Source organism: Salvelinus namaycush, chromosome 23, assembly GCF_016432855.1.
Source record: "Salvelinus namaycush isolate Seneca chromosome 23, SaNama_1.0, whole genome shotgun sequence".
Classification (NCBI taxonomy): domain Eukaryota; kingdom Metazoa; phylum Chordata; class Actinopteri; order Salmoniformes; family Salmonidae; genus Salvelinus; species Salvelinus namaycush.
In genome coordinates, this window is record NC_052329.1 from 35912529 (window position 1) to 35984617 (window position 72089).

Consider the following 72089-nt stretch of genomic DNA (forward strand, 5'->3'; position numbering starts at 1 on the left):
ACGTTACAGCCTTATTCTAAAATGTATTTTAAAAAACAATTTCCCTCATCAATCTATACACAATACCCCATAATGACAAAGTGCAAACAGGTTTTTAGAAGTTTTTGCAAATGTTTTAAACCTAAAAAACAGAAATACCTTATGTACATATGTATTCAGACCCTTTACTATGAAACTCAAAATTGAGCTCAGGTGCAACCTGTTTCCATTGATCATCCTTGAGATGTTTCTACAACTTGATTGGAGTCCACCTGTGGTATATTCAATTGTTTTGACATGATTTGGAAAGGCGCACACCTGTCTGTATAAGGTCCCGCAGTTGACAATGCATGTCAGAGCAAAAACCAAGCCATGAGGTCGAAGGAATTGTCCGTAGAGCTCCGGACAGGATTATGTCGAGGAACATTTGCATAAAATTCAAAAAAACTGTTTTTGCTTTTTAATTATGCTATATTGTGTGTAGATTGACGAGAAATTATTATTTTTAAAATCGATTTTAGAATAAGGCTTTAACGTAACAACGTGGAAAAAGTCAAGGGATCTGAATACTTTCTGAATGCACTGTATGTGAGCTTATTACAGTATTGACACTATGTCCTGGGATTTCCAATGATCTTCGATGAAGCGGAACCCCTTACCTTCTAACGACTTTTGTGTAGCTGGTGAGCGTCATAGAGCAAAACATGTTACATGTCCTTCTTCGTGAGAGTCTCAGCTTTTCATAGATATATTTTCATAGATAGCTCAAACTATTCGAACTCTACAGACTTTTTTGTTTGTTTAAAGGACCGCTTTAGCTCAGCCCATATTAATCACACAGACCTTTTTTAAACACGTTTTTAAAAAGGGTTAGAAGTCCAAAATGTGCCGGCGATACAGGGGGACTCATTGGGTTAAAATACATGTCTTTACTATAGGTCATATTAAGCCCATAAAATAGGAAGTCCTGTGGAAAAAAATAGAGACCCCCCCAAATGTTACGGTATAAGTCACACTCTGCCCTGATCCCAAGCCTTACAGTTTCAGAAACACAGACCCCTCCCAGCTTCATATTGAATGATAATCATATTTCCGTAATCCTCAGAAAATGTGATTTACATAAGTCTAGAATATTTAAACCTTTTTAATTTGTGAGAGTACTGATCATGTATTTAGTGTTTACTCCCGCTTTTCACATCTTGAGTGCTTTCTCAGAGCAGGGGGCAACTGAGCAGGAAATACATATTTATTTTGTATTTTATTTTGTGTTGTCTTATCTGCCAAGATGTCAAAGTGTAATATTTTTTTCTATTTTGGTCCATTTAGTCTTTCACTGATGTGTTGTGTTTTGTTCTCACTATGTGTTGTGTTTTGTTTTGTATTGTATGATCTATCTAGCCCATACAGGTAGGGTTTGTTTTATCTGGGGACCCATCATTAAACTGTATGGTTTTGGTGTTGAATGCTGAAAGGGAAATGTGGGGGATGGGAGGAGAACAGAGGAGGGGATTCAGGGGTTGAGGATTGGGGGAGGGGGATTTTTAAAAATATTTGTGCTTTGTGAGTTGTCTCAAGGACATTAGCTGGTATTGTAACAGAAAAGAGTTCAACCACAATCAGTCTCCCACTGCACACTTACGCTTGAACATATTCATACTGACATGAGTGTAACAGGACAAAGAGCCAGAGGGATGGGGGATAAGGGCAGTAGCTCTCTGGTTAATATATTCTACTGTTAACTGACGGCACTGCTCTCATCCCACTTGATGTGAAAGAGACGCAATATGAACCGGTTGTTTCGATAAAGTCATTTTTTACAAGACGTGATCGGCGAAGAAGAGTGTGCCAAACTCCCTCTGTTATGTATTTTATGCAAATGAATGAGTTGCGAATGAGAAATGATCATTAACATTAGCAAATGGGTTTGATTCAAAGCGTAAGTGATCACTTATGCCTCTGTTTTCAGAAGTCGTAGATAACTATGGCTGTTCATAGCCCTCCCTGGATTACTAACTATCTGGTGTGGACTGGAGCTCTATCAAAACACGCATGCACTTTGCCCTTAAAGACAAATTGTTGTGATTCAGATTTTCTGCATGGTGTTTGAGATGATGTATTTACCTTCGTACAGTATCATTTCTTTCTATGGGGGTGATAAAGGGTGTATGAAGTGTGATCCGCATCCTAAATGTACTCTACCTAACTCTCCTACTGTGTGTCTGTAGAGTTGTTCAGGGAAATAGGCGCGATGGCCAATGCCTCCACAGACCTGGACAACGCGGAGGCCCAGCGCCAGCTCAACAACAACAATACCCGTCTGGCCAGCAGCTCGGGACACTGGGAAACCGAGGTCACCAGCTCCAAACTGTTTGAGTGTTCCCGCATCAAGGCCTTGGCAGGTGGGTGGATAGAGAGACTATACTGGACTAGAGGAACAAGAGCACCTTCACCTGCCTCAGTCACAGCTCCATCACTTACAAAACACACAAGCTTCGTAGACCTTCCAGTATACCTGATGGATGTTTAAAGTTGTGGAAGGACTTGATTGATGATCTATCATACAGGGGGCTACTGACAAGGAGGTATGGTTTATATATCAGAGCCAGTGTTGTAGTTCTTGAGTCCAGGACTCGGACTTGGACTCGGACTGGACCAGTAGTGACTGGGGACACGACTCAGATGAGAGATTTAGTAACTACATCACTGATCAGAGCTCTATCCTGATGAACTACAGATGTAGGATCTTAATTTGATTACTCTTTTGTTGCAGAGAATTCAAGTTTTGTTGCAGTGTGTTCAAGGTTTAAAAACTATTCTAAAGTTAGGAATATCCATTTCCACTAAAATGACAGACTTGATTTGCCCTAACATAAAATGGATCAACCCCTACAAAAATGTCCATTCAATTCCACATAATAATTCACATTTCCTGTTGCTGCAGGTTTATTTTCTTGCTGTAGCAAACTGGTTTTTATTAATATCCTACATCTGTAAGCCTTGTGTTTATTTCATTTCTCCTGCAGAAGAGAGAGATGCTGTCCAGAAGAAGACCTTCACTAAGTGGGTGAACTCCCACCTGGCCAGAGTGTCCTGTCGGATTGCTGACCTCTACAACGACCTCCGGGACGGCTACATGCTCACAAGGCTGCTAGAGGTCCTGTCTGGGGAGATGCTGGTTGGTCAACCCATTCTCTGGTTCACAACCTCGGTCTACCTTTAAGTCAGTAGATGCTAGGAGAACAAGCACAAACTATTCAACAAAGAGCTCTGCATTGTAGTTATTTTTGTTACAAATATTATTCAGTCATGTCTAAATGTTTCATGAATGTTGTCAGCACTGCAGCTATATGTCATGTGTGATTGTATGAGAATAGTAGTCAGCATAATGTGGTTTGACAATTGGATGGGAACAGCATTTGCACGCTTTCTTTGCCATTGCGTTTTTTAATGAGAAAAATATTGTCTTACTGTAAAGGCATTGAGATCAAAGCAGTATTTCCCCTGTAATTCCCCTGCAGATTGCTTTGACCATTCAAGCATTACTCCTCTCACCATTCCACTCTTATGCTTTCTCTCATTCCCTCTACCTCCTTACCTCGCTGTTCTCTCTCCCTCCTTCCCTCCCTCCCCTAGCCGAGGCCCACGCGGGGTCGCATGCGGATCCACTGCCTGGAGAACGTGGACAAGGCCCTGCAGTTCCTCAAGGAGCAGAGGGTCCACCTGGAGAACGTCGGCTCTCACGACATCGTCGACGGCAACCACCGCCTCACCCTTGGCCTCATCTGGACCATCATCCTTCGCTTCCAGGTAGTGACCTTGCCCACCCGGCCTGGTGCCTGGTGTTGTCTGTCTCTGTCGTTTCTGTTGTGGTTGTATTTACATTTCCTTTATTTTGTCATGCAGCCAACTCCTGTGAGGCCGTACCTGTCCCCTGTTGGGATTGTCCTTAAGACCTGCTGCTAGCTTAACCTCTGCTGAGGTATTTTGGGCATCCAGTTCCTGCAGGCCTGTGTGTGTCTCATGTTGGGGACGGTATGTTCTAGTGCTGTGTAGCTCTATTCCGTCTTTGTCCCTGTGGGGTACTTTTGAACTCAGTCAGCATGTGGATGATGACCCTCATGTGGGTGTGCACCGTTGTTTCTACAAACTCCTGTTTCTGACTGGTACATGTTCTACGGTGTGACGTCATAGACAATCTGCCCCAAGAGTCAGGAATAGTCTGATGAACCAGCGCTTCAAACTTGGACTTCTTTAGCCAATACAAAATGACCGGCGCATAGGCATTTAGCTTAATCTCTCACAAAGTACTTTACTCAGTAGGTCACTCCCATTGAATTCTATGGGCACTCCCACTAAGGCAGTGGTCCCCAAACTTTATTTGTCCCGTGACCCCATTTTGATATTTCCAAAAATGTGCGACCCCACCATGTAAAAAAAAAGGGATGTGATCAATTGCCAATGTGTCCTTTTTTAACTGGGGCTATGACAGTCTATTACAAATTAGTCTGACAATAAAGTACAGTTTGAAGTGACTGAAAACCATCAGAAAGGTATTGGGATGTTAATTTTGTATGATCTTACGTGTAGAAAAGAACATCATCACTGATTTAGTGCCTGGTCTTGTCCACTCTGTTCTAAAGAGTCCTGCCCGGCTTGTGGGCTTAAACGGTTCAGAAGATAGAGCCACATTTGTACGAAGAAAACAGGAACCGCTATGTTTATCACAACTGCATCTACCAGCTACCAGAGGTTACTGACGTAACCCCGGTTCTAGGAGCATTTAAAAACAAACGATTTCAGAGTTGCTCTCGCAACCCCTAGTTTGAGAAACGCTGCACTAATGCCAACTTTGAATCGTTGATATCCCAGGCTGTGTGCAATAGCCTGGGGGGGACGTTATAATACACCTCATTCAAACACAAGAACAAAGTCTTATCGTACATTTTGTCACTCTTTTTCACCAGTCTTTGAGCTAAGGTGAACCCATCGAAGAAAGAGACAGATTTAGCACTGTTGGATAAAGGTATCCACCTCTGGTGTCCCAGCGGTAAACAGAAGTAGGCCATAATTCTGTGTATATTATTGTCACGATTTTGCCACAACAGGCATGCTGGGTTCAGCACTGTCTTCATCTAGGAGAGAAAGGGCAGAAATCAGAGGGATTTGTAGACTGGCCAAAAGACTGTATGGAGAAGCCCTGAAACATGCCGCATCGTCACTGTGTGACGTTACGAGCAAAGCTTGAATGTCACTCTTGCCCTGATCGTAGTTGGATCTCAAACAGGGATATACTGTCTGACATCCGCCTCAGAGACATACTGTACACATACAATGGGCACAAGGCCTTACAGGACGCGATACCACAGACAAGTGACAGGCATGTACTGTAAGTAGCGCAAAATCATTTGGCTTTTGTTGTCGCCTCAGGACGGACAGTGGTGGTCTCAGCATAAACGCATGTCTTGCATTATTCAAATCAGCGTTACTCTGTACGTATGATTCAGGGACGTAGGCTAGTGGTGCCTACGGCGTCATGAGGAGAGGCTAGCATGGCATAGCTTATCGCTCTGCCTTCTAACAGTGATTATGGGTTGGCTGGGGCACTTTTGGCCGGCATCCCATTCTACTGCACTGACTGTGGAGCCAGCGAGTCGATGGCCTCTTCAATTTTGCTAGCAGTGAAAGAGGAGAAGCGCGTTATTGGAAACGGATTTGTGCTGTAGGGAGCAAGGGGTGGGGCTCCGGGCAGGGCAAGATGCAGTCAGGGCCTATCCTCCTCCCCACCCTTCCCTCCTTCTCTCTCTGCCACTCCTACTTCCTTCTCGGTCACCGATTCTGCAACCGTTTGGGGTTGTCTTGTCACTCTCCCCTCACGCTCCTCGTTTAGTTTACTACGTCTCTCCTCCCTTTCTGTCTCCCTCTCTCTTTCTTTCTCCCTCTCTTCCACCCCTCCCCTACCCTTGGACTGTTTCAGTTTACTTTGCCCAGTCAGCATGTAAGACCTAGCCACTGCAGCAGGCAGCAGACACAGCGAGAGAAAGGGGGGAAAAGAGGACTCCAGGAGGTAAATGATCTCCAGGAGGTAAATGATCTCCAGGAGGTAAATGATCTCCAGGAGGTAAATAATCTCCAGGAGGTAAATGATCTCCAGGAGCCGATTTCAAGAATCTAACAAACACTTGACACCTCCATTATATTTAGGAACTTAACGATTCCTTTCTAGTTGCTTCGCTCAGTGTCGTTGTGTTTGTGCTACTTAATTGTGACCTGCGTGGTGTATGCCTCTCTGTCACTGCCAGGCGGTTTGTTTTTCTCAGGAATCTTGTTTATTGTTGGATGATATGCACTGCGATCAAGGGTATTTCAAATCTGCCTGATCTGAAATATGAGCAGGACATTTTAGAGATGGAATGTCCTCATTGGCTCTTGTAAAAAGTCAGTTTGGTTCTGGGCAGCAGTTTATTTGAACAATAGTTGTCCTTCTCTGTCCTTCTCTTTATACATACCGGTAGTGTTATTCTATCATAATTTAATCACAAATAACCGTTCCCTGTAGGTGGAGACTAAACTGTGCATGCAATATAGTCCTATAAACCTCCAGTTGCTTTCCAGTGTGAGTGAGCATGTACAGTATGGGAGCGGATGAAGTGTGATTGGTTGATATGGGTGGTCCAGCAGATTCTAGGGTGTCAACTCTCCCATTAACATGTATCATGTCAGGGTGACATGATTGGGCCAATGGCTGTCATAGATGATGAGGGCGCACAGTGATGTTGTCATGATTCTGTGGCCTTCCTCCCAACATGACAGGCACATGTCTGTGTGCGAGTTAGTGATGAGACATGCAATGCAGTTGTGTGACTATTGGGGTGTATTCATTACGTCTTGCAATGGAAACCGTCTACCATTTAAGAAGCAAACGGAAGCAAACAGAGTAAATGGAACGAAATGGGGAGGGAGGGACCTACCTGAATTTGTCCAATCGAAACGAACTCTTGTTTTCATTGCAAAATGTTTTGTGTTTAGAGTAAAACAATTTTTTTGCAAAACATTTTGAAACAGACAAGTGTTTGCAACGGAATCGGTATAATGAATACACTCCTGGTGTGGCTGTTGAAAGGCACTGGGGTTTGGGTTCAGTGTGTTTGAAACTTACCAGCAACATGGATGTGTTTCCTAACTGTTTTCTTCTCAACCTCGTAGTAATCTGGTGATTTTACTGAACTGAGGACAGTTTTGAGGCTGATTTCCTTGACCGTGGTTGTTTGTCTTCTGCTCTCCTTCCCTGTGTATACAGATCCAGGGGATTAAGATCGAGTGTGACGACAACAGGGAGACGCGGTCGGCAAAGGATGCCCTACTACTCTGGTGCCAGATGAAAACCGCTGGGTGAGTGTCTTAATTGAACCAAAAGCCAAAATTGAACGTCAACCTTTGTTGACAGGGTGTTGACAGTTGTTTTACTGCTATTGTTACATGCAATGTCTTTAGTTAGATAGGATATATGCATTGGACCAATGGTTGTGAGTGTGTTCTGTGTCAACTGTCCCACAGGTACTCTGAGGTCAACATCCAGAACTTCACCACATGCTGGAGAGATGGTCTCGCCTTCAACGCTCTCATTCACCGACACAGGTCAGCATTGGCTAAACAAGCAAGTCTTGCTTTAAAATATGTATTTATGTGACCATGTAGAAAGTGAACTAAGTGACCTACTTTACTACAGGCCTGATTTGATTGAGTTCCATAAGCTGATCCGGTCCAATGCCACACACAACCTCCAGCAAGCCTTCAACATTGCTGAGCAGAACCTGGGGCTCACCAAACTCCTGGACCCTGAAGGTAAGACTGCACGGAGAATTGAAATAGCAGCTCGACAACCTCCTCAGCAATTCATGGACATTTGGTGACACATATCTCAAACGTGCAAACCTTCGCAGACTTTCAGCTACAGCGACCATAGTTTCTGTTTTACACGACCTGAAATGATTTCATGTGAAGGCGTGATTGTGTTATATATTGTATGTGTGTGCTGTAAGTGTTTGTGTATTGTTGTCCTTCCTGTGTGACTCTGCAGACGTGAATACGGAGAACCCAGACGAGAAGTCGATAATAACCTATGTTGTGTCCTACTACCATTACTTCTCCAAGATGAAAGCCCTTCGAGTAGAGGGCAAGAGAGTGGGAAAGGTAGGAGAATGCCGACACACTATTTAACCCTGGATCCTGCTGTACGTGGCAGAACAATTGTCATTGGAACCTGTGTAAATATCTCCTACAGTATACAGTGATATACAGTGATATGTACTGTATGTTTTGAACCCATGAGTAATGTGATCAATATGTACAGTGCCTTCGGGAAAGTATTCAGACCCCTTGACTTTTCCCACATTTTGTTACTGTCACGCCCTGACCTTAGTTATCTTTGTTTTCTTTATTATTTTGGTTAGGTCAGGGTGTGACGAGGGTGGTATGTGTGTTTTTGTCTGGTCTAGGGTTTTTGTATGTCTAGGTTGTGTGTGTAGTCTAGGCATACGTAGGTCTATGGTGGCCTGGATTGGTTCCCAATCAGAGGCAGCTGTTTATCGTTGTCTCTGATTGGGGGATCCTATTTAGGTTGCCATTTTCCAGTTTGGTTTGTGGGTGATTGTCTATGTTGATGTTGCATGTATGCACTCGTTATCCTTAGCGTCACGGTCGTTTGTTATTTTGTATAGTTTGTAATAGTTTGTTTCGATATTCTTTCGTTGTCATTAAATAAGATATATTCACATCACGCTGCGCTTTGGTCTCCTCACTACGACGATCGTGACAGTTACGTTACAGCCTTATTCTAAAATGGATTAAATAAAACACATTCCTCAGCAAACTACACACAATATCCCACAATGACAAAGCGAAAACAGAAATACCTTATTTACATAAGTATTCAGACCCTTTGCTATGAGACTTGAAATTGAGCTCAGGTGCATCTTGTTTCAATTGATCATCCTTGAGATGTTTCTACAACTTTATTGGAGTACACCTGTGGTAAATTCAATTGATTGGACATGATTTGGAAAAGCGCACACCTGTCTATATAAGGTCCCACAGTTGACAATGCATGTCAGAGCAAAAACCAATCCACGAGGACGAAATATTTGTCCGTAGAGCTCCGAGACAGGATGGTGTCGAGGCACAGATCTGGGGAAGGGTACCAAAATATGTCTGCAGCATTGAAAGACCCCAAAAACACGGCCTCCATCATTCTTAAATGGAAGAAATTTGGAAACTTCCTAAAGCTGGCCGCCCGGCCAAACTGAGCAATCAGGGGAGAAGGGCCTTGGTCAGGGAAGTGACCAAAAACCCGATAGTCACTCTGGCAGTGCTCTAGGGTTCTTCTGTGGAGATGGGAGAAACTTCCAGAAGGACAACCATCTCTGCAGCACTCCACCAATCAGGCCTTTATGGTAGAGTGGCCAGACGGAAGCCACTCCTCAGTAAAAGGCACATGAAATCCCACTTGGGGTTTGCCAAAAGGCACATAAAGACTCTCAGACCATAAGATTGTCTGGTCTAATGAAACCAAGATTGAACTCTTTGGCCTGAATGCCAAGCGTCATATCTGGAGGAAACCTGGCACCATCCCTATGGTGAAACATGGTGGTGGCAACATCATGCTGTGGGATGTTTTTCAGCAGCAAGGACTGGGAGACTAGTCAGGATCGAGGCAAAGATGAATGGAGCAAAGTACAGAGAGATCCTTGATGAAAACCTGCTCCAGAGCGCTCAGGACATCAGACTGGGGTGAAGATTCACCTTCCAACAGGACAATAACCCTAAGCACACAGCCAAGACAACGCAGGAGTAGCTTCCGGACAAGTCTCGGAATGTCCTTGAGTGGTCCAGCCACAAACTGGACTTGAAACCGATCGAACATCTCTGGAGAGACTTGAAAATAGCTGTGCAGTGACGCTCCCCATCCAACCTGACAGCACTTGAGAGGATCTGCAGAGAAGAATGGGAGAAACTCCCCAATTACAGGTGTGCCAATCTTGTAGCATCATACCCAAGAAGTCTCGAGGCTGTAATCGCTGCCAAAGGTGCTTTAACAAAGTACTGAGTAAAGGGTCTGAATACTTATGTAAATGAAATATTTCCGTTTTTTATTTTTAATAAATTAGCAAACATCCTATTTTTGCTTTGACATTATGGGATATTGTGTGTAGATTGATGAGGGGGGAAAAAACGATTTAATCAATTTTAGAATAAGGCTGTAACCTAACAAAATGTGGGAGAAGTCAAGGGGTCTGAATACTTTCCGAAGGCACTGTAGATCATACTGTATGTTTTGCTCACATCAGTGTAGTTGTGTAGGTCAAAACAAACTGATAACGATTCAATCTATTATCAATCCATTATCCACTATCAAAAGTTATGAATTAAATCACTCCTACGTAAAATCCATCCATGTTAAATGTTTATGTGTTATACAGGTCTTGGACAATGCCATTGACGGTCAGAAGATGATCGATCGATATGAGGCTCTGGCCTCGGAGCTCCTGGAGTGGATCGAGAAGACCATAGGCATCATCAGCAACCAGAAGTTTGCCAACTCCTTAACGGGTGTCCAGCAACAGCTTCAAGCCTTCACCACCTACTGCACCATCGAGAAGCCCATCAAGTAAGTCAACACTGTGCAAATGACACATAATAGCACCAATTACGTTTTATATCTACTGTATAGTGGTCCCGTTCATACAACAGAAGGTTTCAAAATTAAAACTTTTGTTTTATACAAATATCACTAAACAATTTTTGGATGCTTTAGTTTTAGGACAGAATTTAGGTTGAGTCAATAGTTTCACCCTTTTATAGTTTTAAAGTTCTTATCGGTTGATGTTATTTTCTCAGTGAATGCCCCCAGACAAATGCTTTTGATTCATCTGATTCTCATTTGATGTGTGCTATATGACATAACTGTTGCGGTATTCAACAAAAAAACCTACACATTGATGGGTGTGGGCACAGTAGTATCAGCATGAGGCCCAGCATGAGGCCCTAAGCTGGCATGTCTGGCATAATTAAGCACCCAGTTAGCCGTGCCATGTGACTCATGCCCTATTTGACCAAAAGGGACTGGATCTAAGTGATGTGACACCCAAATGTGTCTCCAGACCCTTTCTCTCTGTGGCTAGAGGATAGACATCTCCTCTTGTGACTAGTATCTCTGAGGCCTTACCCGGCTTCTCACCCAGTCTAGTTGCCCTGGCAGCCCTCGATGGCCAGAGGTGGTCACCTATCATATAACTCTGGAATCTGCTCAGTGATGACTCAGTGATGACCACTTATTATTTTTGAATTAGGTTACAACTAGACAGTGTGTGGAGCTAGGTCACATGTAGTAATGAAGGCCTTTGCTGTGAAGGTCAAGCCTGCAGGAAATGTCACGGATAATCTATTGATGAGTTGCGTAATTCATAGGACTGGCACAATGATTGTGTAAGCGACGTCTATGGATGAAGACCATCATGAAAACCGTCATAAGCGTTTATTTTTTGTGTGGAACAAACAGCTGACTTAAGACAGGGCGGCCGGGCATTCGTGCAGTATTCAAACGATTATAACGGTGATCGTGGTCATTTGGCTGACCAATAATCGTCATCCAAAATTCCATGACCGTCACTACCCTAGTAACTTAGTAATAGGAGAAAATACAGGTCTGTCATCACTTCTGAGCAGATGGTTATTTGAAGTTACAGGATCTAGGATATGACACCTGTGATTTTAGGTTTCAAACGGAGCCCACCTTGTGCAAAGTACTGTGTCTCAGGATGTTTGTGAAACACACTTTGTCTTGTGCTAGGTTCCAGGAGAAGGGGAACCTGGAGGTGCTCCTCTTTACTATCCAAAGCAAGCTCAGAGCTAACAACCAGAAACCATACGTGCCTCATGAAGGGAAACTCATCTCTGATATCAATAAGGTAATGAATACTGGTATAAGTGGGAATAAGGAGTGTCTCAAATGCCTGAGCAGATAATACAACAACTGGACAGGTCTTGGCAAATATAATATCCTTCTTTATCAATATCAGGTTCTTTAAAATGTAGCAAATCCGTGCAAATTACTCCTCTTTATGTTTGTTACCATGCTGCATTATGGGTACATTTTCCTCTGTTTTTGGCTAGGCGTGGGAGAGGCTGGAGAAGGCGGAGCACGAGAGAGGCGTGGCACTACGGCAGGAGCTGATTCGCCAGGAGAAGCTGGAGTTGCTGGCCCAGCGGTTTGACCACAAGACCACCATGAGACAAGCGTGGCTCAACGAGAACCAGCGCCTCGTGTCTCAGGTAGGGACCACAGGGCCGAAGTGACTAATGTCTCTAACATATCATACAGGGGCCATATCATCACAGTTATATAGCAATAGTCTTATAGCTGTGGATTGAGAATTAAATGTCTTTAGAATGTCTTTTTTAGAACCAATGGCAAAGTATTGTATAACATGAGTTACTTTTAAATATACATTGGTATATTTAGATGTATTTTCCTATGACTGCATTGCTCTGACTGGGTAAACCCTTACACTATCACCTGCCTGTAGTTAAGTGATCCTCTGCCTGACTGAATGTCCCGTCCCACCAGGATAACTTTGGCTACGACCTGCCAGCGGTGGAAGCCGCCATGAAGAAGCACGAGGCCATTGAGGCAGACATCTCGTCGTACGAGGAGCGCATCGGGGTGGTGGTGGAGCTGGCCGGGGAGATGGAGACGGAGGGCTACTACGACATCCGGCGCATCTCGGCCCGCAAGGAGAACATCCTGGGCCAGTGGAGCCTGCTGAAGGAGCTGGTGGTGGGGAGGAAGGCCCGGTTGGAGAAGAACCTGGCTCTGCAGAAGACCTTCCAGGACATGGTCTACATGATCGACTGGATGGAGGACATGCAGGTGAGACAAGTATTGTGTCATGCTTTTGACGTTACATGAACGCTGTACTGTCTCTAAGTTGTGTCGACTCAACAGCATAGACTGTGGGTTGTCATTTGTGTACACATGAAATGGTAATGTGGAGATACAGTACATGAAAAAAACAGTGAGAAACCCTTGAGAAATTGACTTTGACGTTTCAGTACAGGCAGCATGGTCAGTGGAAGCACTGTTGAGTGTCAGGAAGGTGACCACTGTCCCTCTCACCACAGGTCCAGCTCCTTTCCAAAGACTTCGGCAAGCATCTGCTGGAGGTGGACGACCTGCTGCAGAAACACAGCCTCCAGGAAGCTGACATCACAGTGCAGGCAGAGAGGGTGCAGACCCTTAACACAGCCGCTCTCAAATTCACCACCATTGAAGGTAAGACATCAGATGGCTATGTTCACAGATCATCTTCAGTGAGAAGTGGAATGTGCTTTCATAACAACTTGGTGATTTTGAGGGAGGAAAATATTTGGATACGATAGGATTAGAAATACTGGCTGTTGCTGTTATGTCTCCCATGGTCCCGTAAAAAAGCACAGTTAACAAAAAAAGGAGTGTTTTGTATTAAGAGTGTGTAGGAGTACAGTTTACTGTACATTGAGTGGTGAAGATGACCATGGCACTTCCTGAGAGACCCACAAGAGGGCAAGCATGACTTTCCACAACTTATTTTCTGAAGATCCATTTACAATACAGAAGTGAATTAATTTAGTTATTTCAATTTTGTGAATATTACATAGTTATTTTGTAAAACTTTACGCCCGTTTTACATCCAGTAGTAGTGTTTTGTTTACATGCAAAGTTAATTGAGTCTTTGGATACAGTCCCCCATAGACATCACTAATAAAGACATGTATATTGAGTGCTGTCCCCTGTTCCCTATTCTCTCTCCTTCCCAGGCTACCAGCCCTGTGACCCCCAGGTGATCTGCAACCGGGTCAACCACGTCAGCACCTGCCTGGAGGAGCTCAAGCAGCTGGCGGCCAAGCGGCGCTCGGAGCTGGAGGAGTCTCAGCACCTTTGGGCCTTCTTCCAGGAGGTGGAGGAGTCCGAGGCCTGGATCCGCGAGAAGAGCTCCATCCTGGCCGCCCAGACCTGCGGCAAGGACCTGAGCAGCGTGCTGCGGCTGCTCCAGAAACACAAGACCCTGGCTGGGGAGCTGCTGGCCCACCGCTCCCTCCTCCAACAGACCATGAAGAAGGGCAAGCAGATCCTGATGGAGAAGAGTTTTGGCACGGGCGGCATCCAGGAGCGCATCATGGAGGTGAAAGGGGAGTGGAAGAGGCTGGAGGACCAGGCGGCGCAGAGACTGGGCCACCTGCAGGAGGCACTCAACTTCTTCCAGTTCAGCACGGAGACGGACGACTTGTTGGCATGGCTGCAGGACGCCTACCGCCTGGTATCCAGTGAGGACTTTGGTCACGATGAGTACTCCACCCAGTCACTGCTCAAGAAGCACCGGGGTGTGCGCGAGGCCGTGGACAAGCACCGGCTGCATGTAGTAACTCTGCGCAAACACATGGTGGCGCTGCCACTGCACTACCGGGAGCTGGACGAGGTGCAGTCAAGAATGGGCGAGGCGGAGCAGCTGTACGCCGAGGTGGCCGAGGTGGCCGTCCTGAGGCAGCAGTGGCTGCACGACGCGCTGGCTGTCTACCTCATGTTCAGCGAGGTCAACGCCTGCGAGGTGTGGATCGACGAGAAGGAGCAGTGGCTCAACAAGATGGAGGTTCCAGAGAGGCTGGAGGACGTGGAGGTCATAGCCCATAGGTACAGCTCCCATCTGTGGTGGAGATCATAGGGAGAATGTTAGATTTAAGTCATGCTTTTAGTTATAAAGTTAGTCATACATTTTTAGGGAATCCGTTCCTTGAACCCTCCCTCATAAGGGCTACATAACACTGTCATTTAAAACACACATTCTCCCTCCTCTCATTTCACACTCTCTGTAGGTTTGAGAGCCTGGACCAGGAGATGAACAGCCTGATGGGAAGGATCCTGGACGTGAACCAGATAGTGCAGCAGCTCCTGGACAGTGGTCACCCCAGCTCTACAGAGGTCAGAGGCTGTCAAGACCACCTCAACAGCAGGTAACCCACCCCACTGTTCTCTGACTGACCAACTCCGAGGTGTATTCACTAGGAACCAAACAGAAGCAAAAGGCCAAAACAGGGAAGGACTAAACTGAACTTTACCAATAACAATGTTTTGCTACAGTTTTCTATGGTGTGCACTAATGAATGCAACCCAGGTCTACTCCACAACAAGACATAACATAGACCTACGGGTCTCTCTGTTTACCCACACAGCAACAATATGTGATGAAAATGTGACTTATCTGCATTGCATAATAACATGGGAGTTAAATTTTGTTGAATAGAGATTCATCAACACAGGATAAAAAAAAATCTAACTGAACACTAGATAGGCAGCGTTTATACAGGCAGCCCAATTCTGAAGAGATCTGATTAGTCAAAAGACCAATTCAAAAAGAAATGAGAAGATCAGAATTGGGATGCCTGTGTAAACGCAGCCATAGAAACACATCTGTAAATCCATGTACAGCACATGTGCGTAGTGCATTGATGATATTATTTTCAAAGTGGCCCAGTTACCTCATTCTTAGCTAATTTCCTACAATATAAGGGAAGGGAGGAGGGTTGATAAGAATAATCTGGTCCACTGTTCTTATTTGGCCCAGATCGGGAGCAACAGAAGCCATGATGATCACATGCTCCCTGCTGATAGACCTGGAAGGGGACTGATTGGACCAGAGACCCTAGTGACACCATGGTGACACAGGCAGACAGATCTAAGGCCAGGGCCAGGGTAGTGGATGATGGTTTTGGTAAAATGCTACAGTGGCCCAGTTCCTCCTGACTTTGGCATACATAGCCTATCTCAGGGTGACCATCTGTGTCGACTGCCTGCCACACTGGGTGCAAGACCAACCTGCCCAAAATGTGTTCTATTTGGCTTTACTATATTCTCCCTCAGTCTCAAACTGTTTTAGTTGTGACTAAATATAGCGTTCATTGATATTGTACATCTCTGTGACATAGTTTAGGTAGACTTCGGCTTCTGTTGTTCAGGTTTGCTTAATGCTTTGACCATATCTGGCCAATGGTGCTTCATGATATTGATACCCTTTGAAGCCTCTGGCTATAGGGTCCCGGCATGACGTCATGTCGGATATGCTTCGCTAAATGACTATAATTCATGCCTGTTCTTTTGCTTGGGGACCATATTCACAGCCTGTGTGAAGAAAAAGACAAAAGCCTTTGAGATGCAAATGACAACTAACAAGCAAAACCAATGTCCCTCATTAATGCATTTGATCAATTGCACTCTTGATTCCATCCTCTTGGGCAAAATGAAAAGTATTTTCATATGTAATACTTAGTGTATGTTTTAGTATACTGACTGAATTATATGTGAATTATAAGCTTCAAGCGGATGCAGACTAACGCTGCCCCCATTCCCACCCCTGTGCCTCTGTCTGTCCCCCCTCCCCACCACTGTGCCCCTTCCTGTTACCCCCCCGCACCCCCCGTCCCCACCCCTGGGCCCCTGTCTGTCCCCTCTCCCCACCACTGTGCCCCTTCCTGTTAACCCCCCACCTTGTGCCCCTGTCTACCCCCCACCCCTGTGCCCCTGTCTGTACCCCCTCTCCCCACCACTGTGCCCCTGCCTGTTACCTCCCCCCTCCACACCCCTGTGCTCTTGTCTTTCCCCACCCATGTGCCCCATGTCTGACCCACCCTGCCCTCCCCTGTGCCCCTGTCTGTCCCCTCTAGATGGAACCGCATCGTGGAGATGGTGGAGCAGAAGAAGGACCACCTGGACTCTGTCCTCCGTCTCCAGAACTACCTGCTGGAGTGTGCTGAGATCAAGTCCCAGATCCAGGAGAAGCGCAAGGCCATCGACGCCACTCAGTACGTGGGGAGTGACCTGGGCGGGGTGCTGGCCCTGCAGCGCCGACTCTCCACCATGGAGGGGGCCCTGGCCGTGCTGGAGCCCAAGCTGCTTCACCTGCAGCAGGAGGCAGAGGAGCTGGCTATCTCGCACCCGGCCAAGGCCATGGAGGTCCTGGAGCCCTTCGAGGGCATCAGTGTGGAGTGGGAGGAGCTGAAGCGCACGCTGCAGGGCTGCGAGGACTCTCTGATGGTGGCGGGGCGGCTGCAGCAGTTCATCCAGGACCTGGACTCCTTCCTGACGTGGCTGGTGCAGACGCAGACGGCGGCAGCTAGCGACGAGCTGCCCAACGCGCTGGAGGAGGCCGAGAGGCTGATCAACCGCCACGCGGCCCTGAAGGAGGAGATCGGCAGGTACGAGGAGGACTACGAGCGGCTGCAGGCGGTCAACGAGCTGCTGGAGGCCGAGGAGGCGCCGCTGCCATACGCAGCGCTGCAGCAGTGGCTCCAGAAGCTGGATGTGGGCTGGAACAAGCTGCTGGAGATGTGGGAGAGCCGGAGGGAGGTGCTGGTGCAGGCACACATCTTCCACCTCTTCCTGAGGGACGTCAAGCAGGCCGAGGCCTTCCTCAACAACCAGGTCAGTTAGCCTCTTGTTGGACATCCCAACATCAATAAATACATCTATTAGCAATGTCTAGTAGTTAGGCCTACTGAGTCAATTAATCCCAAATCATCATTAGCTAGTCTGTGTTATTAGTCAGTAATTCTTATTAAACATGAATAGCTAAAGACGGTACAATATGACTTTTGACTGTACTAGATATGGATGCTGTGGAAGCACAGTGCTATTACAGTGAGGGTCAGTGCTGTTACAGTGAGGGTCAGTGCTATTACAGTGAGTGGCCAATGTTCTATACCTGCTATGCTGCCAGGGAAAACCCCAGGCCTGCACTCTTAGAAAACAAGGTGCTATTTAGAACCTAAATGGGTAATTCGCTGTCCCCATAGGAGAACCCTTTGAAGAATAGCTATTGGTTCTAGGTAGAACCCTTTACACATTGTGGAAATGATCAGAGGGTTGCTTTTCCAGTTACACACAGCACAGCACAGCATATGCCTGTGATTCTTAGCCTAGATGTAGAATTCATAGGTGGCTCTATAGCAGGAAATCCCAGCAAGATGTGCGTAATGAGGGTTGCCAGGTGTGCGTCATGAGGGTTCCAGGTGTGCGTCATGAGGGTTGCCAGGTGTGCGTCATGAGGATTGCCAGGTGTGCGTCATGATGGGTTGCCAGGACCGGTGGTTAGTAAACCGGCGACGTCGAGCGCTGGAGCGGGAGTAGACATGACAATTGTCACGTTCTGACCATAGTTCTTGTGTGTTGTGCTTGTTTTAGTGTTGGTCAGGACGTGAGCTGGGTGGGCATTCTATGTTGTGTGTCTAGTTTGTCTGTTTCTGTGTTCAGCCTAATATGGTTCTCAATCAGAGGCAGCTGTCAATCGTTGTCCCTGATTGAGAATCATATATAGGTGGCTTGTTTTGTGTTGGGATTTTGTGGGTGGTTGTTTCCTGTCTCTGTGTTTTGTCTGCACCAGCTAGGACTGTTTCGGTTTGCCACTTTTTGTTGTTTTGTATTGTTGTAAGTGTTCACAGTTTGTTAAATTAAATATGTTGAGCACTGGCTACGCTGCGTGTTGGTCCGATCCCTGTTCCACCCTCTCTGCTCGTGAAGAGAGGGAAGGCAACCGTTACAGAACCACCCACCAATCTCGGAACAAGCAGCGTAGCAACGGGCAGCAGCGGCAGCAGCAGCAGCAGCGGGACCAGGAGAAATGGACATGGGAGGATGAGCTGGACGGAAAAGGACCCTGGGCAGAGCCAGAGGAATATCGCCGCCCCAAAGCAGAGCTGGAGGCAGCAAAAGCGGAGAGGCGGCGTTTCGAGGAGCTAGCTCGGCAGCAGGAGCCGGATCTGGGTTACACCACTTGGGAGGAAATAAACAGGTGGTCGGTTGACTCAGGGAGAGTGCCGGAGCCCGCCTGGGATTCGATGGAGCAATGTGCAGAGGGATACCGGCGAATGAGGTTAGCACGACGGCGCGGTAAGAAGCCCGAGAAGAAACCCCAAAAATTTATTGGGGGGGGCTAAAGGGTAGTGTGGCGAAGTCAGGTAGGAAACCTGCGCCCACTTCCCATGCTTACCGTGGAGAGCGGGAGTACGGGCAGACACCGTGTTATGCGGAAGAGCGCACGGTGTCTCCTGTACGTGTGCATAGGCCGGTGCGGGTTATTCCACCTCCCCGCACTGGCCGGGCTAGATTGGGCATTGAGCCAAGTGCCATGAAGCCGGCTCAACATATCTGGCCTCCAGTACGTCTCCTCGGGCCGGTGTACATGGCACCAGCCTTACGCATGGTGTCCCCTGTTCGCCAACACAGCCCAGTGCGGGTTATTCCACCTCCCCGCACTGGACGGGCTACGGGGAGCATTCAACCAGGTAAGGTTGGGCAGGCTCGGTGCTCAAGGGAGATAGTACGCCTGCACGGTCCGGTATATCCGGCGCCACCTTCCCGCCCCAGCCCAGTACCACCAGTGCCTACACCACGCACCAGGCTTCCAGTGCGTCTCCAGAGCCCTGTTCCTCCTCCTCGCACTCTCCCTATGGTGCGTGTCTCCAGCCCAGTACCTCCAGTTCCGGCACCACGCACCAAGCTTCCTGTGCGTCTCCAGAACTCTGTTCCTCGCCTGCACGTCCGTCAGTCAGGGGCTGCCAGAGCCGCCAGCCAGTCAGGAGCTGCCAGAGCCGCCAGCCAGTCAGGAGCTGCCAGAGCCGCCAGCCAGTCAGGAGCTGCCAGAGCCGCCAGCCAGTCAGGAGCTGCCAGAGCCGCCAGCCAGTCATGAGCCGCCAGCCAGTCATGAGCCGCCCTCCAGTCATGAGCTGCCCTCCAGTCATGAGCTGCCCTCCAGTCATGAGCTGCCCCCCAGTCATGAGCTGCCCCCCAGTCATGAGCTGCCCCCCAGTCATGAGCTGCCCCCCAGTCATGAGCTGCCCCTCAGTCCGGAGCTGCCCCTCAGTCCGGAGCTGCCTCTCTGTCCGGAGCTGCCTTTCAGTCCGGAGTTGCCCCTCTGTCCTGAGCTACCTCTCTGTCCTGAGCTACCCCTCTGTCCTGAGCTACCCCTCTGTCCTGAGCTACCCCTCTGTCTTGAGCTACCCCTCTGTCTTGAGCTACCCCTCTGTCTTGAGCTACCCCTCTGTCTTGAGCTACCCCTCTGTCTTGAGCTACCTCTCTGTCTTGAGCTACCTCTCTGTCTTGAGCTACCTCTCTGTCTTGAGCTACCTCTGTCTTGAGCTACCTCTCTGTCCTGAGCTACCTCTCTGTCCTGAGCTGTCTCCTCTATCTAGGGGGGACTTTTGTGAAGGTTCCTAGACCAGGGTCGGGGGCGAGGGTCGCCACTCAAAGGACGCTAAGGAGGGGGACAAAGACAATGGTGGAGTGGTGTCCTCGTCCACCGCCGGAGCCGCCACCGTGGACTCTCCCCTAGAGTTTTAAGGGGGTGCGTTCGGAGTCCGCACCTCAGGAGGGGGGTACTGTCACGTTCTGACCATAGTTCTTGTGTGTTGTGCTTGTTTTAGTGTTGGTCAGGACGTGAGCTGGGTGGGCATTCTATGTTGTGTGTCTAGTTTGTCTGTTTCTGTGTTCAGCCTAATATGGTTCTCAATCAGAGGCAGCTGTCAATCGTTCACAGTTCACAGTTTGTTAAATTAAATATGTTGAGCACTGGCTACGCTGCGTGTTGGTCCGATCCCTGTTCCACCCTCTCTGCTCGTGAAGAGAGGGAAGGCAACCGTTACAACAATGAGGTTAAAATGTCAACATATAGTTCATTTAAACTATTTTTGTTTTGCATTTATATTCATGCACAGTATATCGTCCTTTATTGGGCCATGTGTGCGAGTATGTACAGTATAATGGTCTATAGGCTATGCATGCTGGAATATGCACACCACTTTATAAAGTGCACTTCATTGCAGGGTCTTTGCGTGCAGAACAGTGTTCCATTCCAGTTGCAATGTCAGAAGGCATTTCCCCCGACTGCTCTGTCCGTGTGTCAGAGCATGTCTGTTCTGGTTTGATGACATACCTTTACCAGAGACCCAGTTCTCCCTTAGGCACAGAGGCCAAAGGATTTCTTTTTGAATAATTGTCAAACAGAGTGCCATGACTTGTTTTTGGTCTTTCACCTATGTTTCTCTCAATCCTTGTATCGCGTACCTGACCATACATATAGGAATGTCCTTACGCTATCGCTTTGCTTTACTTGTAGTTGTGTTGAACACAACAATTCAGCAGTCACAATTCAGATATCCATTGATCAGGAGTACAATGTAGTGTTCCTTGCCAATAATGACTGAAACCTGACCTCATTATAGTCCTTAGAGATCAGCATATTTATCATTCAGCAAAATAGAATCTACACCTCTTGCATGTACTAAACATGCTAATGTAGTTATTGATAATAATGCCATGAGATGATACCCATGTCTGTGAGCACATACTACACACGAGCTTGTTACAGTAATATTCCCATTTTCTCTCTCAGTTTTCGTTCTATTCCCTCTAATCTCTTGTACATTTACCATCTCTTCACTGACGTGCGGTTCTGACTCTGTCCATTCTCCCTGGCCCCCTCCAGGAGTCAGCCTTGGCTCATGTTGAGCTCCCCACCACGGTGGAGACGGTGGAGGCTGCCATCAAGAAGCACAAGGACTTTACCACCACCATGGAGCTCAACCTGCATCGCATCAAGGCTGTCATCGAGGCCGGAGAGAGCCTCATTAGCCAGAGCAACATCTACTCGGACCGCATCAGGGAGCGTGTGGACACCCTTGCTAACAGGTGGGTGGCGCCATAGGATTGTTCTACTCTGACCATGCGAATGTATATCAAAGCCATTTTACAATCTTTCTTATACATCTCTGGCTATGTATAGAAGAGCAGAGGCATGAAAATGAGTCTAGTTTGACCCATAAACTGAATATTCACCTGTCCTTATTTATACGGGGGGGGGGGTGCTGTGGTCAAGTCTGAAATGCATGAGGTATAGGTAGATGTGTCACTTGTCACTTAGCAGAGGCACAACACCATGTATGAACACACTGTGGATATTGAAATATAAAATGTTGTTCACCAATACAAGTTAATTACTATGGTGATAATGAAGTGGTCTTGGTAGCAGGTGGGCTTCACAAACACAACGGTACACACGAGGAGACAAAGCATAAGCGACCCGAAAAGAAACTCCCCTCGTTGATACTTTCTTTAACAGCAGAGCATGACATTCATACTGATGGGCGAGGCAAGGAGGGGCCTAGTTAACCCGTAGCCAATTCTCCACGCCAACAATAGCATGGGGCGACCACATGTGAGGGAGATATTTAGATGAGACCGTTGGCCGACTCTCGTCTTTACACTGTTGTTCGGTGTGCTGCACCAAAGCCATCAACCTCATACATCGAGTTCCAGTTGCAGATACCAGTAGAGTGATTGATGCACTGTGTGAATGAATGGCTCTATGTTTCTGCTCTCCTCCACAGAGGCAACCAGAACCGGGAATTGGCCCAACAGTGGCTGGAGAGGCTCAACGGCCAGTGGGGGCTCCAGAGGTTACTACAGGACTGCCACGAGGTAGGACACAACATGATAACCAATGGGAGGTTGTAGGGGTTAAAAACAAGGGCTTGTGTTCGGAGCTGTGCTGTACATGGCTTTGCTTGGGACCACAGGGGATCAGGCTCAAACCTCCAGATGGATATCGTGTTGCTGGATCCTTCAGTGATATACTAAAACTCTGCTTAGCTGAAATTGAATGACATCTGTCAGACCTGTGGTGGGTTCTATCCCTTCCTCAATCTTTATATCAGGGTTGACAACATTTTTTCTTCGTCTATGTAAGTTGAATGATTTGAGCCAGCCGGCTGCTGTGTTAGATGCTTAACTTGGGGGTGTGAGTGACAGACGAACTTGACTCTTCTGAGGTTTTGATGTGATTAGTTGTTGTTGTTGACCTGCTGGATCTTTCTGACTGGACAGTCGACTTCTGGCAAACCCCTTCAGAGAGGCGGACCTAGTTGATAGTCGGTGGATATTTGTCACTTGGTTGTAAAGGAAGATGATGCTTTGCTATGATTGACATGACTTTGAGTGCCAAGTTTAAGCTGTGCTGTGTGCCTATGGGTCAGAAGAGCCATATTCAGTGTCCAGTGCCGAACCTGGATATATCACCTGTTCAAAGGGTTTCATAGTGTGCCCCAGAGCTACCCTATCTAACGCAGAGCTTTATTCAGTTTCTGCAACTTTCTCTCTGCGTGCCCTGCGTTGAATAATTCACCACCACCACCTCCCTATATCATTAATTCAGGGTATAGGGAGAGTGTATCTGTGGTAGAAGGCTTCCCTTCCAGTGTGTGGCCTACTGTATGAGAATGGCACACACTGCGACAGTTTGAAAGAATGTGCAGAAGTGTGTTCTTAACTTTCACGCTTATAATACAGCTGTACTGGCTTGAGAAAAAAAGGGTTGATGCACATCCAGTGATTGGTTGTTACCATGACCCCCCCCCCCAAAAATGTCATGTTTCTTCTTTTTTTTTACCCCTTTTTCTCCCCAATTTTGTGGTGTCCAATTGGTAGTAGTTACAGTCTTGTCCCGTCGCTGCAACTCCAGTACGGACTCGGGAGAGGTGAAGGTCCCCCGAAACACAACCCAGCCAAGCCGCACTGCTTCTTGACACAATGCTCGCTTAACCCGGACGGCGCTGGGCCAATTGTGCGCCGCCCCATGGGTCTCCCGGTCGCGGCCGGCTGCGGCAGAGCCTGGACTCGAACCCAGGATCTCTAGTGGCACATCACATTGACCTGACCTGACTGTGGACTGGAGGCAGAGGCTCATCATCTCTAATTGCAGTGATACACTGGAGTCCATTTGATTAGCGCCATTCTTATATTTCCCATAAGCTGCTGCCTCCCAGTCTCCACATGGGTAGAATTCATTTGGAGTCCCAGGGGGGGCTTATCCGCCTGTGACCCAACTGACCTCTCTGGTCAGGAGGGCAGCGTCCAGGGGTGGTCCCCGCCTCCAGAGAGTAGGATGCTAAGAGGTTGAGGAGAATAGCGGGGCTGTCGGAGAGGAATATACCGTGGACCCTTTAAACGAAAGCAGAGCAGTAAATCTATCAACCCCCCCTCCCCCCCACTCAGTGATGTAATTTCAAGTGCAGAGCATTCTCCCTGGTGATGCCTCACAACAGCGTAGGATCTCTCTCTCTCTCTCTCTCTCTCTCTCTCTCTGGCTCTCTCTCTCTGGCTCTCTCTCTCTGGCTCTCTCTCTCTGGCTCTCCCTCGATGGCTCGATCCAGTGCAAGCTTTCGATCACCTCGCACTGCTCAGCCACTGCAGCAGCAGCAGGGTCGGAGATACTGGGGCTTGTTACAGCCCGGAATACGGTCGCGTGCAGCTGGAAGAGGCAAGGACTGCAGCAGAGGGACAAACCAAGAGAGAGAGGGAGAGAGAGCCAGGCAAAAGGGGTGGGGGTTAGGGGTGGAGAAGAAAGACAATACAAATGTGATAGAGGAGTCGTGAGGTGTCTGGATTTCGTGTCTGGATTTCTTTGGAGGAGCCAGAGGAGCAGAATCTCTCCCCTCCACTCCCCCCCCTCGACACTATCAAACGCCGGCCCCCTCCTCCCGCATCCCATCCCTCCTTCCTCCCTCCCTCACCTCACAGCATTACTAACCACAACCACTGAGCCTCCAGGCTATCACGGATGCCTCTAAATCCCAGCCCAGCTATCTGTAGGTGGGGGCTGAATGAGGGGGAGAGGATAGGGTTCATGGGGAGGGGCAAACCTGCTCCTGGAGCCTGCCATTTTATTGTTTTGGGGAGATTTTTCATTCCTCCATTTCTCATTCTCTCTCACTTGTCAGTGGTCCGCCTCCTTCTCGTCTATCTCCCTCTCTCTGGATTGAACACACCAGCCACAGCAACGCGCCACGGCAACGCAGCAGCAGAGAAGCTAGTGCAGCCTCAACGTCATCTTATCTGTTTTTTTGGGGGGGGGGGGGGCAGCTTTGCCTTGCTGCTTGTTTGTTTTGATTCCTGCAGCATCTCCCTCTCTTACTGTGGAGGATTTGTGCTTTATTCCTACCTGGACGGGCAGGTCGAGGATGTGGATACGTACCCCCACCCATCACAACCCTATGAGTCGTTCCCGTTAAACGCTGCCTGCCGGTAAATGGAACCGATTTCCCGTTAAATCTCAGGGGACTAGCAGTCGAGGACGAGAGAGACTAGTTCAGAGGATGAGGGTGGAAATATGTGGGTGGCAGGCAGGCGATAGAGATATTGCTGGTACTGATGATGTTGAATGGGCAGGGATATTTGCAAGTCATTTTGTATGTTTGGCCCTAAATGTAATGGGCAGCTTGCTTTTATAACTAATGTGCCAATGGATTATGTGCTTGTGTTGACGTGTGCTTGTGTGTGTTCTGTGTACATGTGAATGAATTCCTGTTGCCATGTGTATGCTTGTGTGTACAACACGTGTGTCTGCATTCATGTGTCTGCCGTATGTGTTTAATATGCATGTGCTCGACCTTGTGTGTGTGTGTGTGTCTCTGTGTTCATGTGTTTTGGATGATTGCTTTTCTACTATTTCCATGGGTGTTCATTTCTGTTTGCATTTATCTTTTAGGTTTTCACATGACTATGGTCATATGTTCAGCCTGAATACGTCTCTGTGTGTGCTTGTACAGGTATTGTGCGTGTGTTTGTGTCTCTATGTATGTGTGCATCTATGGTACTCTGCATACAGCTGTTAGTTGCCTACATTGTCCACCTAGATGACAGTACAAATGCATTGAGTGGCATGATCATCCTGTACTGACAGCTCTGTCCCTTGTCCCTCAGCTTGGAGACTGGGTGGCAGAGAAGATGCTCATGGCTCGTGACACGTCCCGCGATGAGACGCAGAAGCTGCACAAGAAGTGGCTGAAGCACCAGGCTTTCATGGCCGAGCTGGCCCAGAACAAGGAGTGGCTGGAGAAGATCGAGAGGGTGAGTACAGTACCGCTGGGGCTCTACACAGAGGCTGGGGGTGGGTATCTACCATGAGCTGATGCTCAGGAATGGGGAAGGGGAGACTGAGCTAGCTGCTCTGTTGGTGGTGGCAAAGTTTTGGGTGTGTGGTTGGGGATGGGGAGGGTAAGTTGGTATCAACTCATTCTTTACTATGTCATTTGTTTTGTTTTGTAGGCTAAAAATACAAAGTTCCTTGTTACAATGTGATCAGACCAGCATATATACTGTATATAATCAACTAACAATAGTATCTGCAATATTTGTGGTTCGTAACAATTTTATATGCTCTTATATGATTTATTTAGCTATTCGTGATTTCTAAGCCTGTTTGGAGTCTGACACAGAAAACAAGCATAAACTGGACGAGAATTGTCATTTGGTTTACCGTTAGTTGAATAAAAGCACAATCACAGGCACTGAGAGTTGACGGTTGAATGTCAGTGAATAGTCTCTAAGAGCTCTGGTGAAACCAGAGATTCCCTGATGTGCCTATGACCACGAACAGCTTTGCCTGAAATCTCCACTGGTCACATCAACACATCATATCTATGGGCCCTGCCTGCCCTATCAGATTGATACAAACTGTAACATCAGTGGGATAATTGCTTTAGGCAAGTAACACAAGTACACCCACTGGCTCGGATGTGGCTCATTATACCCTGTTATATCCAGCCTATTCCTCCTAACCGGAACAGGGCTGCACTAGGTGCACATGAAGTTGAGTGGAAATGCGAGCGTTTTCACTGAACACTGTCAGTATGTGTACACTGTGCAAATGGATTTGGGAACGTGGCCATTTAGGCCTAAGTATATACAGAAGTGTAATGCAGTGGCGTCATCCAGGCTGAGTCTCTAAGGGGTACGATCCATTATAGATAAAAATTCAGGTCATCTACGTAGATAGATACTGAAGTGGTGTTGGAAAGTGCTTACTGCAGCTACTGTACAAGGGAACGATTGCTTGGAGGCACGCCCATGGGCATGCCGATAAGCTCAGGAGAATAATTGGAAGCATGTTATCTGCATATAGCTCCTCTTACAGTAAAGTATTTCTAGGTACAGTATGATTAGCCACATGTCTCCCAGTGATGCTGTGTACCCAAACAGAAACACAGTTTTCTCCCCCAGGGCCCCCGGCATAACGTTGGTGGGAAAACAAAGTAAACATGTTGCGACAGACACCCTAAATGCACCATAGCACAGCCGTACTGTGTGTGTGTGTGTGTCTTATCTGAAGCCATGCCAACTGGTGACCTGCTCCGTGTGTTTGTGTGAGAGAGTATGGCGGTTGCCTGATATCTGTAAAATCTGAAAATGATTGAAAATATATTTACACTACATTCGGAAACTATTCAGAGCCCTTGACTTTTCCACATCACAGCCTTATTCTAAAAGGGATTTAAAAAAAAAATCCTCATCAATCTACACACATGACAAAGCGAAAACATATATTTTTTTAACATTTTTGCTAATTTAAGTATTCACACCTTTTGCTATAGGACTCGAAATTGAGCTCAGGTGCATCCTGTTTCCATTGATCATCCTTGAGGTGGTTCTACAACTTGAATGGAGTCCACATGTGGTAAATTCAATTGATTGGACATGATTTGAAAGGCACATATGTCTACATAAGGTCCCACCATTGACTGCGCATGTCAGAGCAAAATCCAAACCATGAGGTCGAAGGAATTGTCCGTAGAGCTCTGAGACTGGATTGTGTCGAGGTACAGATCTGGTGAAGGTCCCCAATAACACAGTGGCCTCCATCATTCTTAAATGGAAGAATTTTGGAACCACCAAGACTCTTCCTAGAGCTGCCGCCCGGCCAAACTGAGCAATCGGGGGAGAAGGACCTTGGTCAGGGAGGTGACCTAGAACCCGATGGTCACTGACAGAGCTCCAGAGTTCCTCTGTGAAGATGGAGGAACTTTCCAGAAGGACAACCATCTCTGCAGCACTCCACCAATCAGGCCTTTATGGTAGAGTGGCCAGGCGGAAGCCACTCCTCAGTAAAAGGTACGACAGCCCACTTGGAGTTTGCCAAAAGCCACCTAAAGGAATCTCAGACCATGAGAAACAAGATTCTCTGGTCTGATGAAACCAAGATTGAAATCTTTGGCCTGAATGCCAAGCGTCTCACCTGGAGGAAACCTGGCACCATCTCTACAGTGAAGCATGGTGGTGGCAGCATCATGCTGTGGGGATGTTTTTCAACGGCAGGGACTGGGAGACTAGTCAGGATTGAGGGAAAGATTAACGGAGCACTGCTCCAGTGCGCTCAGGACCTCAAACTGGGGCGAAGGTTCACCTTCCAAAGGAGTGGCTTCAGGGCAATGTCCATGAGTGGCCCAGCCAGAGCCCAGACTTGAACCCGATCGAACATCTCTGGAGAGACCTGAAAATTGCTATGCAGTGACGCTCCCCATCCAACCTGACAGAGCATGAGAGGATCTGCAGAGAAGAATGGGAGAATCTCCCCAAATACAGGTGTGCTAAGCTTGTAGCATCATACCCACGAAGACTCGAGGGTGTAATCGCTGCCAAAGGTGCTTCAACAAAGTACTGAGTAAAGGGTCTGAATACTTATGTAAATGTGATATTTCCTGGGGGGGTTTCTTCTAATTGATTAGAGAAAAAGTCAAGGGGTCTGAATACTTTCAGAATGTACTGTATATTATGGAATCCAGACATTATGGAATCCAGACTAGCTTGGAATCCAGACATGTGTAGAACCACAGAGGTTCATGAATATATCTTAGCTTGACAAATTCAAACACAGATCAACTCGAGACATTGAGTTTTATCTCTGTTCACGATTCAGGATAATGACCATGGTTTGTTCTCAGATTGAGACATGAATATCAGATATGCCTTAGAAAGATCTCAGTATTTTAGAAAGAGTAGCCTTTATTCCGATTTTTTTTTTTAAACCTACACTGCATGGCTTATATTAATACTGTAGGCTATACCATAATATTGAATAACAGACATTTTCTATAAAACCATATCAGAGTAGTTTATAATACTGTCTGTTTTCGCTGGTATTCTGTCTCATATATTTTCTCATCTGTGTTGATACACTCTGACCTGCCTATAGATTTCCCTCTGTAACGGCAACACTGAGATCGCCGTAGGCGAACGTAGCCCTCTGTAAAGGGCAAGTTGGTGGTCTTACGTGGGTGCAAGACTCTATTTCATATAGCCAATGTTAAGACTACCCAAAGATCTCCTGAGGGGACAGGCCTAGCAAGCTGTAGCTGTGATAAATCTGTTGGGGCGGCGCTAGTGTTACAACCCAATTGGTTTGAGTTAGGGTAGTCCTGGGAAACATTATTTTCCCCCTCCTGGATTTTCAAGAGCTGTGCTCTCTATCGAACATTTTACCCAAAGCAAATCGGTTATATGTGAAAGGGTCTAGGACTGTCTCCAAGGTTTTGAGTAAATAAATTCTCGGACTATATAGCAGCTAGAATCTCTGGTGTTACTGAACCTCCCAGCCTTCTGATGCAGGTGACCCTCTTACCCTGTAACTGTCACTGTTTTAAGGTGGTTGACATTTTTACGTGGTGGATTTTCTCCCCGACGTCACATGCCCGGCAGCTGTTGGAAGGTGCAACTTTGCCGGATACGGATATGTGGCCGCGCTTGCAGTGGTTGCCAGGCAACTGCCTGTCCCCTCCCGGCGTACCTCATGTGCGAAGGTAATTTGTCCAGCAGGATGTGACGTATTAAAGGGCTAGTGCGAAGAGTACCAGAAAATGTATGACTTCACTGATAAAGAATGAAAATGTATGCCCTCGCTACTGTAATTAAAGGGATCTGATGCAGGTGAGAAGGCTAGCTGGCTACCCCTTAGTTGCTCGGTCTGTCGACGGCATCTACAGCTAGGGTTCTTGTTTATAAATGGAATGTCACACCCATGTCCACATCCACCTTGATATTCTGAAAATCAATACAACGTAGTTGATGGACATTTTGTTTCCACGATGTTCAATGTGATAACGACCGGTGTCTGTGGGTGTCGAACCTCATTTTGGAAGTGCAGAATTGAAGATGCTTCAGGTGGGATTGTAATCATTGGATCTAGTGCTTGTCCCTGCAGTGTGTAGAAGTTGTTATAAATGGGGCCTGCCGCTGTTTCTCTCAACGCTATTGTTACCCAAAGTCCAATGGGCTCTTATTTCCTCTTTCCTTTCCCCTCGTTTCTCAGATAATTAATTGGCCTCATATCTACATTTAAGTATGTGAATTTCACCCTTCTATTCTCTGGGCCCCTCACTATTATTATTATAATAGGGACCTCCTGGACAAGTTACAAAGGTGACTCTCTCTCTCTCTCTTTTGTTTCAGAGTGTATGTGTGTGCATCGTGTGTTCTGGGTTATATATTATGAAACGCATTCAGCATTATCAGTAGCTACCCTGACACTGCATTAACAGTGATGCCATAACAACAACATAATCAGTGCCTTCCATAATTGCATCTGTTAGGTCCTTGGCATCCCACAACTCGTATCCTACACACACACTCACACTCTTTTCTTAACCCCTTTGGGAGTAGAGTTTGACCCCTGTGTTTTTGCAGGCGCTGCAATATATGGGGCGTGTGAGCCGAGAGGGCGAGCGAGCAGAGAGAGAGAACAGTCAGAGCTTCCTAGACTACAGCACATGGTAGGGAGGTAGAGGGAGGCAGATAATTATGTCATACAGTTCCATGTTCAACAGTGTCAGGACATTGCTAATACCTAGCTATCACAGTGTCCTCATAACGGTTAGTGGAACATTGCTGTAACACCGATTCTTCACAATTTCTTGGCAACATTTTAGCTTTTCTTAATTAATACAAGATACTGTGCTACAATATTATGGAAGGCAAAGTATATCATGTAGGCTTGTAAAGTTGACCCAATGGCATTATTTTAATGGTGAGGAGGCAGTAATGCAGATCAGATTTTCTTGCCAGATTGAGGCTTTTTATTTGCAAGTGAAGATTTAGCCAGTGACTGTACAACATATACAAAAATAATTAACTGGACACAAGGAACATAAATTAAATCAAATAGAGCTCAAATGGAAAAACCCAGGTTTCAATCATACCTGAAAACCCAGAAGCATGCCGACGTTACCCTTTCTCTCCCTCTAACAAGGAAATTACAGGGTTATGATAACACTTCCCATAATGCATTTGACCAATGAGAACAACCCAATTGACATCATGGTCAATTATCAATCACAAGGCATGAAATACCAAACAACATGTTCAGTTAATAAACGTATACATATTTTCCTAGCACACACTTCATAACCTGGTGCTATTCCATGCTTAAGAGCATAAACACAATCTGGGATATGAACATGTAAATCCCCCCGAGATAAGCTACTACTGCATTAACCGTATCATTAAGCATGCACTGGAACGTGCCCATTTGCCCATCAATTCTCAGACCAGGAAATGAACAGAACCCTCTTCAATCAACGAGAAAATCCAAGGTAATCATTTACATTTCTTTAGATTAACCTTAACGTATCATTTGTCATACATGCTCACATTGTATTTATACTTTATGATCGAAAAATACATAAAGGGCACTATTTTGACAAACCTAAAGTAATGGTAAATCTTAGCGCTGGTGGCAGCGTTATAGGTTTGGGGTGTGTCCGAAATATTTCGGACATTTTCACAACCAGAATTATGGGCGCATTAGCTGGCGGTGTCGCAAAAGGGTTGCGTTTTGATGAATGATAAAGTTGACAGTTTGTCGAAGCTTGGCCTCTCAATGGCCTATCAGAGCGTTGTCATCAACTCCAATTCGTATGTTAGTCCGTTATAGTCTAGTTGAATAGCCTGCCCAATATTTGCTAAATATTTTTAACATGTTTGCAGTCTACATTATTCTAATTGCATTGCTTTAATATGGAAATACATTGTAAAACATAGTTGTGCGACTATAGTATACATTGGTTGAAACTCAATGTTAAATTCAAATCTCCCAACCAACATGTGTATGCCAATATGACACCAATGTTGATGAAAATTTGCAAATCAACTTCATTGGAGGTACTCAACACTATCTCCAACTCACGTCATGATCCGAGAACCACTATACCAGATTTTTGACAGGGTCGTAAGCATTAGGATTGTCAGACAATGTTTTGCCCAAACCTAGCTCAAATTCTAGACATCGGATTAAAACGAGGCTACATAGTCCATAAGGTGACCATTATACTTAGATCCATTTGGACTGAAAACGTTTTTAGGTGCAACAGTTTTGATTCAATTCACAATTTACTGCTCTAACGTGCACATTTCTGCCCAATATAAACCAATGATGTGCTACCTTTTCTTAGCATTTCTGACAATGCTAACATCTTTTCAGCTGAATCTGAGTTCTAAAACTGGGTGCAACTCGTTTTCTACGCAACAGTAGCAGCTAGCTAGTATAAGGCTAACAGCTGTAGCTAGCTAACTAACGCCGGGTTGGATGAGAAGCAAGAGGAAGGTAGCTAGCAAGCTAGGTATACTGTGCTATGGGAGGTTTTTCATATGGTTGAAGTCCAAATCAAATCAAATTTTATTAGTCACATATTTAGCAGATGTTATTGCGGGTGTAGTAAAATGTGTAAACTGCTGACCTGGACAGTTGCGTGTAACCAGAGCACAAAGAAATAAGCTACTGATTATTCTTGGATGCTATTATAGGCAGTTAGATACACTGAACTTGGGAAAATCGCCACGCTGCTAATTCATAATACATGTGCACACCAGAACAGACGCATGACTGTTAGAAGATCCAGAGCAAATTCTATTCCATACCTTATGCATTAAGGTAATGTCAATGCAATTTTATTTTTTGTCATTATAATCCACATTTGCAAGTGTCGAGTTCATTATCCCTGTGTATCCGAAAACCTGAAGTCGCCATCCACAAGTAAAAAGTAGCACGGGTGCGGTTTGCACATGAAGCATCCAGGTAAAATAATAACAACATCATAATGATCATTGTTTGCTTGCGAGGCCTGTGCGCAGTCAAAAGAAAATGCCATGCTTGCTAACTTCATTAGCTCTGTGATAAAATGAAATTGTTTTAGACTCTTTTGTTTTTAAACAAGCTAGAGAAATCATCATTCACTCAGTACTGAGTGAAAGAACAGAGACATTGCATTATTGTGAGACCACCTCCTCTAAGAGTATGAATTAGGCTGTTTGAGAAGGTTGGAATCCTAAGTAACCTGCCTACACATCATTGGAAGTACAATAGACCAACATACAGAGCCTTCAGAAAGTATTCGCACACCTTTACTTTTTCCACATTTTGTTATGTTACAGCCTGAATTTAAAATGTATTAAATTGAGATTTTGTGTCACTGGCGCTAGACACAATACCCCATAATGTCAAAGTGGAATTATGTTTTTAGACACTTTTACACATTCATAAAAAATTCAAACCTGAAATGTCTTGAGTCAATTAGTATTTAACCCCTTTGTTATGGCAAGCCTAAATATGTTCAGGAGTAAAAATGTGCTTATCAAGTCACATAATAAGTTGCATGGACGAATGCGCAATAACAATGTTTAACATGATTTTTAAATGACTACCTCATCTCTTTACCCCACACATACTGTACAATTATCTGTATGGTCCCTTGCAAAGAAGATCACCTATTTGTAGATGATTAAAAAGCAGGCACTGAATATTTCTTTGAGCATGGTGAAGTTATGAATTATTCTTTGGAGGGTGTATCAATCCACCCAGTCACTACAAAGATACAGGCTTCCTTCCTAACTCAGTTGCCGGAGAGGAAGGAAACTGCTCAGGGATTTCACCATGAGGCCAATGGGGACTTTAAAACAGTTTAACGGATGTGATAGGAAAAAACTGAGGATAGACCAACAACATTGTAGATACTCCACAATACTAGCCCAAATTACAGAGTAAAAAGAAGGAAGCCTGTACAGAATACAAATATTCCTAACATGCATTCTGTTTGCAATAAGGCATTAAAGTAAAGCTGCAAAGAAATGTACTTTATGTACTGAATACAAACTGTTATGTTTTGGCATGGGTCCCCAGATCCTCAAAGTTCTACAGCTGCACCATCGAGAGCATCCTGACCGGTTGCATCACCGCCTGGTATGGCAACTGCTCAACATCTGACCGTAAAGCGCTACAGAGGGTAGTGTGTACGGGCCAGTACATCACTGGGGCCTAGCTTCCTGACATCCAGGACCTACAGTATATACTAGGCAGTGTCAGAGGGAGGCCAAAAACATTGTCAAAGACTCCAGTCACCCAAGTCATAGACTGTTCTCTCTGCTACCACAGGGCAAGCGGTAAAGGAGCGCCAAGTCTAGGACCTAAAGGCTCCTTAACAGCTTCTAAATCAAATCAAATTTTATTTGTCACATACACATGGTTAGCAGATGTTAATGCGAGTGTAGCGAAATGCTTGTGCTTCTAGTTCCGACAATGCAGTAATAACCAACGAGTAATCTAACCTAACAATTCCACAACTACTACCTTATATACACAAGTGTAAAGGGATAAAGAATATGTACATAAAGATATATGAATGAGTGATGGTACAGAACGGCATAGGCAAGATGCAGTAGATGGTATAGAGTACAGTATATACATATGAGATGAGTAATGTAGGGTATATAAACATAAAGTGGCATAGTTTAAAGTGGCTAGTGATACATGTATTACATAAAGATGGCAAGATGCAGTAGATGATATAGAGTACAGTATATACATATACATATGAGATGAGTAATGTAGGGTATGTAAACATTATATTAAGTGGCATTGTTTAAAGTGGCTAGTGATACATTTTTACATACATTTCCATCAATTCCCATTATTAAAGTGGCTGGAGTTGAGTCAGTATGTTGCCATAAGACTGCTGAACAACAATGAATAAAATGGCCACCCGGGCTATTTACATTGACCCCCGCCTCCCCCCACTCGTTGTTCATTATCTATGCATAGTCACTTTACAAATTACCTCGACTAACCTGTACCCCGACACATTGACTCGGTACCGGTACCCCCTGTATATAGCCTCGTTATTGTTATGTAATTTTCTTGTGTTACTTTTTGATTAGATTAGATTTTTTTTACTTTAGTTTGTTTAGTAAATATTTTCTTAACTCTATTTCTTGAACTGCATGATTGGTTAAGGGCTTGTAAGTAAGCATTTCACGGCAAGGTTGTATTCAGCGCATGTGACAAATACAATTTCATTTGATTTATGTTTGTGACAAATCCAACACAACACATCACTGAGTACCACTCTTCATATTTTCAAGCATGGTGGTGGCTGCATCATGTTATGGGTATGCTTGGGAGTGTTTTTAGGATAAAAATAATAATTGGCAAATATTGAATAATCCAGGTGTGCAAAGATTTACCAAAAAAGACACATCTGTAATCGTTGCCAAAGGTGATTCTAATATGTTTTGACTCAGGGGTGTGAATACTTCTGTAAATTAGATATTTCTCCAAAGAAATTAACTATTTTTCACTTTGTCATTATGGGCTATTGCATGTAGAGGGGTGAGAGAAAAAAATCTATTTAATATGTTTTGAATTCAGGCTGTAACACAACAAAATGTGGACTAGGTCAAAGGGTATGAATACTTGCTGAAAGCAATGTAACTACTGTTGTAGGTCAAAGTTGTGTGTTGGAAAGCCTTGGTAGAGCAGTACACATTGTGAATTGAATTTATTTTTCGGCTTCAGACCAATGCCTACTTCTCACTGATTAAAAAAAATTAAACATTATAGGCTATAGCATTTGCACTGATATAGGGGCTAGGCCTACTGTAAATTGCAGTCTGGACTGAAAAGATCGAATTCGAATAAAACGAAACAAAAAAAAAAAAAATAGGCTATCTGTAAATACAGTTTCTCCCTGTGGACGTGTAATACACACAAGCCAACTTAGACTATGGAGGGTTTTACGCACATCCAAACTTTTCACAGGAGCTGGATAAAGATCCAATATAAAGAGAAAGGAGTTTCGTTCACTCAAAGTTATACTGCTCGCAAATGTAACGTTTTATGAACACCAGGAAGCCATTTTACAGATCATATTTGCACTTCTCCAGAAATAGCAGACAAAATTGCATTCAAGCCGTGAACTTTCTCACCATTAACCCATGGACGATGATATCATAAATCACATCTCTCGTTCCATGAGCACAAGGCAATGTGTGCACACTTAGGCAGAAGGCACGAAATTGCCAAAGAGCTTGCGTTTGACACTAGCAACGCCTTAACACCAGAAGAAAATAGAGCCCAAAGAGTTATATACTGGCCTGGGTGACGCACAACAACAGGTTTGCGCCCTCAACCAATTGTCGGCGAGTGACCAGAATCTCTAACGTGTTTCTTTACTTCTCCAGGTGATCACCCATCAAAAGGACATCACTATCCACACATAAATAGTCTATTAATAAATGTGCTTCCCATAAACCATTTCATAAACAATGTCTGGCTTCATTATAAGGCATGGCCTTAGATCAAGTGACGAAGGACATAGGACAATCTTCTCAAGGCTTGATATTTCCTTCAAAACACTCATTGATATATGTTGACTCCTCTTGATGCCTGCTGGCACGTATGGCCATGGTACCCTCAGCATAATCACGTGACTGTGTCTGGTCCTCCCAGGCAGATTTATGCCTCCAGGCCTTCACACATGGAGTAATATTGACACAATAGCTTCCGTGGACACAACCAGCCAAACGCAATGGCCACACTTGATGTGATTATAATTCAATAACAGATGTTTGATATTGCATACATGATCACATAGTGATGATTCTGTTTTTCATTGCCATCTGTTATTTTTGTGGTCATTATGGTAATTCAACTTTTCCTGGTCCTTTTGGTTACTAATGAACTTGTTTTGAACATTGTACTGACGAAGTCTACGAGTTGGGTAGAATACCCTTGCTGCCCCACTCATCTGGTGATCAGGAAAGTAACATATGCATGCTGAGATATTTTGGCCCAGTTGGGAGTGTGTCTCTTCACAGTGCAGCTGGGGTGTGCTTCTCCAAATGAGGACATCCTTTGTGTGGGCAGATCGTGAGAAGACAGAGATGGATCGGAGGGAAGAGGATACTCCACTGACGGTCCAGCCGTTAAGCGCAGCAGAAAAGCAAATGTCCTCCCAACTGGAGTATACAATAGAGATATTTCTATGCTTAAGCCTTAAGCAGAAGCAGTACTGTGTTTCGGAGGAACGGGACTGTTTTTAACTGATCACAAAGTGAATTAACTAACTAGCATTTCAATCCTTCCACATGAAATGCACACTTAACTCCAATCAGTGAATTACATTACAGGGGCTTGAAATGCAAATAGATTTTTTTGGGTGGGCGGCCCTATAGGCTCTTTATGGTGCCTTGGGGAAATGGTGAGTTCAGGCAGGCCATCCTTGTTTTATGTCCTTGAGCGTAATATCTGTGAGCTCTGCTGTGCTGACTCACTCAGATCCAGCCTCCCCCCCCCACACACAACCCACCTCTGACAGAGAGTGAATTACAATGGGGGGGAGATGTTAGATCATGGGTAAGTTAAATCTCCTCTCCGGTCGTCACTGGCTGATGTGTCTCCATGGCGGCGAATATTAAGTGAGATGATTGCGTAGTTTACAACCCCCGTTGCCTGGAACACTTGCGTGCACTCAGGCGCACAGGAGAGAGAGACAGAGAGAGAGCAAGTGTATGTCTGTCTGCCTCTCTGAGTCTGTGATGGTGTGTCACGGCAGGCAGCAACTCAGTGTGCTCTCCTCTCATTCGCTGGCTCAGTCTCTGGGGTTGCGGTTGTTATGCGATTAAGCTAGGCTTACTGGAAAGAATCGTGACTATGCAGAGAGCTTTTAAATCTGGTTCTATTCTGAAAACACCTGTGTGTCATGAATGAAATCAACAAGAAATGAGTCAAACCTGAAACCTCCAAACTGATGAAGACAGACAAAGGAGAGATCCATACCAGATGATTCAATCAGGAAGTGAAATGATGTTATGAGAAGTGCGTTTTATCTGTGAGCTCAGACCTCTAAAGGTGAAGTGGTTTTCTGGGCTGCCAGGGCAATGCAAGCCCTCCTAACCCAATTTGATGTGCACTGATAGGCCAGAGTCAGGAGCAGCTGGTCTGGAGCCCAGGCTGTAGCCTCGTAAAGGTGTACCACTGAATCACAGCTCATGCTTACAAGCTAACAATGGAAGGCATTTTCTTTGTCAATTTACGTGGTAACTTAGAACCCATTTTATTTACCTACCAGAATTCTCAAATTGTTTCTGCCTATGATGGAACTATTTACAGAATGATTTCAATGGATAAAATCCTATATTTACGACAGTAGATTGTTTATGACACCAATGTTCCATAAGTGATGTAAATATTACTTTATTTTCATGTTATTATAACTTCCACTCATCAATGTCTAATAATTCTAACCTCTCCCCCCCCCCCCCCCCCCATCTCCCTTTCTCTCTGCTCCATCTCCTCATGCTCCCTCTCCATTACCCTAACCTTCAACCGCCATCCTACATCTCTCTCAACCTCTTCTTCCTATCCTCCACCTACCCCCCCCCCCCCCCACTCCATCCTCCAGGAGGGCCAGCAGTTGATCCAGGAGAAGCCCGAGCTGGGCCCGGTGGTGCGGAGGAAGCTGGGGGAGATCCGGGAGTGTTGGCAGGACCTGGAGAGCACCACCCAGGCCAAGGCCCGCCAGCTGTTTGAAGCCAACCGGGCCGACCTGCTGGTGCAGAGCTACACCAGCCTGGACCATCGGCTGCACCAGCTGGAGGGACAACTGGGCTACGTGGACCAGGGTCAGGACCTGACTAGCGTCAACAAGCATCTCAAGAAGCTCCAGGTCTCTTCCTCTTCATCATATGGTCCAACTACTGTTACAGTTTTTGGTTTTGGTTTTGGTGATCAGTTAGGAGTAGTTGGGAATATTTTTGGGTATGGTGAAGCTATTGTCATACATAATGAAAATGTAGGTTAAAGTTGTTGAATATCGCAGTGTATCTCTATATACAAAAACCTAGGGTTGTTCTGTGTGAATTACTAATCCTTTATCATCCATTTTCTATGAATGCCGTGCTGCCATAGGCTTTTGTTTAACAAGAGCAATTGGCACTCAACGCATCACCAGTAAGCTTGGCCTACACTCCAATGGGCTGTCATTGGAGAGTCAGACTATTCCACTCAAAGCATGGCTCTACAATACATACTGGGTTGAAGTAACTGTTCAGTGTTTCCAGATTTCTATGAAATATGAGCTATAATTAATTACAATATGAGTTAAATAATTGCTTATGTTAAAAAGCTGCGTTTCTGTGTTGGAATGGTGTGGGTGTACCCCAACAACCTGAATGGTGGAGGCGTATACCGGTTCCAAAAAATATGAACGCTAGTAGACCACTGATTGGCCAGCTCATCCTCCTCAGGAAATAGCAAGCATTTTATAAAAGGTCTGTTTGAGATACAAGTTTGAGGTGGTTTTTTAAATGTATTTTTTAAATTCAATTTTATGCTTTGGCCACAAATACGAGTGTAGGATGAGTCAACAACATTATTTGGGTATGAGTCAACAGAATATGAACTGTTAAAAGTTAGATTTTCACTGGACAATTACTTTTAGACAAAATGTAGCCTGTGCTACATTTGAATAAACACTAATGTTGATGCTAGCCAACAACCTATACAGTAGGAGGAGGTTCATGTTTTTTACTGTCCAGGATGCTCTACCTCTGTTCTGTCACTACTACTGGGTCCACCATACATCTTATCATTTCATCATGCGTCTCTCATTCTCCTCTCCAACAGCATGCTGCCTCTAAGGGCTGCTTACAGTTCCTTTTCAGCCTGCCATTGTGCTTTGTGTACAGTACGCTCCACCACCCAACCTCCATCCAGGGGTACAGTAACCTTTTCACATCAGTTAATTTCTCTCATGGGTACTCCAATCTCCTTTTCTTTCCTTTCCTTTCTTTTCCTTTAATTCCTTCCTTTCCTTTCCTTACTTCCTTCCTTCCACCCTTTCATTTTTTCTTTCTTCCTTTCCTGTCTTTACCTACCTGTCCTTTCCTTTTTCTCTCTTAATTTCTTTCTTTATCCCTTTTGTACTCTAATTTTGATATTTTTTTCTTTCTTTCTGCTTCCTTCCAGCCACTACCACTCACTCATCCCGTCCTGCTGTTCACTCTGTGATCTATGGTGTGAGCAGATTCACTGTCTCATCCCGTCCTGCTGTTCACCCTGTGATCTATGGTGTGAGCAGAACCACTGTCTCATCCCGTCCTGCTGTTCACCCTGTGATCTTTGGTGTGAGCAGAATCACTGTCTCATACCGTCCTGCTGTTCACCCTGTGATCTATGGTGTGAGCAGAACCACTGTCTCATCCCGTCCTGCTGTTCACCCTGTGATCTATGGTGTGAGCAGAACCACTGTCTCATCCCGTCCTGCTGTTCACCCTGTGATCTATGGTGTGAGCAGAATTACTGTCTCATCCCGGAAACTCTAACATTTAGCTTCATATGGAAATGTATGAAAATCTCCACTCCACTGTATGTGTCTGTGTGTCTGCGTGAGACTAAGAAATGGTCCTCTCTATTAATTCAAGGACCATTTCTGTCAAAGTTAGAAATAATGTTCAATTCCCATGTTTTATTTTATTTGTGATTCAATGCATATGCGTTGGGGTAACGTTTGTGTGTAAGCCAATAGAAAGTGTGCTTATTCTCGTGCTAGTCTCTGATATGTGTCTCTGAGAATGTCAGGGGATTCATTTAACCAGATAGAAGGTACTGAGGCAGCCATCCCGAAGGCTCTTTTCCTCCCAATTCCTAAGAATTCCCAAAGTCAAATCATCATGTGAATTCGTAAGGGATTGATCGGCCTCATACTGCCTCCTACTCTAATTCACTTTACCATGGCACTCATGCAACAACTCTTTGCGTCTGGCCCACTTTTCGAAGTAGTTAGCCTCAGTGACACTACTTCACCTCCCTGGTGATCTCAACCTGATGTTTGTGTCCCAAAATGAGTGTCACTGCCCCCCCCCCCTCAGAATTACCTGACAGCTATATGGCCATTCTGGAGAAGTAATTGCCTTGTAGTCAATTGCAGTAGATCTAACTACTATCATTCAAACACTTCTCATGAATTGTTATGACAGACTGACCAGTAGAGCAACTGATCATGTACACCTAGGAAAGCCATCAGTGGCTGACTCCTGAGTTGGATGTTGTCAGGATATTTTGGTGAGAGGGGATTGATAGAGGAACCAATGTATCCTCTCAATACTCACCAGGCCTCTCGCTGTCCCATGGACTTCCTCCCTCTCTTTATTTCCTAACCTATCCTTTCTCCCTCCTTCCTTCACTCGCCCCTCCTCAAACACTTCAATTCCATCCCTCTTTGCTTCCATTCTACCTCCTCTCCCTCTCACATCCCCCGCTCCCTCTCTCCAGACGATGGAGTGTCAGATGGAGGAGTGGTATAAGGAGGTGGGGGAGCTGCAGGTGGCGGCGGCCTCCATCCCCCAGCAGGGCCAGGTCATGGACACGGTCAGCGAGCGCCAGTCCGCCGTGGAGACACGCATCGTCCGCCTCATCGAGCCGCTCAAGGAGCGCCGGCGTATCCTTCTGGCCTCCAAGGAGGTTCACCAAGTGGGCCGGGACCTGGAGGATGAGATAGTGAGTGGCCGTCCTGATCCACCTCCGATTATACCCACACAAACCACGCACACTTACAGACACTTAGAGACACCCGCACACCTCCCTCGGTCTACTCAGACCACTTCACGCATACATTTGCTTCTAAAAGTGTGACTTACAAGTGTCATCGACAAGGGTTAAAGTGTTGCTTAAGTCGGCGACTAACCCCCTTTTTTGTTTGTTGAAGATGTTATCTTGAAGAAAGGTGTATGTAACTCTAAACTCATGCAATACCATGCTGGTGATAACCCTAGAACAGTTACCAGAGTTTGCAGGTGCTTCTTTGCTGGTTTAACTCGTGATGTGTTTGCAGCTGTGGGTGCAGGAGCGGCTGCCTGCCGCCACGTCTCAGGAGCACGGCTCCAGTCTACAGGCTGTGCAGCAGCTCATGAAGAAGAACCAGGTGTGTGGCAGCTAGCTGAGGATAACAACATCTTTACAGTACATGTCTATCTATCTATCTGGACATCGTCTTTCTGTTTCCCCCCCCAGACTCTGCAGAGGGAGCTACAGGGCCATCGGGCGAGGGTGGAGGACGTCCTGGAACGAGCTACTGTCATCGCCTCCATCCGCAGCCCCGAGGCTGACTGTGTGCGGGCGGGCCTGGAGCAGCTCAGCGGGCTGTGGGGTCTGCTGTGGGCCGAGACGGAGAGAAGACAGCTGGTGCTGGATGCCATGTACCAGGCCCAGCAGTACTACTTTGACACGGCCGAGGTGGAGGCCTGGCTCAGCGAACAGGAGCTGCACATGATGAACGAGGAAAAGGGCAAGGTAGGAGGCTAGGAGCCAATCGCCAGGCTCTGATGTACTTAATCTGCCCGGTTACCTTTTTACAGTAAGGTGATTGGCTTTTTGAAGAGGGAAAAGTTGTATCTGCATAGGTGTAGTACAATGTCATTGTGTCCCTCCAGACATCAGCAACTGTACATGAACACCAGTGGAGGCTGCTGAGGGGAGGACGGCTCATAATAACGGCCGGAAAGGAGCAAATGGAATGGCATCAAACACCTGGAAACTGTGTGTTCGATACCATTCCACCAATTCCGCTCCAGTCATTACCACGAACCCGTCCTCCCCAATTAAGGTGCCACCAACCTCCTGTGATGAACACTGCCCTTGAATGGTTAGCATTTCAAAGTTTGTGAGAATGGACTGTCAGTGTGTTGTGGCCTCCCCTTCAGGATGAGCCCAGCACCCTGCAGCTACTGAAGAAGCACCTGGTACTGGAGCAGACGATAGAGGACTACGCTGAGACGATAGGCCTTCTCTCCCAGCAGTGCAGACAGCTACTGGAGATGGGACATCCAGACAGGTCAGTGTTGGTGCCCCACAAACCTTTCACCACGCTACACCACACCAAGACTTTCGTGGGATCGAAAGTTGGTTATAGTAGCTGTAAAGTGAGTGTGCCATGAAATACACATTTAAAATACTGCCTTAAAAGCTCAAAGGAAATCCCCTATACGAGAACTAAGGATCTCATTTTGTGACTTGATTGAAGAGGATCCAGGGCCTCTACACTCTATGTCTACTGGGTGCTGAGGAGTAACCCGGTAGTAAATGGCAGACTGCTTGAATGACAACCTCTGTAGAGAAGGTAGTACAGTACAGTAAAGTAGGCCAGTCATGGACTCCTGTTACTCTGTTATGGCAGCAGAGTGAATCATGGTGACATCAGGGTCAGCACTGGGTCAGTAATACTTCTCTGTCTCTGGTGTCGATGCTAACGTCGCTATCATCTTAGCTCTTAGCTGTTAGTCGATGCTAGACCTGCATCTCTGCACTAGTAGGGTGTTGGTTTTTTATGGGTTGTCCATGTTGTTCTCATGTTGTTCAGTTTGCTTTGTAAGTCTTATCCTCCTCACATTTACTCCTTCTGGAAACTCAACACTGTAAAACCAGCTCATGGTTTTACATGTCCAAATGAGTTTCACTTCAGGATCTCAGCTCCCACACATTACCCCTCAATTTCACCCTGTTTTTACTATTTGTCTCAAACCCTGTCTCTGATGTGTGTGTGTGTGTGTGTGTGTGTGTGTGTGTGTGTGTGTGTGTGTGTGTGTGTGTGTGTGTGTGTGTGTGTGTGTGTGTGTGTGTGTGTGTGTGTGTGTGTGTGTGCGTGTGTGTCTCAGTGAGCAGATCAGTAAGCGTCAGTGTCAGATGGACCGGCTGTACGTGTCTCTGAAGGACCTGGTGGAGGAGAGAAAGTCTCGTCTGGAGCAGCAGTACTGGCTCTACCAGCTCAACCGCGAGGTGGACGAGCTGGAGCAGTGGATCGCTGAGAGGGAGGTGGTGGCCAGCTCGCCAGAACTGGGACAGGACTTTGAACACGTCACGGTCAGTGGGACCTGAATGGACAAAACATTCAACAATATGATAATCCTGGTAGTCCTCTGTAGCTCAGTAGGGTAGTGGGTTCGATTCCTGGGACCAACCATACGTAGGAAATGTATTCCTGCATGACTGTAAGTCGCTTTGGATAAAAGCCTCTGCTAAATGGCCTATATTGTTATAGCGTGTGTCTAAAAACTGTTGGCAACGGAGTTAATATGGCTCAAAGAATGGTATACAGTACACTGTATTACTGCTTAGTAAGGAAGTAGCATGTATTTAAATTGAATTTGTTTTGCTAAGTAGCCCATTACCGTTTTAGCAACAGTGCTTAGCTTGGCCAAACAGATATTGATCATCCCTTCATTCCTCTCCTCCTCTCTCCTCCTCTCTCCTCCTCCTCCTCCTCTCTCCTCCTCTCTCCTCCTCTCTCCTCCTCCTCCTCCTCTCTCCTCCTCCTCCCTTCAGATCCTACAGGAGAAGTTCACAGAGTTTGCGTCGGAGACGGGCAGTCTGGGTCAGGAGCGTGTGACGGCGGTTAACCAGATGGTGGATGAGCTGATCGACTACGGCCACGCCGACGCCGCCACCATCGCCGAGTGGAAGGACGGCGTGAACGAGGCCTGGGCCGACCTCCTGGAGCTCATGGAGACCCGGGCACAGATGCTGGCCGCCTCGCACCAGCTCCATAAGTTCTTCGCCGACTGCCGCGAGGTAGTGTTTCTACCATAAGAAGTGCCAAGGGATACAGGTCTGTGTCGTGTTTTGATGTGTCTCTGATTGGGCGTTATCGCATTGTGCTGCAGGTCTTGGCCCAAATCGATGATAAGCAGCGGAGGCTGCCCGAGGTGCGGGCGCGCCAGGGTGGCACTGCCAACACCAGCACCCTGCAGAGGCTCATGCAGAGCTTCGAGCACGACATCCAGCTGCTCGTCACTCAGGTGAGGCCCCGCCCACTATCACTTTATTTTACGTGCACATAAGGCTAAAGAAGGAAGACTGAACAAAACAAGCAGTCAATGTGGTAACACTTCACATTACATTACATTTCTCATCACATTACTACAGTAACTTTTACAGTGTTTTTAGTTATTCCTATGTCATTCACCACCCGTCTCTGTCTGTCTGTGTCCAGGTGAGGCAGCTCCAGGAGAGTGCGGGTCAGCTCCGGACCATCTACGCCGGGCAGAAGGCTGAGGCCATCGCCGGCCGGGAACAGGAAGTGATGCATTGCTGGAAGGAGCTCTTGACTTCCTGCGAGGAGTGCCGAGTGCAGATCACCACGGCAACAGACAAGCTGCGGTTCTTCGGGGTGGTGCGAGACCAGATCATGTGGATGGACAGCATCATCTCTCAGATCGGCACAGGGGACAATCCAAGGTATACAATTGTGGTCACAATTGTATATTTATGGTTTAGGCATACACATTCTATTAAAGTGAGGTGAGCAAGAGAAAAAAAGAAGGGTGAAAAAAGTTGACCCTTTTGTTGAAAATACTATGGGCCTAGCAACCTTAGTTCAACACCTAGGAGAGGCTGAAAGATAATGTACTTCAGCTAGAATCCAAAAGGAAGTTATGTATCTCTTTACTAGAAGATTGTCTTTTTTTTTATGTAAAGGGGGCATTCGTTAAACATTCAATGAAATATCTATATTTACGGTTTGTATATATGGTGTATCTCATACTGCTCTGTATCATCCCCCTGTACATCTATCAGATGTGATTGAGCTGCAAGTTCAGGGGCCTGTTTTGATTTTAGTACATTATCATAATACAATTCAAAACGGAACTCATTTATGTTACGGAAATGCCAAATATGGAGAGCTGCACCAAGAGATGCAGAGAGAGCACAGAAAACACAGAGAGCAAAAAAATAATAATGAAAAAATGTCAAGCAATGCACTGTAAGCAAGTTTTAATATAGTGTTATTTTCAAAATGGCTGCCTGGTGGTGTATATGGGGCTGACCTGGCCCTTGTCTTCCATGGTGTGTAACCCTGTGCTCTTCTCCTTCACTGTCAGCATTCCCTCCAGCGATATAACGGGCTCTGGACTCTCTGGTCCTTTCAGGGATGTGTCCTCAGTGGAGGTACTGATGAACTACCACCAGGGCTTGAAGAGCGAGGTGGAGGCGCGCAGTAAGAGTGTGCTGCAGTGCATCGAGATGGGCAAGACGCTGCTGGCGGCGCGCAACCCTGCTGCTGAGGAGGTGACAGCACTGTTGACAGGGTTCTGCCATAGAACATAGAGGATGGTACTGTAGTTTAGATGACATTTACAGTCACTCGTTTAGATTAAACTCAATGGAAATGCTTTGTCTTTTTAGATCAAGGAGAAGCTGGATACGGTGGTGGCCAAGCAGTACGAGCTCTCTGAGAAATGGGACAAACACTGGGAGGTCCTGCAGCACAGTGAGTCCCTCTGACTTTACCTGAATGTAACTACTCTAGTACCTGGCATCTCGAGTCTCTCATTGATATTATCCCAAGGCATTCCATAATACAGTTTGAACCACAGTAAGCTACAACTGAGCAACACTGTGTGTGAGATTTGATTCCCATTGTTCTCAGACACTGAGTTCCTCTTTCTCCTCTGCCTCAGTGCTGGAGGTGCACCAGTTTGCCCAGGAAGCGGTGGTGGCCGAGGCCTGGCTCACAGCCCAGGAGCCCTTCATCAACAGCAAGGAGTTGGGCGCCAGCGTGGACGAGGTGGAGCAGCTCATCCGCCGCCACGAGGCCTTCCGCAAGGCCGCCGCCACCTGGGAGGAGCGCTTCAGCTCGCTACGACGCCTCACCACGGTCCGTCACTATCCCTAGCTAACTAACACTACCTTTAGCTGATGCCGTCTTTCTTCTGGTTGCTTAGAGGCTTAGAGGTTGTAGAGCACAGATTGTTTGAAGTGACTTGTCAAATGGCATCATGTTTACGGTATGCTTAATTTTGTTGTAGAGGAAATTCTACAATGAAATGCTGATGTTTAGTTAACCTCGGTTTGGTTCCAGGTGGAGAAGATGAAAGCGGAGCAGAGTAAGCTCCCTCCCACCCCCCTGCTGGGTCGAAAGGTGTTCCTGGACCCCCAGGAGACGTCCCCTGCCCGGAGCCAGGGCTCCCCCTTGATGAGACGGATCCTTTACGAGCAGGCCGAGCCCAGAGCCGAAAGGCCCCCCCAGGAACCCTCGCCCTCTTCCGTGGCCCGCCGCCTGGGCTCCACCGTAGCCAACTACACCCCCATCATGAACGGCTCCAGTGGCTACCGCAGCAGTCTGGAGGCCCGGGCCATCCCCATGATGGGGGGAGTGGCTGGGGGTGTAGTTGGGGTGGCAGCCAGGCTGGGAACAGCCGCTGTGGAGGCAACAAATTTAGGGACCACCGCCGCCATGGAGGTCCGAGGGGTGGCAGCAGGATTTGGGACTGCCGCCTCTGAAGCCAGAGGGTTGGCAGCAGGATTGGTCACCCCCGCGGTCGAGGCCAAAGGGATAGCTGCAAGCTTGGTGACTGGGGCAGCCGCCGCAGTGGAGGTGAAAGCCTCGCAGTACCTCCGGCAGCCTAAGATCAAACACATGGACGACATGGTGACGCCTATGCTGGTGGCCTGTAGGCTGGAGAAGGCGAGAGAGAAGGAGGTGCGAGAGAGGGAGCAGAGAGAGAGGGAGAGAGATATTGTGTTAATGGAGCCAGCGCCGGTGATGCCGGTGATGGCCGAGGTGGTGCTCCAGGAGATGGGGAGGGAGGGGATGGGCAGGGAGAGGTTGAACAGCGAGCCCAGCAGCAGAGACCACCGGGCGGGGAGCAGCCGGTCGGAGCCCCAGCAGAGAGACAGGGACAGAGACAGTAGGGACAGTAGGGACAGTCACAGGGAAGCCAGGCTGGAGCGCCAGCACTCCAGTGAGGTGCTGATGATCCAGGCGCGGCGGGATGAGCTGCCCCAGGAGGTGTGGCGGGAACGGGCCGAGCGCAAAGAGAGGAAGCTGGAAAGGCAGACGTCCAGCGAGCAGGAGGGCCACGGACACGAGGGCCGGAGGAAAGACCGCCACCGGACGGAGAGACAGGAGTCCAGTGAACACGACACAGCCAAGGAGCAGTCAGACAGACGTTCTACGTGAGTACTACATTGCGCCTTGGCGTCATTAAGTGCTGTTTGCAGAAAGGTGTATCACTTTTTGTCTTGGCTGATTACAGGGAGAAAAAGTCAGGTGGCCAGACCTTGTTTGATATAGTGGAGCAGCTAAAAGAGAGAGAGGCAGCAACGGTGAGTCTTCTGTTCACCAGCTATGCCACCTTTATTACACAGATAGAGTTATCTATATATAAATACTGTTAATGAGAGTGTTTAACGGCTATATGTTGTATTTATAGTCTAAGCTCTGCCTTCTCTCTTCTCTCCTCAGGCACGAGGGGAGGTCCCTAAAGTGCCGAACGGCGTGCCAGAGAAGTCTTCCGGACGTCCAGACCGGCCGCGAGCAAGGGATCGCCCCAAGCCCCGGCGGAGACCCCGACCCAAGGACCCATCTGCAGGAGAGGCCACCACCCGGCGGTCGCGCTCGGCGCCGGAGCCAGGAGTGGCTCAGGGCGTGAGCCCTTCGGTCCCCCAGCCGCCCAGCCACACAGCCCACCACGAGGGCTTCCTCTTCCGCAAGCTGGACATCGAGACCATGAGGAAGAGCTCTAACAGGTGGGCATCCAGGTTCCTAACGGGGGAGGCTGACAAAACAACCAGGCATGATCTTATGAGCATGCTAAGCTAACAAACCAACTGACTTTACCTACGAAATGTTCAATTGGTGCATGTCACTGGCATTAACATATGTTCCAGCATCTGATTGGTGCCTTAGGTCTCGGTCGACATATACTCCAGCATCCTATTGGAGCTTTAGCACTGGTCTGACATACTGTATGTTCAGACATTCCTATTGGAGCTTACGACCCGAGTTGACATATGTTCTTGTAACCTATTGAAAATAGAATTCTGGGTTGACATATGTTCTAGCATCCTATTTGAAAATAGCTATTTGCTTTAACATATGCTCTTCTAGCATTTTATTGAAACTTCAGATCTCTGTTTAGCCTCTGATCAGAAGTGTATCAGAATGAGAGTTTAACCAAGAGATAGCCACCAGCCATTCCACTGCTTGCAACATGCATGGTGCCTAACCAACACGGTCCCTGACGGAGAGCGGTCTGGTTGATGGATGTTGTTGCTGGGCCTAAGGTCGAACCTGGTGCTGGTTCTGGCCCATAGCCAGTACGATATGCAGCCATAGCCATGCTACCCGCACAGGTCCCTGCAGAGACCCACACATCACTCCGCTTCCTCCCGAGAGACGTTTCGTTCAGTCGGCCATGCTTGGTGGCCTACCACGGGTCTCTGGCCCCCGGATGACTGAACCGTCCGCCTCTCACTGCTGCACTGCCCCCTGGAGGCCATGGCTGACACGCAACGCAACAGACTCATCCCACAAATGAGACCCACTGCTCACTCACCAATTGGATGAATGTTTCTGATGTACATGTAATGCTATGTACATGCCAAGGTAAAGCCTAGCTTTTTGTTTGTTACACTCAATCATCTTAAGAGGTGAGATGAATGTTCACTAATACCAATACTGTCATTTAACCAAATGCTCTGTTTTTTTTCTCTCTCCTGTTGCTCCTTGCTGCTGGCTGTTCTTCCTACCTCTCCACAAAGGTAAGCCACGTGTATGCACCTATGCACGCTACGGTCGGCGGTTCATTGTTTGTTCGGCAGTGTGTTCCCCCTCGGACCACTCCGGCCAGTCATCTTGAACGCCCCCAGGTGAGTGAGGTTAGGTGGCATTAAACCTGTGGTTGGTTTTTGCTGAACGCGCCCCGTTTCCCCCCCCTACAGCAGATCCTGGGTCAACCTGTACTGTGTGCTGAACAAAGGAGAGATAGGCTTCTATAAGGACGCTAAGAACACCACCACACCTTACAACAACGAGCCCATGCTCAACCTCGGCCACTGCCACTGCGACGTCACCCTTGGATACAAGAAGAAGAAAAACGTCTTTACACTTAAGTTAGTACTCTGCCTTTTAGGTATACTGTCAATCAGGGTCATGTTGTTTGTCTTGTCTACCGTATAGATAGCCATTTTGTGTGTTACCCTCAACTTCTCTGTCCTTCTGTTTCAGAACGAAAGACGGAAGTGAATTTCTGTTCCATGCAAAGGATGAGGTAAAAGGCATTCAAAAGTTGACTGCTCTTTCATGGAAATACAGTCATATAATAACAATGGGATTCTGCAATGTTTGTCCGTGTGCCAAATAACTTTCTTTCTGTTTCTCACCCTCTCTCTTTCCCTTTCTTGTTCTTTATCATTCGTCCTGTTCCATGCTCTCTCTCATCTCCCTTTCTCTCTCCGAGTCACAGGATGATCTAAAGGCCTGGACCACCAACATCAACAAGAGCATTGCAGAGCATGAGGAGATTGCCAAATGGGGTCAGCCCCAGCCTACTACCTCATCTACGGACGAGGGCACGCGCCGCGACGGCAGCAAGGCCGATAAGTCAGAACGGGGAGAAAAGTCTGACCGGGGGGAAAGGCCGCAGAGAGCCGAGCGCTCTGAGAGGTCGGATAAGGGTGAGACCAAATCGGACACCAAGCGTTCAGAAAAGTCCAGCAAGAAGAAATGAGTTTGATGTTGTGCGGTGGGTGGGGGAAAGGGAGAGTGGTATAAAAGACTTCCAATCAAGACCCAACCCTTTCCTCTCATCTGTCTGCTTCAGTTCTATTTAGTGTCGAAAAAGACAGGAAAATCACCCTGGTGAACTGACATGAGGGATTTGAAGCACGAATATCAGTGTACCCCTCCTCGTTGCCCTCTCTCTTTATCTCTGTTGCTCTAAGGGTGTCAGACCTGGTCACTAACACTTATTGCCTGGCTCGTTCCACCTCTGCCCTCTGGTGGTGACACCGGTGCACTGCAGAAAGCAGATGATCCTCCTAGTCAGGGCAGCAATGTGAGAGAGATGGACACTCATGTAACAAGAGGGTTGTCACTGGTAGTATGAAAAAGTAGCTCATAACGTTTTACGTTTATTTTTTGTAAGAGATGAGCTGTATCTGTATGTAACTCTTGTCTGTCTATTTATGTATTGTATGTCTAGAACATCCAATTGTATACTCCCAAACAAAAGAGAATGAAATATGCCTAAATGTTTTTCACAACTGGCCTCTTTTTGGAGAACAATTATTTTCTGTTTCCTTTTTTGTATTTCTGCTCGTTCACTCTGCCATCATTCTTTTCTGGACTCTCTTTTCTCACTTTGACTTTCTTCAGTACAAAACTGTAATATCATCAAACTCATCCAAATTTAATTTGTACAATTCAACATTGAGCCAGAGGAGAAAGAGAAGAGGCAGGTAACATCAGCCTTCACAAAGCTTGTTCTGGCTTTTGAATGGATGACCTGGAACTTTTACCCGGAGGCTAGGCTGGCCCCCACGGCCATACTCAGCTATGCCTTCATCTGGGGCCCCCGAGAGGCCCCCAGGGACCCAGCAGCCATAGCCACCCAGCACCAGAGGGATAGGACTGGAAGCCATCTCGCAAGACCAAACCTCCCCCTTTCTTCTCAAAGACGTGGTAATCGCATTCCACATACCCAATCAACATTATTTTTGTCCATTCAGAAAATATCACAATGCTTTTTATAGACAGTCAAAGAGAAATTAAGTTGTGTGTGTCTGAGCATGTGTGTGCGGGTGTGTGTGTGTCTGTTCAGCTGCTCACCACTCCCAGGGTTTTCATAGCTCAGGTTTTTTCGTTCACATCTGCGTCCTCAGTTCTCCCTCAGTCTTCCAGGCACTGCCGTTCCACAGGCCAGGCTTCTAACAACTCAACTAACCACAGGAGTTGATGAGGACACAGCAAGGATCTAAGTTCAGGGGCCACACAGAAGTGATATGGTGCCGATTGGTCACTCCAAAGCCTCAGGAGTGCAAGTCGATGTCAGATGGATGTAAACAAAAGCTTCTGGATGAATGAATCACATGCATGTCTTGCTTGGGATATAAATCTCTTGTTGAGAGGCTTTGCATAGCAGTCCGATCCTATGTTCCTCTCACAGTATGTAGCGATCAGCAACGATGTTCACTTTGTCCCTCCATGCATCATACAATACAATTATCTGTTTGTCTTAGCACTGCAAAGCCATATTTGGTAACGGGAAGTCTCACATTATGGAAGCTAGTGGACAAATCCTTTGCCTGTTCCTTACATCAGAGATTTGTACAGAAGTGAGGAGTGACGGCGACGAGATAGTACAGTGCAAATATCATGAAATCTTTCCTGAGTAGCTTTTTCTACCTTGTTTTTTAAACACATTTTATGCATCTATATAGGCGTTGAATGCCAAACCAATGCAATCCATAACGCGTGTTGGACACAACAAGGCAAGGATCAGCAGAACTTATTTTTGAATGAACATAACTATCACATGGAATGTGAAATACAGTACAATACATGACATAGGACAAACTCAGATAGGGCACTGTGGACATCTGTGAGATTCTGTGGTGAATTTTGAGATTCGTATGACACACTACTGAGAGGCATACAGTACAATTAGCATAGTGTAGTGGGAGGATACTAGCAATAAACTGCTAGTCTGCTGAATTCTTGCATTCAGGAGTTTCACTGTGCAGTATTCACTACTATCTATTGTTTAGAGTAGACTTAACTTGCCTGGGCAACTCATATGGAGGATGTCTCATTCCAAAAACAATATGCTCAATACAAACGAGTTCGTTTCAAATTGATGTACGCAACTGTCTTAACACTAATTTGGATGTCTCCGAATGGTAACTTTGTTTGGAAATGTTGCTTACCATTGCATTCTCTGTGTACCGCTGTCACAGATATCCTATTTGTATGCCATAGTCTCACTCTAAACAGATTGTATACAGTCAAAGTATTATGGTGGCTTAGGGAGGTTGCCAGGAACTTATTGTTGATGCGAAAAGAGAATTTATATGCAACTTTTCCTTTGCACTAAAACACTCCCCCATTGCACAGTGCTATTGCTTGAGGAGCAGTGGTGCTTAAGGGTCCGAGAGGGAAATGTGTTTATTTCATTACAGGAGAATGTTTGAATTATCTTCATGAATGAACATTAAGTACACTAGCCTGAAAAGTCTGACAGTATCATGTTCAACCATGATATGAGATTTCACATTGCAGTTTTTCATGCTCGTCTGGCTTGTTACACTTTACTAACAGCTGTAATTCCAGCTACAATGCATGAAGTACGAGTTTCGAAAAGACATCACATCCTAAAACCAAACATGCCTATACAATTATTCATGCTATCTGGATAAATTACCAGTAGTCATTTTCCAAATGTGGGCCAGCACGTCTGTTGTCATGGCCAAGGGCCCGATCCATGTTATCCTGTACTTTTCTGTTTCACAGAGGGCAATTTGAGCTTATAGACTTTCAAATTACAAACCAGCTGGATGTTGTTAATGACTAGAAAGCACAATTTTATAACCTACAGTTGATACACACAAGCATTAACATGTCATAGGGAGACTTGTGAGAGGAATCCCATTATTGATACAATGCTTCTGTATTAGCTGTGCACTCATGATGTTTCAGTTATGTTAGAACATTGCGTAACTGGGCATCTGTAATGTGTGATGTGCGTTAAGTCCTGGAGTGCTTCCTTCATGAAAGCATTCACACCGCAACTGTTACAAATCAATAGTCTAATGCCATTATAAACTAAAATCCGTATTTTCTAGAAAAATGTAATTTTTTTCATTTCAGGGAATAATGATTACGTTGCTGTTTTCATCCAGGATGTTCCATTGTTATTTGTTGACAAAGTCGATGCTCAACACCTACTGTTCATTTCCTGACCTTTGACCCTAGAGCACCACTGTTTTTAGGAAACTACTGAATGGATGTTTTGCAAAGTTCAACAGCTTGATGACCTGTACAATATGTAATTGCTTAAAGTATTTTCTGTAAAGAAAGAATTACATGTTAGTTCAACAAATTGAAATATCCAAGGGGCAAATGGTTCATTTGTACAACATCAATGGAAAACATCACAATATCAGGACACAGAAGTTGCATGAATTACATAGTCCCTATTATGATACTGCTCTGCATGTTTTGAAGTCTCATCCCGTCGCTATACAATCACTGTACAATAATGGGGTGACACACTTACGTACATGGAAAAGGTGAATGAATGAATAATAATGTATAAAACAGATCCAACTTAAAACCATTGACTGTGTACAGTTGTTTCTTTGAATTGATAAATACAAATTGTGATATTGAAAAAAACACTGTGTTGTTAATTTTGTTTACATGTGCAGTTCAATGCCAACGTCTTGTCAATTGGCTCCACAAATATATGCAGGCCAAAGGGCCATGTTGGACCAATACTAATTCCAGTTACATTACACCTTTTTCTAATTATGCAAAGAAGAGTGAAAGTATTTACTGTATTTGATAACTGTTTTAGTATTAACACTGCTCGTGCATAAAAACATACATTTATGTATCACTGCTACTACAGCTAGGGACAAAATAGCAGCAAGTCCACATAATATTATTGAAGCTAACAACTGCAGACCTTCAAACATCTTATCGGTTCACGCAGTTTTACATGTATTGAATGAATAATGCTTTGATTCATTGTGATAATGGTTTACAGGCATGCTGAACAATGTGCCTAGCAGCTCGGAGCCCAGTTGTGAGGGGAACTTTCTCTTTCTACTTTCTGTCTGTTATGTCACTGTCACCTCCACCCTGAGTAGATACACTATATATACAAACATATGTGGACACCCCTTCAAATTTGGGGATTTTGCTATTTCAGCCCCACCCGTTCCTGACAGGTGTATAAAATTGAGCACACAGAGCATACAATCTCCATAGACAAACATTGGCAGTCGAAGGGCCTTACTGAAGAGCTCATTGACTTTCAACCTGGCACCGTCATAGGATGCCACCTTTCCAACAAGTCAGTTTGTCAAATTTCTGCCCTGCTAGAGATGCCCCTGTCAACTGTAAGTGCTATTATTGTGAATTGTAAATATCAACACTGGAGCCACGAAGTGGTAGGCCACACATGCTCCCAGAATGGGAATGCCGAGTGCTGAACCATGTAAAAATCGGCTGTCCTCGGTTGCAACACGTCAGCACAAGAACTGTTCGTCAGGAGCTTCATGAAATGGGTTTCCATGGCTGAGTAGCCGCACACAAGCCTAAGATCACCATTCGCAAGTGCCAACTGTAAAGTTTGGTGGAGGAGGAATAATGGTCTGGGACTCTTTTTCATGGTTCGGGCTAGGCACCTTAATTCCAGTGAAGGGAAATCTTAACGCTACAGCATACAATGACATTCTAGACGATTCTGTGCTTCCAGCTTTGTGGCAACAGTTTGGGGAAGGCCCTTTGCTGTTTCAGCATAACAATGCCCCCATGCACAAAGCGAGATGCATACAGAAATGGTTTGTCGAGATCGGTGTGGAAGAAATTGACTGGCCTGCACAGAGCCCTGACCTCAACCCCATCGAACACCTTTGGGATCAATTGGAACGCAGACTGCGAGCCAGGCCTAATTGCCTAGATCAGTGCCCTACCTCCACTAGGGTTTTTGTCGCTGAGTGGAAGCAAGTCCCCACAGAAATGTTCCGACATTTAGTGGAAAGCCTTACCAGAAGAGTGGAGGCTGTTATAGCAGTAAAGGGGGGACCAACTCCATATTATTGCCCATGATTTTGGAATGAGATGTTCGATGAGCAGGTGTCCACATACTTTTGGTCATGTAGTGTATATACTGACCAGATCATATGCATTGTGCCAAACGTTGATTGTAGCCTACGGCAGGTAGCCTAGTGGTTTGAGCATTGGGCTTGCTGCTATTTATTTAACATGCTAGATCAAATCCCTGAGCTGACAAGGTAAACATCTGTTGTTCTGCCCCTGAACAAGGCAGTTAACCCACTGTTCCATCATTGTAAATAAGAATTTGTTCTTAACTGACTTGCCTAGTTAAATAAAAAATAAATATACTGTAAAAACAGTGATTGGGTAAACTGCGCCTGTACTTTGCACTCCAGAACACCTGGTGGCGCCGTGGCGATGACAATTTGGTTGTTGTCTACTGTCAGACACCACAGAAAGAGGTTCTGCTCTCAGGAAGTTGCAGCAGAAACAATTATGTGGCTAACGTTGTCGTTGTCTAAATACTTATTGTGATGGATTAACTCAATTATTTACTTTGTGGGCAATGCATGAACATTCCCACATTTAAACATATGGCTAATATGGCAAGGACCGGAGACATTATCCATTTAAACGTTGGAGGAAAAAGGTGAGGACTGGGATTACTTTGAATAGCTAGCTAAGTTACCGCCAGCAAGCTATTGTTGGTGGGTGGATGCTAACTAACGTTAGCTATCTAAAAGTTGCTGGCTGGCTAGCTAGCTAGCTAACTAGATAGGACAATGTTACCTGCTGGCTAAGTTAGCAAACTAACGACTCATAGTTAAATATTTTTCCAGCTTAACGATCTCTCTGACAGTAACGTTAGCTACTGATTTCACAGTGCAGCTGGAACGTGCAAAGTTAGCTAACGTTAGCTAAGGTAATGTTCGCTTGCTAACTTCTTAATGGTTTTGAACATGATCAAACTATGCTCATTTGCCTGATCATGTTGTTTCAGGTTCAGCACCTCCAAACAGACATTGACATGGGTCCCAGACTCATTTTTCTCAAGGTAGGTAGCTATCTATTTATTTTGAGACATAGGCCAATGTCTTTATTAAAGTCACAAGTGTCTTCATAATGACTCACTCCAGCTCATTCATTACCCGGACATAGTGATGGCATATGGTCATTTGCTGTAGACCTTACTTAGTGATGCTAACTAGTGAGTTGTGTTGTCTCTGCCAGTCTTCTAAGTGGGAGGATCTCAACCTTGAAGGATGAAACTGGAGCGGTAAGTTGTCTAAAATAGATGGGAAAAACCTAGGCTGTGTGTGTATATATAAACCTATTTGATATTGGCAACCACTTAGGCCTATATATAACACATTTGTAATGTACTGCTGACCTTTATCTCCCACAGATCTTCATAGATCGGGACCCATCTCTCTTTACTCCCATACTGAACTTCCTGCGCACCAAAGAGTTGTTTCCCAGGTAACCAGCTGACTCCTTTGGTTACGTTCGTTTACATTTAATAAGTAAAATATATATTCAGCCTTGATGGTAAGTTGTTTTCCCAATTTAGATTTCTTAACCTTTCTTTTTTAGGTCCATAAATGTGCACCTGCTAATGCATGAAGCTGAGTTCTATGGAATCACTCCGTTGGGTAAGAAAGTGGCCAGTAGCTAGTCAAATACAGCTGTGAATGAGAGGCTGTCTTTCATTGTGTGTGTTAGTGTCTCCACCTTGGTTACTTTTTGTCTCTTCCTCAGTGCGTAAGCTGCAGCTTTGTGACGAGCTGGACAGATCCTCCTGTGGAAACGTGCTCTTCAATGGCTATCTCCCACCTCCAGGTAGGCAGATCTACTCTAGATTTGACTTCACTTCAAGGGCAGGCAATGTGTGTTTTAAGTTTGATTTCCTGACCATCTCCTCTGGACCAGTGTACCCGGCGAAGCGGCGGAACCGTCATAGTGTGGCGGGGCATCAGTATATGGGTGGGCGTGCCCTGCCCATGGAGAGAGCTCCAGTGAGACGCAGCAACACTATGCCACCCAACCTAGGCAACGCGGGCATACTGGGTAAAGCAACGATGGAGGAGAGGATAAGTGGTGGTAAGGCCTCGGAATCACATACACATTTAACATGCCCATTGAACATACTCATTTAACATACACATTCAACAAGCATTTCGCTACACGCCGCAATAACATCTGTTAAATATGTGTGTGACTCGTAAAATTTGATGTTGAAAATGTGCAGCAAAATGCTTATGTGGTAGTTCCCTCAACAGTGCCGTACAACCAATATCAATAATAACAATGAAAGAGTCAAGTAAAAAATAATAAGTAATAGAAGAGGTACAATGCACGTGACAAGTGGAATCTATCACTTAACGTTTAAACTGCCTTTAAAAAAAAATAAATAGTGTTTTCCGTTAAAACGATAAGAAAAAATCATAAAATTCCACGTCAATTCACAATGCAGAATAATGGTCCTATTACGTATTCATCACCGCTAGAGCTGGGCAATGTAGTTTTATCTACCGCAGTCATATACCCTTGAAAGCGCCTTGGCTACGGCATGTTTGTCTGGGTACACTACGACTTTTTAAATGCCGACGCAGAAACGTTCTCTGGAGATGGTTTTCGAAGCATCGCTGAACGGGTATTTTATTTGTCTGTAAAGGAATGCCGCTTCTGAAGCGGGACTAACGTCCATCACTCGACAGCTGTCAATCAAATAATCTCGAGCTGCCTGCGCGCACACCACTCTTTTAAAAAAACAACTTCAAAGTTGGTTAAATACCGTGACTTACCAAGCCATTTAGTAAAAAGAAACCCCATCTTCCTGTAGGAATCTACTCCTAAGATTCAGTATTTTTGGAACAGAGGAGTTAATTATTAGGCTACATTAATTCAGGCTATCGTTCATTTAGACCGTATGCAGGCCATATAAAGTTTAAATCTGTGCAGCTGGTAAACCTTTGAGTAGCCAATAGCCTATAAATGAATACAAGCAATTTTTGTAGCCTATAGCCTATTCAATTCTGGGAAATGTTTATTTAAGTTTCAATTAAACTAGTTGGTTATCTAACCCATATTGAATGGCAGGGTATTTTGTTATGTTGGCTATAGGCTTTCATTTGGGAATTAGACGGCTCTTTTTCAAAGCAATTTGAGTTGTCAGTGTTGCTTTGAAAATAAGAAGATAGGACTGTCATTCTTAATTCATGGCATGGTTTCCTTTTATCCAAATGTTGAATAGAGATGCAGACAAACTCATTCATGCAGGGAAGGGGAATGGCCTAGTCGATTACTCTGGAGTTATAAAAACAATCAAATAAATTGATGTCAATTGTCGGGTCAAGGATCAGCTCTCTTAATAATTCTATGTGGGTGGGTCGGGTTGCAGAGAAAAATCTGTCCTGATGTCGGATATTGGGTGGGGCTGGCGCGCAGCGAGTGTGGCTCCAAAAAACTGACCCGTGCAGGACTGTGTTGTTTGTAAGTTTATGTGTAAGGGGTTGGATGTGTGGGGAGTCGGTGCAAACAGTCTCTAAGGTGCAGATAGTCTCACGGTATAGGTCTGTGCAGGGTTTAGAGTGAACCATCGGTGGTCCTTGGTGATCTTTCAAGCCAGTGTTTTTACGTTGTATTTAGCGTCAGTATTGTCTATTCTGGTTGCGCTGTATTGAAAGTAAAAGCTCTAACCTGGAGCCATTCTTTGTTAAGGGAATATTATCAAAAGGAGGGTTCACATTCCCCCACACCTGTTCCTCTTTCCCTTCCGATACAGCTCAGCTTGCAGACCCAGGCATGGTCCGCATCATCTGTGGCCACCACAACTGGATCGCTGTGGCTTATGCCCAGTTTGTTGTTTGCTACCGGTAAGAACACAAGACTTCCATGTACGATATCACAGCGTCATATGAATCAGTCTTTTTGGTAAGGACCGTGGAGGGTGTTAACTGTGCTGTCCTCGTCCATCAGAGTGAAGGAGTCTACGGGCTGGCAGCAGGTGTTCACCAGTCCCCGCCTGGACTGGGTGATTGACAGGGTGGCGCTCAACGCCAAGGTGATGGGCGGCTCCCTGGGAGACAACGACAAGATGGTGGCCGTGGCCTCGGGCACAGAGATCATCCTCTGGACTATCTGTCCCGACGGCAACGGCAACGAGATAGGTCAGTCTGCAAACAAATGTACTCGCAACTCTAAAAGTAAAGCGCAGGTGTTAAAACAAATATTATATCTATGATATAGTTTTTAATCACTCAAGATGTTTGTTGACTTGTCTTTTAGTATTTTAAGAGACCACTTTTCTAGGTTGTTCTGGGTGCTTATGTAAGGGCCGTGCTAATAGGTCACCATTGTACCTGCTTCCCTCCAGGTGTGTTCAGTCTGAATGTCCCCGTGGAGGCTCTCTTCTTCGTGGCGAACCAGCTGATTGCCACCAGCCACACAGGGAAAGTGGGAGTATGGAATGCGGTGACCAAACATTGGCAGGTAAAGTTGTCCAAACATTCTGTAAGAATGTCACGTCAACAGAACACATCACATGATGTGTAGTAATAGTATATGCGGTCCTGTATGGTCCTTGCAACGCCAGGATTGTGGGTTCGATTCCCGGGGCCGCCCATATGTAAAATGTTGCGTTGGCTAAATGGGATATATTATATGTGTATTGTACATCAGTTGTTCATGTTTTCCTTTTGTCTTTCCGTTCTCAGAATCAAGACGTGGTTCCCATTAATAGTTATGATACTGCCGGCTCCTTCCTAATTCTAGGCTGTAACAATGGGTCCATATATTATATAGGTAAGGGAAGTCCTCTTTTCTACCTATGACGCAACAATGGAAAACTATTCAAACAGTTTTTCCGTATAGAAGAATGCAGTCACGAGGTGTGTTTGTAGTATATGAACACACTTGCGAAGTGTAGACCTCTCATTGACGTGATCTCGTCAACAGATGTTCAGAAGTTTCCATTGAGGATGAAGGACAATGACCTCCTAGTGACAGAGTTGTACCGCGACCCCACGGAGGACGCCATCACTGCTCTCAGCGTCTACCTCACGCCCAAAACAAGTATGTCTGCCTGTTTCGATTTTGAACTTCACTGAAATGAATAGCTTTTTCTGCGTTTTTTTTAAAGGATTAACAAGTATCAATTAGTCAATCGTGGTTATTGGAAATTCAATCTTAATAGATGCATGGTGCTAAACAATCATTTTCTGAAAAACTTGTTTGCCATTTATGGTCAGCAATGGTTATTTTATAGGCAGTATAATTGTATAGGCAGCTGGCAGATTTTGAATGATTCCTGGTGGCATTTTGCTAACTCTTTGCCTGACCTTTAAACTAATCTTGACCTTTAACCTAACCTCACTTCCCTAACATGACCCTAACTTAAATCAATTTCGATCCTAATGCCTCATCTTAACCTTTTTGGGTCTGCCGGCTGACTATCCACTTCCATTTCTTGATATGCGTGGTACATAACACAGCATGCGTTGAGGCTAAAATGGTGTATGGGATAAAAGTCCCCAATGTGTCGTCAGGCGACAGCGGCAACTGGATCGAGATCGCCTACGGGACCAGCTCAGGCACGGTGCGGGTCATAGTGCAGCACCCGGAGACCGTGGGCTCTGGGCCCCAGCTCTTCCAGACCTTCTCTGTCCACCGCAGCCCCGTCACCAAGATCATGCTCTCTGAGAAACACCTCATATCAGGTGAGAATGGTTGGCCGGGAGCCTCCACCTTCTAGGGATGATCGTACATTTTTCGGTGTATTCTACCATCTCTGCTTATGATGCACATTCATTAATTTAGCTACATTTCTCATTAGGATCAATCGATTGATGTTTGGATGTCGGCTGACACAGCAATTACGTTAAACATTGACGTTGCTGACAAAGCAGCGTTGGTCATCCAAGTTTGGTGCAGAAGATGGGCCCGTCATGCAGATGTTTTTTGGGCTAACCCTGTTGTGTCGTGTTGTCAGTGTGTGCAGACAACAACCACGTGCGGACCTGGACGGTGACTCGCTTCAGGGGAATGATCTCCACCCAGCCAGGCTCCACCCCCCTCACCTCCTTCAAGATCCTCTCCCTGGAGGACATCGACGGCCACGGGGGCTGTGCTGCCGGCACTGAGATAGGTGAGCAGACAGAGGTCAGGGGTCGAAAGTGGACACTGGTTTTAAATGTTAAATAGAAGTGAACATTTTAGAGATGCAATGGGAAAGGACTGTAATGGTCCGTACTGAGCGTTGCTCCTCTCTAACAGGTCCGTATGGCGAGAGAGACGACCAGCAGGTATTTATCCAGAGGGTCGTCCCTGACACAGACAAACTCTACGTGCGCCTCTCGTCCAACGGGAAGAGGGTGTGTGAGGTGCGCTCTGTGGACGGCACCTCCATCACCTCCTTCATGGTGCACGAGTGCGAGGGGTCCAGCCGCATCGGCTCACGTCCCCGCCGCTACCTCTTCAGTGGCCACGCCAACGGGAGCATCCAGATGTGGGACCTGACCACCGCCATGGAGATCGCAGGGAAAGTGGACATCAGGGGTAAGACAACCCGCGTGGCTTTTTGTGTTGACTTTAGCTTTTTGTTAAGTGATGTGTCATAGACATTGGGTTCTCTGTCTGGTTGTCCCTCAGCGCTGGGCGGCCCTACAGAGGAGGAGCTCCTGGAGCTGTTAGACCAGTGTGACCTGGCTCTGACCCGTACGCCTGACATGAGTCCCGCCGCCTCCTTCATCCACTCCTCCACCCCCCGAGCCTCCACCTCCAGGTACACCCGCCACCATTGGCACCTGCTACATTTCCCCATAGAGCTTCATATGTTAACCCACTGATGCTCTCCTTTTTGCAAGATTACATCATATTCAGGGAATAAAATGAACACCCGCCACCCACCAAATGCGGGTAGATTTAAGTATTGGCGGATAAGAAAGTCTACTTCACCACCCATGTTGGGGGGTGGTCAATTGGCATGTCTCTACAATGTGAGAATTATATTTGCGTTTGTAAATAAAAATAGTTAGAAGTCAAGTATGAGCATGTGTGCGAATTGTGATTTGTAGCAGAAAAAGTTGCTGTTTTCAAAGTACAGTATTTCTGCTGTTTTGTTTCATGGCTGCCAATCGCACAAAGTAATAGGAATCCTACATCCCACCTCACGCAGCAACAGCTTCACGCACTGTGAGTGAAGCGCCGATAGATTCATTTTTGGAGGCGCTGGCACAAGCATAAAAGTTGGTCTAATTTACTCAAGTTAGCAAAGTGAGACTTTGTCCTCGTGTTCACATTGTTTTCTTCACAAGCGCAGTTGTTTTTCAGTGGTAGTTAAAATCTGCGGCTTCAACTGATAGTGAAGAGACGCTGTAGACGCGCTGTCCTACTAGTCACATCCCAAAACTTAGACAAACGTGACATGACTTCAGTAGCCCCGTTACCACGGTAACCTTCCACCCTTAAAGGGGCAGCTGAACATTTTGTCTCATCTGATATTTTGGTTCAAATAAAAAATGAAATTTAGCAATATACCACATTAGTTCTTGCTAATACATTACAAAGCATGTTTTTTTTTTGTTTGTAATTATGGCCAAAAATCATTTTGGCTGGTTAAAAAAATCTGTGGCGGGTAGTTTTTTTTTCATCTACATGCCACTGATCATATTCTCTCTGTTTATCTTCTCTCTGTAGTTTGCAGTCCCAGCTGAGTGAGAGCTCCAAGGAGCGCGGGGCCAGAGGAGGTGTGAGCAGCTCGGGTCCCTTCTCTGGTAGCCTGCCCCGTCAGGCCCCTCCGGTGCCCCTCACCAAACCCCGGGATATGAATCTCTCCATGGTGGGGTTGGGCCTCCAGCCCCACCACCTGGGTCTGAGCCAGGCTTCCCTCAGCAGCAGCGGCAGCCCCCGGCCCGGCCGCACCGCCCTCCAGGACAGAGACCGGGACGGAGGCATGGGGTCTCTGCGCAGGGGCAGCTTCGTGGAACGTTGTCAGGAGCTTGCCAAGGTCTCGGACTCTGCAGGAGGGGCTGAGGGGGGCACGCGGCGCAGCCTGGCCGTATGCTCAGAGTTGGAGGCTAGACTGGGCCTACGGACCCCCGCCTCTTTCTCCATCCCCCCTGCAGCCTCTCCCGCCTCATCTTTATCTTCATCACTGCGCCGGCCACATCCCACCTCACCCAGCCCTGCCCCTGCTACAATCGTCAGTCCAACCCGCTCTCAGACCCCCGTGTCGCCTCGTCGAGCTGACACCTCCCCTACTACAGAAGCCCCGCCCCCTGAGGCTGCAGCAGCCACTCCAGAGAGCTCCTCCCCTGTTCCCCCCACCAGTCCTAAACCCCCTATGAATGAGACCAGCTTCTGACTGGCTCGGTGATGTATGAGTGAGTGGACTAACAAAGGACGCGTTTTGTGTTTGTGAGCGTGTGTGGTTTAGTGACGGCACATATTGTCATATTTATGGACTTTTCCTTGTTTAGCATCAAGGATACATATCAAATGGCATTCCTCTGTTTTCAAAAGGGCCAGCTGTGATGTAGGCAAGATTCGTATACAATATATCCAAATGGTCAATGTATTGGTGATACAAATTATAACTCCAGCCATGTATGAATGTGTTCTGTTGCATTTGGTAGAGCAGTGCATTTTATTCAATTACGATGAACAAAAATATAAATGCTACATGTAACAATTTCAAAGATTTTACTGAGTTACAGTTCATATATGAAATCAGTAATTTTAAATAAATTCATTAGGCCCTAATCTATAGATTTTACATGACTGGGAATACAGATATGCATCTGTTGGTTACAGACACCTTTCTTTAAAGGTAGGGTTGTGGATCAGAAACCCAGTCAGTATCTGGAGTGACCAACATTTTTCTTGTGCAGCACAACACATCTTCGCATAGTTGATTGTGGCCTGTGGAATGTTGTCCTTCTCCTCTTCAATGGCTGTACGAAGTTGCTGCATATTGGCAGGAACTGGAACACGCTGTCGTACACATCGATCCAGAGCATCCCAAACATGCTCAACGAGTGACATGTCTGGTGAGAGTGCAGGTCATGAAAGAACTGACATTTTCAGCTTCCAGGAATTGTGTACAGATCCTTGTGACATGAGGCCATGTATTATCATGCTGAAACATGAGATGATGTCAGAATAGCACGACAATGGGCCTCAGGATCTCGTCACTGTATCTTTGTGCATCGGTGTAGGCTGGTGGGAGCAGACGGGCTCATTGTAATGGCTGGAATGGAATAAATTGAACGGTATCAAACATCAAATATATTTGGAAACACATGTTTGACTCATTTCTATTCATTCCATTTGAGCCATTACAATGAGCCTGTCCTCCTATTGCTCCTCCCACTGTCCATTCAAATAGCCATCGATAAAATGCAGTTGTGTTTGTTGTCTGTAGCTTATGCCTGCCCATACCATAACCCCACCGCCACCATGGGGCACTGTGTTCACAACGTTAACATCAGCAAACTACTCGCCCACACGACACCAGATATGCTGTCTGCCATCTGCCCAGTACAGTTGAGACCGGGATTAATCTGTGAAGAGCACACTTCTCCATAGTGCCAGTGGTCATCAAAGGTGAGCATTTTCTCACTGAAGTCGGTTACGATGCCAAACTGCAGTCAGGTCAAGACCCTGGTGAGGATGATGAGCACGCAGATGAGCTTCCATGAGACGGTTTCTGATAGTTTATGCGGAAATTAAATTATTTGGCTGTGCAAACCATAAGCCGCCTCCAACGTCGTTTCAGAGAATTTGTCAGTACGTCCAACTGGCCTCACAACGTGTAACCATGCCAGCCCATGCCTCCACATCTGGCTCCTTCAACTGCGGGATTGTCTGGGACCAGCCACCCGGACAGCTGATGAAACTGTGGGTTTGCACAACCAAATAATAACATTTCCACACAAACTATCAACCGTCTCAGGGAAGCTCATCTGCGGGCTCGTCGTCCTCACCAGGGTCTTGACCTGACTGCAGTTCGGCATTGTAACCACCTTCAGTGAGAAATATGTTCACCTATGGTAGAGAAATGAGCGTTCAATTCTCTGGTGGACATTCCTGCTGTTCCCAGCACAAGGTTATTGATACACCTGTCAGGTGGCAGGAATGTCATGGTTATTTGAATTAAAAGGGAATTTTTCAACCTCATTCTTCATCTTCAGCACCAAACCAGAGTCTACATATGTGAAAAGGTCTCGTTTCTGTTATCTGCGGTTAAAAATATTTAAAAATGCTTCTCTGACATCACAGTGTAGGATTAAAGGAAAAAAACTGTTATTTTCAAAACCTGCAACGAGTCTCTAGCCCAAGGGAGCGTATTTTCTTGATCCCCACGGTGAACCTCATAGTGTTTGAAAACCACAAATCAAATGTTTAAACTTTTGATGATTTGGTTGAAAAGTGGTGAAGTTGCCCTTTTAAGAGAAATGTAAATACATGTAGTAGTCTTTACCCAACACTGGGTTCCACCATCATGGGCTTGCAGGCTGAAATGATGTATAGGCCCACAACTCCTAAACTTTTCTGATATCCTCTACAGATTTCTTTCAGTCTTCCTGTTTTGCACCACAGTTGGCTTTCTGTAGCTTAAATGAATCAACAAGCCTACTGTACACACAGTATCAATGTGGTGATGATTGAAGAGGAAACCGATGGAGAATCTATAGATCAATGATAGACCTTTTATCATTCATGTTTAGTTACATCTGACTAACTTACTGCCATTTTGGATCATTCTTTTTCAAGTCGTCTTCCAGATCACGACCCAGTGCCTCACGTACCAGTGTTTTATATCTTCCCCAATGGGTTATGAATTGTACGAAACCAAAGGTAGTCATTTAACCCAATATCCTATGTTGTTTTTGTACATTTTATTTAGATCCTATTTTCTGACTATATAAAAGAAAAAACATTGAATAGAAATGTTATGTCTCTGTACAAAGTACATCTGTCTGTCCATTAACTAACAATAATAATAATTTTGGCAACAGTGGGATTGCTTTATCAGTAGTAAAATGTTACCCGAGGATGCTGAGTGCATTTCATATACAGTACCCTCCAGTTAGTCACATTTCTAGCTTTTATGACTGTACTTTTCTAATCTAATCTGGTCTTCTTTAATCGAATAAAACTAACTAATTACAGTGAGCCTACTTTTTGGTTCAACATGAAACGCAATGTTCACACTCCAATGTCTGTCACACTCTAAACGCATTTAATTCCAAAAGCATTTTATTCAAAAGCATACATACTAGTATGAAAGCAGTTAATGTCTTTGTACAGCGATCATGTAATAAATAAATACATAAATAAAATACAAAATGGCGTCGCACCTTAGTACAGTATGGTAAGGCAGGGAAGTCAGAAGAATGTGCTGTTTGTAATGATAGCAGTACTAATAGTTTGGTTCAGCCTGGCTAACTGCTTGGAGGCATTTGGCTATATGATCTCTAGCTACCAGAATGCATCGTCAATAACCGTAGTGCTATTATGTTTTCACATGAGTGACATCCTTTCATATTGACTGAATATCATGGCCATCGAAAATCGCCATGATATAAAAAAATAAAAAAAACATTTGTACATACTCTCCTCTGAAAAAGTACCTCAAAAATATACTAGACTTGGGACTATTCAGTCTTTATCGCTGAAGCGTTATTGCACGATAGCATTGTAAAGATCATTTCCGATTGAGCTGACAGAGACAAACGTTTACAGTGAATGCAGTCTCCGCTAATGCGGGAACATTGCCTTTAAATTTCAATCACACTTTAACGTTGAACTTCCGCAACACGGATTGAATAGAGCCCTTGACTTTTACCCTAATAAGAAACAAGAACTATCACTTGTATAAGTTGTTCTATTGTACGCAATTCTTAGAAGTCAGTCTTGTTCCATGACACCATGACTTGACATAAAACTGTGAACCACCAAGCCCTGAACTTCTGACCCCTCAACAATGGGGCACCTGGTTAAGGTTTGTGGGGGTCAATGGGAGGTTAGGTGTAGAACAGTCATATTTTGGCATCCAGCATCTCCAGGAAGAGTTTGTGCATGGGCACGTGGCCCTCCAGGTGGAGCCGGCAGAAGGTGTCCACGGCACGGTTGGCAGTCTGCCGGAGCAGGGGAAGGGTCATGAGAAGCTTGCCTGCCCGGTGGAGCTCTGCTGGGTGCTGGGAGCTCTCGTACTCCTGCAGGGCCTCATGGAGTCCGTCCTGGAACCGCTGCACTGCCTCCACACTCTCCAGGTTCTCTGCATCTGAGCGGGGAGAGACAAGGTCAAGCGAGGCCTGTGGGTGTTTGGGTGTGGGTGGAATCGGGTGTTAAACCTCCCCTTGTTTCGGCATGACAGCATGTCAGATCCCATTGTCCACCTCATTTGTTTCTCCATTGAGGGCTAATGGACGGGCCAAGGTTAAGTTGCATGCGGCCAACCCTCATTTTTCCTGAAAGGACTGTAAATGTAAAAACAAAAGCTCCCTCTGATCCTTCTAGCCACCTCAGGCGGTGTGACTGCCCCGGAGTGTCAGGCTAACGCAGCCAGACTCGCCGAATGGATTTCTGAATTCCTGTGATAATTTGCGGGGCAGATGGATTTATTGATTAGGGCTGAGGGCAGAAGCAGCCTTCTCACTGTTGGATATTGATCAGTTTTCACTTGCTGGGGTCTGGGGAACAACAGCGGGGAGGGGAGGGGTGAGAGAAGTGGGTGTTGGAGAACAGATTTGGCAGAGACCTAGACCTCCCCTCTCTCTGTCATGGTGGTCTGAAAAGTGGCAGTTTATACAGAGGTGATTGAATAACTATTATTCAACTGAAATGCATAGATTTTTTTGTTGTCGAACAAAAGTATGTAGTATAACATGGGTTCACAGAATGACCCTTAACAAACAAAATACAACGTTAGTCATATCAAATTATTAATAGTAGTTAAAAAATGTAATTTAAGTGGAGGGCTGATACTGACTTGGGTAATGCTGTGAGAATGTCATTGCTAAAATACGGGACCTGTGAGGGACGTTTGCCAAAAACCTGGGAGGGACGTTTGCCAATATGGGGGGGCTAGCCACTCATTTATTCCCTGACAGCTAGCAGCTTTTCAAGTCATTGACCATCATTTAACAGGCTTGCACTGCTAAGGGACCTGACCCTGGAGCAAAAGTGTGTTCAAGGACACACCCCGAGGGAAAGGCACTGTGGATCCCACTTAGGGGCTTTATTCAGTCAATATCGCCGAAGCGTTAAAGATTGTGCGATAGAAATGTAAAGGTAATTGAGCCGACATATGCAGCGCTTACCGTGAATACAGTCTCAGCTAACGCGGGAACATTACCTTTAAATTTCAATCACGCTGCAACGCTGAACTTCCACGATACGGATTGAATAGAGCCCTAACTCTCCCCACAGGTCTTGAAGGAGTGACTATGTAGGGCTGCCTGAGGACGGTGTAGTAGATTTAAAGCTGAATTTAACACAATTAATTATTGTACGCAGTAGCCAGGCAGGTTAGATAGTAGCATATCTTTTTGGTAGTTCTGCCACTCTTATAATGCTTTCTAAGAGGGATTGTACAGTGGCTTGCGAAAGTATTCACCCCCTTGGCATTTTTCTTATTTTGTTGCCTTACAACCTGGAATTAAAATAGATTTTAGGGGAGTTTGTATCATTTGATTTACACAACATACCTACCACTTTGAAGATGCAAAATATTTTTTTTTGCGAAACAAACAAGAACTAAGACAAAAAAATAGAAAACTTGAGCGTGCAAACTATTTACCCCCCAGAGTCAATATTTTGTAGAGCCACCTTTTGCAGCAATTACAGCTGCAAGTCTCTTGGGGTATGTCTCTATAAGCTTGGCACATCTAGCCACTGGGATTTTTGCCCATTCTTCAAGTCAAAACTGCTCCAGCTCCTTCAAGTTGGATGGGTTCCGCTGGTGTACAGCAATATTTAAGGCATACCACAGATTCTCAATTGGATTGAGGTCTGGGCTTTGATTAGGCTATTCCAAGACATTTAAATGTTTCCCCTTAAATCACTCGAGTGTTGCTTAAGCAGTATGCTTAGGGTCATTGTCCTGCTGGAAGGTGAACCTCCATCCCAGTCTCAAATCTCTGGAAGGCTGAAACAGGTTTCCCTCAAGAATTTCCCTGTATTTAGCGCCATCCATCATTCCTTAAATTCTGACCAGTTTCCCAGTCCCTACCGATGAAAAACATCCTCACAGCATGATGCTGCCACCACCATGCTTCGCTGTGTGGATGGTATTCTCGGGGTGATGAGAGGTGTTGAGTTTGCGACAGACAAAGCATTTTTCTTGATGGCCAAAAAGCTCAATTTAGTCTCATCTGACCAGAGAACCTTCTTCCATATGTTTGGGGAATCTCCCGCATGCCTTTTGGCGAACACCAAACATGTTTGCTTATTTTTTCTTTAAGCAATGGCTTTTTTCTGGCCACTCTTCCGTAAAGCCCAGCTCTGTGGAGTGTACAGCTTAGTGGTCCTATGGACAGATACTCCAATCTCTGCTGTGGAGCTTGCAGCTCCTTCAGGGTTATCTTTGGTCTCTTTGTTGCCTCTCTGATTAATTCCCTCCTTGCCTGGTCCTTGAGTTTTGGTGGGTGGCCCTCTCTTGGCAGGTTTGTTGTGGTGCCATATTCTTTCCATTTTTTCATAATGGATTTAATGGTGCTCCGTGGGATGTTCAAAGTTTCAGATTTTTATTATAACCCAACTCTGATCTGTACTTCTCCACAACTTTGTCTCTGACCTGTTTGGAGAGCTCCTTGGTCTTGGTGCCGCTTGCTTGGTGGTGCCCCTTGCATAGTGGTGTTGCAGACTCTGGGACCTTTCAGAACAGGTGTATATATACTTAAATCATGTGACACTTACATTGCACACAGGTGGACTTTAACTAATTATTTAACTAATTATTTAACTAATTATGTGACTTCTGAAGGTAATTGGTTGCACCAGATCTTATTTAGGGGCTTCATAGCTAAGGGGTGAATACATAATTTTACTTCACCAATTTGGACTATTTTGTGTATGTCCATTACATAAAATCCAAATAAAAATCCATTTAAATTACAGGTTGTAATGCAACAAAATTGTAAAAACGCCAAGGGGGATGAATTATTTTGCATGGCGCTGTACAAGGTTACAGCTACACCACCGGTCAAAAGTTTTAGAACACCTACTCATTCAAGGGTTTTTCTTATTTAAAAAAAAAACTATTTTCTAAATTGTAGAATAATAGTTTAGACATCAAAACTATGAAATAATACATGTGGAATCATGTAGTAAACAATAAAAAGTGTTAAACAAATCAAAATATATTTGATATTTGAGATTCTTCAAATAGCCACCCTTTGCCTTGATGACAGCTTTGCACACTCTTGGCATTCTCTCAACCCGCTTCACCTGGAATGCTTTTCCAACAGTCTTGAAGGAGTTCCCACATATGCTGAGCACTTGTTGGCTACTTTTCCTTCACTCTGCGGTCCAACTCATCCCAAACCATCTCAATTAGGTTGAGTTCGTGGGATTGTGGAGGCCAGGTCATCTGATGCAGCACTGCAGCACTCCATCACTCGCCTTCTTGGTCAAATAGCCCTTACTCAGCCTGGAGGTGTGTTGGCTCATTGTCCTGTTGAAAAACAAATGATAGTTCCGCTAAGACCAAACCAGATGGGATGGCGTATCGCTGCAGATTGTTGTGGTAGCCATGCCGGTTAAGTGTGCCTTGAATTCTATTCAAATCACAGACATTGTCACAAGCAAAGCACCCACACACCATCACACCTCCTCCTCCATGCTTTATGGTGGGAAATACACATGCAGAGATCATCCATTCAGCCACACCGTGTCTCACAAAGAAACAGTGGTTGGAGCGAAAAATCTCCAATTTGGACTCCAGACCAAATTACAAATTTCCACTGGTCTAATGTCCATTGCTCGTTTTTCTTGGCCCAAGCAAGTTTCTTATTATTATTGGTGTCCTTTAGTAGTGTTTTCTTTGCAGCAATTCGACCATGAAGGCCTGATTCATACAGTCTCCTCTGAACAGTTGATGTTGAGATGTGTCTGTTACTTGAACTCTGTGAAGCATTTATTTGTGCTGCAATTTCTGAGGCTGGTAACTCTAATGAACTTATCCTCTGCAGCAGAGTTAACTGTGGGTCTTCCTTTCCTCTGGCGGGCCTCATGAGAGCCAGTTTCATCATAGCGCTTGATGGTTTTAGCGACTGCACTTGAAGAAACGTTAAAGTTCTTGACATTTTCCGTAT

General features: G+C 45.8%; 3 protein-coding genes across 3 annotated transcripts in view; 2 read left to right on the plus strand and 1 right to left on the minus strand.

Annotated features, from left to right (window-relative positions):
* The first annotated feature begins 2227 nt into the window (after positions 1–2227).
* On the plus strand, positions 2228–54312 carry LOC120018661 (spectrin beta chain, non-erythrocytic 4-like). The gene is given in 37 exon segments (XM_038961860.1): positions 2228–2378; positions 3003–3154; positions 3613–3786; positions 7277–7368; positions 7534–7614; positions 7706–7821; positions 8057–8169; positions 10455–10642; positions 11825–11942; positions 12148–12306; positions 12602–12904; positions 13156–13306; positions 13831–14701; positions 14884–15021; positions 16729–17485; positions 21543–21745; positions 22444–22534; positions 25814–25960; positions 38614–38877; positions 41484–41708; positions 42043–42132; positions 42222–42500; positions 42911–43041; positions 43862–44066; positions 44529–44774; positions 44867–45001; positions 45196–45440; positions 46133–46271; positions 46389–46473; positions 46664–46860; positions 47065–47670; positions 47722–48161; positions 48242–48315; positions 48419–48734; positions 49932–50099; positions 50215–50257; positions 50453–54312. Coding segments are annotated over 37 exon segments (8157 nt in total). The 3' UTR covers positions 50717–54312.
* A 1928-nt stretch (positions 54313–56240) lies between these two features.
* Positions 56241–64766, plus strand: LOC120018387 (SH3KBP1-binding protein 1-like). The gene is made up of 17 exons (XM_038961559.1): positions 56241–56419; positions 56771–56824; positions 57001–57046; positions 57176–57249; positions 57364–57422; positions 57529–57609; positions 57700–57870; positions 59555–59645; positions 59749–59939; positions 60146–60261; positions 60486–60573; positions 60727–60843; positions 61317–61487; positions 61760–61915; positions 62044–62325; positions 62419–62551; positions 63466–64766. Exons 1-17 carry the CDS (start codon positions 56340–56342, stop codon positions 64130–64132), a joined length of 2577 nt encoding a protein of 858 aa, XP_038817487.1. The 5' UTR covers positions 56241–56339; the 3' UTR covers positions 64133–64766.
* A 3045-nt stretch (positions 64767–67811) lies between these two features.
* LOC120018662 (estrogen-related receptor gamma-like) overlaps positions 67812–72089 on the minus strand; it is an 8286-nt gene continuing 4008 nt past the window's right edge. The window contains exon 7 of the mRNA XM_038961861.1: positions 67812–68056. Coding sequence (XP_038817789.1) covers positions 67812–68056 — 245 coding nt within the window. The remainder of the gene's footprint in view (positions 68057–72089) is intronic.

Excerpts from the sequence above, each read along its gene's own strand:
- LOC120018387 (XM_038961559.1), top strand. The coding sequence starts at position 56,340 with ATGAACATTCCCACATTTAAACATATGGCTAATATGGCAAGGACCGGA. Across the intron at positions 57,250-57,363 it reads ACCAAAGAGTTGTTTCCCAG|GTCCATAAATGTGCACCTGC; the intron begins GTAACCAGCTGA and ends TTTCTTTTTTAG. Across the intron at positions 60,574-60,726 it reads TGGGTCCATATATTATATAG|ATGTTCAGAAGTTTCCATTG; the intron begins GTAAGGGAAGTC and ends TCTCGTCAACAG.